The sequence below is a fragment of the Lithobates pipiens genome, unplaced genomic scaffold, assembly GCF_037356315.1.
Source record: "Lithobates pipiens isolate NorthernLeopardFrog02 unplaced genomic scaffold, aLitPip1_a1.2 Scaffold_13, whole genome shotgun sequence".
Classification (NCBI taxonomy): domain Eukaryota; kingdom Metazoa; phylum Chordata; class Amphibia; order Anura; family Ranidae; genus Lithobates; species Lithobates pipiens.
The window spans coordinates 139,040,670-139,112,758 of NW_027507718.1; the positions used below are offsets into that span (position 1 = coordinate 139,040,670).

The 72,089-nt window shown below is 44.5% G+C and overlaps 2 protein-coding genes across 2 annotated transcripts; one reads left to right on the forward strand and one right to left on the reverse strand.

The window, feature by feature from the left end:
• The first annotated feature begins 9,468 nt into the window (after window positions 1-9,468).
• On the forward strand, window positions 9,469-38,332 carry AZU1 (azurocidin 1). Its single transcript, XM_077475644.1, is given in 6 exon segments — window positions 9,469-9,568; window positions 16,519-16,672; window positions 32,027-32,144; window positions 32,146-32,169; window positions 32,276-32,509; window positions 38,065-38,332. Coding segments are annotated over 6 exon segments (735 nt in total). The 5' UTR covers window positions 9,469-9,513; the 3' UTR covers window positions 38,215-38,332.
• A 4,422-nt stretch (window positions 38,333-42,754) lies between these two features.
• On the reverse strand, window positions 42,755-59,258 carry LOC143974361 (serine protease ami-like). The gene is made up of 5 exons (XM_077475646.1): window positions 59,091-59,258; window positions 56,951-57,107; window positions 55,289-55,427; window positions 48,688-48,945; window positions 42,755-43,992 (listed from the first exon to the last, which is right to left on the reverse strand). The coding sequence occupies exons 1-5, from the start codon at window positions 59,146-59,148 to the stop codon at window positions 43,804-43,806; spliced, it is 801 nt and encodes a 266-aa protein (XP_077331772.1). The 5' UTR covers window positions 59,149-59,258; the 3' UTR covers window positions 42,755-43,803.
• Window positions 59,259-72,089: the final 12,831 nt, after the last annotated feature.

Genomic DNA, 72,089 nt, shown 5'->3' on the forward strand with positions numbered 1-72,089 from the left:
GGGGCCCATAGTCCCGAGTCTCTGCAGGGGTCCCCAAGGGAAGGGGAGGCTCTCTGGGGACCTTGATGTAAGTGGGGGGCTCTCTGGGGACCCTGATGCAAGGGGGAGGCTTTCTGGGGATCCTGATTTTAAGGGAGAGACTCTCTGGGGACTCCGATTTAAGGGGGAGACTCTCTGGGGACCCTAATGTAAGGGGAGCTCTCTAGGAACCCTGATGTAAGTGAGGGCTCTCAGGGGACCCTGGTGCAAGGGGGACTCTCTGGGGACTCTGATTTAAGGGGGAGATTCTCTGGGGACCCTAATGTAAGGGGGGCTCTCTGGGAATGCTGATGTAAGTGGGGGGCTCTCTGGGGACCCTGGTGCAAGGAGGAGGCTCTCTGAAGGCTCTGATGTAAGGAGGGGCTCTCTTGGGGCCCTGATGTAAAGGGGGGCTCTCTGGGGACCCTGATGTAAGGGGGTGATCTCTGGGGACACTGATGTAAGTGGGGGGCTCTCTGGGGATATACACACACACACACACACACACACACACACACGTATATTACCGTATATATACATGTGTATGCCTGCCCATGCTTATGAATTTCTTTAGTATGTTGTTATGGGCTCTAGCCCCAGATCTTTTGTAGACCTAGCAATGCCCCTGGTGAGAAAGATTAACTAACCTCAATGTGGACAAACTGTTTTCCCTCAAAGTCAAAAGGTAATCCCTCAAAGTCAAAAGGTAATAAGTAGCAGGTGTGTGAAATGCAAATGATGATCATTCAACCTATGCTGTAATTTTAGAGAAAATCTAAGATTTTACAGTAGCCTCCGTGCTCTTCACCAACAAAGGTTTATCTGCAATCCTCATATCTTGTAACTTTTATTTAAACATTGATTCTCAAGATATAACCCCCAAGTTTCCTATGCAGGTCAGCAAAATACACCTGTTCTTAGCAGTTCAGCTACGAAGCACTTACAATCTGACATGGCACTAATATGACAGCCTAATATGGCACTAGTCTATTGCCTTTTTATGTGCTCCAGGGTACTGTTGTATACCAGGATTCAACATGCCCAATAACCTACTACAAAGTTTTTTCTCCATGGTGGATTTGTGCTTTAAAGCTTATGTAATTTTGTGAAATGTTTTGTTTATAATTGTAAATGTAAACAATATTCTGTATTGGCTAGCTCAAGATTTTAAAGTTGGAATACCAAGCTACAATCTTGAGCTGTCTAGCACAGAACCTCCCCCCCCCCCCCCCACAAGATGAGGATTAATGACACCCAGCATCACTCAACCCAAAAGATTAAGCACATACTGTAAGTGCAGGCCCCTGAGGGGTACTTGTGTTGACATCAGTGAAAAGTACACTGCAGTACCACGTGATCAGCCTGAGTAGTGTGGAAAAGGTGAGTTTTAAAAAAAATATTACAGTGGTGTAAAAAAGTGTTTGCCCCCTTCCTCATTTCCTGTTCCTTTGCATGTTTGTCACACTTAAGTGTTTCGGAACATCAAACCAATTTAAACAATAGTCAAGGACAACACAAGTAAACACAAAATGCAATTTGTAAATGAAGGTGTTTATTATTAAAGGTGAAAAAAAATCCAAACCATCATGGCCCTGTGTGAAAAAGTGATTGCCCCCTAAACCTAATAACTGGTTGGGCCACCCTTAGCAGCAACAACTGCAACCAAGCGTTTGCGATAACGTGCAATGAGGCTTTTACAGCGTCCTGGAGGAATTTTGGCCCACTCATCTTTGCAGAATTGTCCTAATTCAGTTACATTAGAGGGTTTTCGAGCATGAACAGCCTTTTTAAGGTCATACCACAACATCTCAATAGGATTCAGGTCAGGACTTTGGCTAGGCCACTCCAAAGTCTTCATTTTGTTTTTCTTCAGCCATTCGGTGGTGGACTTGCTGGTGTGTTTAGGATCATTGTCCTGCTGCAGAACCCAAGTTCGTTTCAGCTTGAGTACACGAACAGATGGTCGGACATTCTCCTTCAGGATCTCTTGGTAGACAGCAGAATTCATAGTTCCTTTTATCACGGCAAGTCTTCCAGGTCCTGAAGCAGCAAAACAGCCCCAGACCATCACACTACCACCACCATATTTTACGGTTGGTATAATGTTCTTTTTATGAAATGCAGTGTTCCTTCTACGCCAGATATACTTGGACACACACCTTCCAAAGAGTTCCACTTTTGTCTCATCGGTCCACAGAATGTTGTCCCAAAAGTCTTGGGGATCATCCAGATGTGTTGTGGAGAAATTGAGACGAGCTTTGATGTTCTTTTTGCTCAGCAGTGGTTTTCTCCTTGGAACTCTGCCATGCAGGCCATTTTTGCCCAGTCTTTTCCTGATGGTGGAGGCATGAACGCTGACCTTAACTGAGGCAAGTGAGGCCTGCAGTTCCTTGGACGTTGTTGTGGGGTCTTTTGTGACCTCTTGAATGAGTTGTCGCTGCGCTCTTGGGGTAATTTTGGGCGGCCGGCCACTCCTGGGAAGGTTCCCCACTGTTCCATGTCTTCGCCATTTGTGGATAATGGCTCTCACTGTGGTTCGCTGGATACCCAAAGCTTTGGAAATGGCTTTATAACCCTTTCCAGACTGATAGATCTCAATTACTTTCTTTCTCAATTGTTCCTGAATTTCTTTGGGTCTCGGTATGATGTGTAGCTTTTAAGGATCTTCTGGTGGACCTTACTGTGTCAAGCAGCTCCTATTTAAGTGATGCCTTGATTGTGAACAGGTGTGGCAATAATCAGGCCTGGGTGTGGCTAGAGAAATTGAACTCAGGTGTGGACAACCACAGTTATAGTATGTTTTAACAAGGGGGGCAATCACTTTTTCACACAGGGCCATGATGGTTTGGATTTTTTTTCACCTTTAATAATAAACACCTTCATTTACAAATTGCATTTTGTGTTTACCGTATATACTCGAGTATAGGCCGACCCGAATATAAGCCGAGGCCCCCAATTTACCCCCAAAAAAACTGGCAAACTTATTGACTCGTGTATAAGCCGAGGGTGAGACATGCCTGTCCATCCCTGTGTGTGTGTCCGTCCATCCCTGTGTGTCCGTCCATCCCTGTGTGTCCGTCCATCCCTGTGTGTCCGTCCATCCCTGTGTGTCCGTCCATCCATCCCTGTGTGTGTGTGTGTCCATCCATCCATCCATCCCTGTGTGTGTGTGTCTCCATCCATCCATCCATCCATCCATCCCTGTGTGTGTGTGTCTCCATCCATCCATCCATCCATCCCTGTGTGTGTGTGTCTCCATCCATCCATCCATCCATCCCTGTGTGTGTCTCCATCCATCCGTGTGTGTGTGTGTGTGTGTGTGTGTGTGTGTGTGTGTGTGTGTGTGTGTGTGTGTGTGTGTCCAGCCTACCTTTGTCCCGAGCCTCCGTCCCGTGCCTTGCCTCCTTGCCTCCGTCCCGTGCCGTGCCTTGCCTTGCATCCGTCCCGTGTCGTGCCTTGCCTTGCCCCCGTCCCGTCCCGTCCCGTGCCGTGCCGTGCCTTGCCTTGCCTCCGTCCCGTGCCCTCTTCGTCGGCGGCCATTGTAAAATTCAAAAGCTGCGCCGCCGCCTTCGCCTGTGATAGGCGGAACACTGAATTTCCCAGCAGCCTGTGTTCCGCCTATCACAGACGTCGTATCATCCTCGTCCGTAGTACGAGGATGATACGATGTCCGTGATAGGCGGAACACAGGCTGCTGGGAAATTCAGTGTTCCGCCTATCACAGGCGAAGGCGGAGCCGGAGGCGCGGCTTTTGAATAGAATGGCCGCTGTCTGTCTGCTCGACACGCTGATCGAGCGGGCAGACAGCGATGACTCGAGTATAAGCCGAGGGGGGCACTTTCAGCCTCAAAAAAGAGGCTGAAAATCTCGGCTTATACTCGAGTATATACGGTACTTGTGTTGTCCTTGACTATTGTTTAAATTGGTTTGATGTTCCGAAACACTTAAGTGTGACAAACATGCAAAGGAACAGGAAATGAGGAAGGGGGCAAATACTTTTTCACACCACTGTACATCCCTTGGGGTTACAAGGTGGAGAGAAGGGTCAGTTTTTAGGGGGGGGTGCATGAAGCTAAGCATTGGGATTAAGTGAAAGCGGATCTTCACTGCATCTGACCACCACTAACCAAAAAAAACTTTAATTATTTTTTTTGTTTTTGTTCAAAGCAAACTCCCCCATCTATCTATGTCTACATGCTTTATTTTATTGAGAAAGCAGATAATTCATGTAGTATTTACTTCCTGGAATCCATATGCTCTTAGCTCAAGCATACAGGCAGGAGGGTGATTTTAGCTGAGAGGAGAAAATCCCTCCTCCTCTCCTGAAGGCTCCTGGGATGTATGACATAATTTGCCTAATAGAGAACTCCCGAATAGAGAAAAAGTTCTGACCCGAATGGTGAACCTATTAAAGTCTATGGGACTTGAACTTGAAAAATCAAAAGTCCCCATTGTGAAGGCTTACAGTTGTGCTCAAAGGTTTACATACCCTGGCAGAAATTGTGAAATTTTGCCATTAATATTGAAAATATGACTGATCATGCCAAAAAACTATTTTATTTAAGGATAGCAATCACATAAATCCATGAATGGTGACCTTGGATTGTGGGCTCCTTGAGGGTAAGGACTGATGTGAGTGTGCAATGTACAGGGATAGGGAGAATTGTAGACACTCACTCAGGGTGGACTGGTGTCTTTTTTCAACCTTACTAACTATAATTATTATTATTATTATTATTCAGGATTTATATAGCGCCAGCAATTTACGCAGCGCTTTACAATATAAAAGGGAGACAATACAGTTACAATACAATTAAATACAAGAGGATTAAGAGGACCCTGCTCAGAAGAGCTTACAATCTAAAAGGGTGGGGCAGGTGGTACAGAAGGTTATACCTGTTGGGAATGAGTTTATGGAAGTGGTAGGAGATTAGTTTGAGACGTGATAGGCTTCCCTGAATAGATGAGTTTTCAGGGATCGTCTGAAGGTAGCAAGAGTAGGGGATAGCCGGACCGGTGGAGGTAGCGAGTTCCAGAGGATTGGAAAGGCTCTGGAGAAATCCTGGAGACGAGTGTGGGAGGAGGAGACGAGAGAGCTTGAGAGTAGGAGGTCTTGAGAAGAACGGAGGGGACGGTTTGGGTGATATTTGGAGACAAGATTGGTGATGTAGCTCGGGGCAGAGTTGTGAATGGCTTTGTATGTGGTGGTTAGTATTTTGAATTTAATTCGCTGGGTGATTGGGAGCCAGTGTAGGGATTGGAGGAGAGGGTTGGCAGACACTGAGCGGTTGGTAAGGTGGATAAGTCTGGCAGCAGCATTCATGATAGACTGAAGAGGAGATAGCCTATGGAGAGGCAGGCCAATGAGAAGGGAGTTGCAATAGTCAAGGCGAGAGATAACAAGGGAGTGAATGAGGATCTTGGTAGTTTTAATTGTTAAAAAGGGGCGAATTTTAGAGATGTTACGGAGGTGAAATCTACAAACTTTTGACAACGATTGGACTTGGGGCTGAAATTACAAGTCAGAGTCTAGGGTTACACCTAGTACCCTGGCGTGAGGGGAGGGCCTGATGGTTGCATTGTTGATTTTGATGGAAAAGTCATGGAGGGGGGCATGTGCAGGGGGGATTATTAATAGCTCAGTTTTAGAGAGGTTTAGTTTAAGGAAATGGTGTGACATCCATGCTGATATGTCAGTTAGCAGGTTAGTAATGCGAGAGGAGACTGAAGGAGTGAGGTGAGGAGTAGACAGATAGATCTGGGTGTCATCGGCGTATAAGTGGTATTGGAAGCCATGGGCGGTTATCAGGTGACCAAGGGAGGAGGTATAAATAGAGAAGAGAAGGGGTCCAAGAACAGAGCCTTGGGGGACCCCCACAGAAAGGGGCAATGGAGAGGAGGATACAGAGTTGTAGGTGACACTGAAGGAGCGCTGTGATAGATAGGCAGAGAACCAGGAAAGCGCAGAATCTCGGAGGCCAAGGGAATGTAGTTTATTGAGGAGGAGCGGGTGGTCAACAGTATCAAAGGCAGCAGAGAGGTCAAGTAGTAGGAGTATGGAGTACTGGCTGTTGGTTTTAGCAGTTAGTAGATCGTTAGTGAGTTTTAGTAAGGCAGTTTCTGTGGAGTGCTGAGAGCGAAAGCCAGACTGTAATGGGTCAAGAAGGTTATTTTCACTGAGGTAGGAGCTAAGGCGGTTGTAGACTAAGCGTTCTAGAAGTTTAGAGGTGAATGGGAGCAATTAGATAGGTCTTAAGTTGTTCAGGTTGGTGGGGTCCAGAGAGGGTTTTTTAAGTATGGGGGTGATCTGCGCATGTTTTAGAGGGGAAGGGAAGGAGCCACTTGAGAGGGAGAGATTGTAGATGTGAGTGAGGGAGCATAGGATAGAATTAGAGGGTGACCTTAATAGTTGTGAGGGAACAGGGTCCAAGGGACAATTGGTTAGGTGAGCATCTGAGAAAAGTTTTGCAACCTCTTCAGTAGTAGCCAATTCAAAAGAGGAGAGTGTTGAATGTGCTATTGGGCCAGGTATGTTGGGTGGGGAAGATGTACGCACAGCGGAGGTGTCCTCGCGAATTGCATCAATCTTGTCTTTGAAGTGATTGGCAATCTCTTGGGCAGTGAGTGAGTTGGTGGGTAGAGGGGGTGGGGGACGAAGCAGAGAGTTAAAAGTTGAGAAGAGCCGACGAGGATTGGATGACAAAGTATTAATAAGAGATACAAAGTAGGCTTGTTTGGCAGCATGGAGGCAGGAATTGTATTTTAGAAGGGCAGATCTATATATGGTGAAGTCTTGGAGGCATTTGGTTTTACGCCACAGCCGTTCAAGAGCACGGCAACGTCTCTTGAGATTTCTAGTGTTGTCAGTTTGCCAGGGTTGTAATGGTTGGGGCCTGATTCTGCGTGTGGTTAGAGGAGCAAGTGCATCTAGTGATGAAGAGAGTGAACTGTTGTAGACAGAGATGGCAAGGTCAGGACAGGACAGGGGAGAGATTATATCATATAGGTGGTCAGTAGCAGAATAGAGAAGAGAAGGCTTAAGGTGGCGAAGGTTTCTACAAGTGATAGTTTGCTGCTTGCAAAGGATGGGTGGTTGGAGACAAAGATACAGTGAAACTAATGAGGTTGTGATCAGAGAGAGGAAAGGGGGTGTTTGTGAGGTTGCTAGGGTTGCAGAGATGAGAGAATACAAGGTCAAGGGTATTACCATTAGAGTGAGTGGAAGTATGTAACCATTGGGTTAGGTCAAAAGATGAGGTTAAGTCAAGAAGTTTAGCTGTAGTTGGGTTGTTAACGTTGATAGGAATGTTAAAGTCACCAAGAATGATGGTGGGTATTTCAGAGGAGAGAAAGTAGGGTAGCCAGGCAGCAAAGTCATCAAGAAAGCGTGACACCGGTCCAGGAGGCCGATAAATTGCTGCAATCCTCAGAGAAATAGGAGAAAACAGGTGAATACAGTGCATCTCGAAAGAAGAGAGGGAAAGAGAGGGCGGGATGGGAAGGACTTGGAAGGTGTATTGTGGGGATAGGAGCAATCCAACTCCACCTCCTTTCTGTCCATTGGGTCTGGGGGAATGAGTCCAATGGAGACCACCATGGGAGAGGGCAGCAGGAGAAGCTGAGTCCAAATTTTGAAGCCAGGTTTCAGTTATGGCAAGTATGTTGAAGCTATGAGAGATGAAGAGGTCATGTACAGATGTTAGCTTGTTACAGATGGAGCGGGCATTCCAAAGGGCGCATGAGATAGGGGGGCTGCTTTGAGGAAGCAGGGGGATAGAAACTAAATTAAGTGGATTGCGGTGGTTGCCAGAAGGGGAAGGGTTTTGAAGATGTGGCTTGCAGTTTGAGAGTGGCGGCCCAGGATTAGGAGAAATGTCACCTGAGACTAGGAGAAGGAGGAGGGTGAGGAACACAAGATGGGAGTGAGATGAGCATGAGTGCATGTGTCTCGTGGCTTTGGAGTTTATGCCAGCATGTGGATGCAGCAAATGCAGGAGATGATGGGTGCAGTAGTAGGGAGAGGGCAGGAGTGAGGGTGATATGTGCATGCTGCAGGGTAGAGGGGAGGGATAGAGTAAGGAGAATTTGAGGATAGAAGACACTGATGTGAGAAGGAAGAGAATGAGGAGCATCATAATAGATAGAGTGGGAATCTGACTTGATACAAAATAAATGAGAAATGCTGGTTTGCTTGTTGTCTTGCAGAGTTCTTGTTGTGTCTTCATCCAGTTCTAGTTATCCTGCTTTCGTTAAACTGCGTTGCTGAAACTGCGCATCACTCGTGACAAAGCCACTCAGGAAAGAGCCATGATGTCTGCGCCATGCCCCGGTCTGCGCCACCCCATAGAATGATTTCAATTTATAGGGAGAGTGAGAAGGCATGCATTTCTCTATTGGTCATCATAGGGTCTGATTTAAGACACCTGAATATGGGAGAGAAGATGTCCAAAACCAGACACAGGCTAGGGTCGTAAAGCTAATTGCTTCAATGATCAAGAGAAGTACATGGGGTTTAGAATCAGTCACCAGTAACCAGTAATGTTGCTATTGTAGTGTGGTTGTTATATAGCTAGCATTAAATATGGAAGTATAATGATAACAGAAATCACCCAAATGGCCCTGATAAAAAGTTTACATACCCTGGAATATTTGGTGTTGGTGGCACACACAGGTTAAAATGGCAATTAAAGGTTAATTTCCCATATCTGTGGCTTTTTAAATCACAATTAGTGTCTGTGTATAAATAGTCAATGAGTTTGTTAGCTCTCACATGGATGCACTAAACAGGCTAGACACAGCCATAAGGAGGTAGAAAAGAACAGTCAAAAGACCTGCATTACAAGGTAATGAAACTTTACAAAGATGGAAAAGGTTATAAAGAGATATCCAAAGCCAATATGCCCATCAGTACTGTTTAACCACTTATTAAGAAGTGGAAGATTAGGGTCTCTTTTTAAACCAAGCCAAGGTCAGGTAGACCAAGAAAGATCGCCCAAATGTATTGCCTAGGCAAGAAACCAGAAAGAAACTGAAGAAATATAAAAGAAAAGTTTAAAACAGTAAAGTAAATAAGATATACTAATGCTACCAGCATAAGGATTAGTCAATGCTGATTGGCAGAGTGAAGTTCCACTTTATATGTCATAAAATATATGTCTCATCTGTTTTAAAAAGCCTGTACCCTGTGTTCTAGCACATGGCTGTCAGTGAAATAGAAGAGGAGACATGTAGAGGGTAGCTACATCCTTGGATGATTTTCTTACTTACATAACTGAATCAGTATTGATCTTTAGTAACGTGTTTTCTTTTATACTTCTCTTTTGTGTTCAAGTATTTTCCACACACTCTATTTCCAGTTCCTGGACCTCTACAAGTTGCATCTTGCTCATTGTGGGTAAAAACAACAGTTAATTATGTAATATACTGTTACTAAACATTACCAGAATGCTATAAATTTCCAGGCTCTAAAGGCATGGTCACATAGCTTCGAGTAACATGGATCATCTGCTTGCATTAGTGGCAGCTTTGTGGATATGCCAGGTGAATGGGGGTGAGTAGTACATTCTTAATGCAGATGCATCATCCATTTTGTACGGTTGGCAATATTGTGTATTTATAATTTATGTTTCTGCCAGAAACATGGCGTGCTAATGATTTCTAGCTTTAACCCAAACCTTTGTTTAAAGGTACCGTTTGTTTATAAATCTATCCATAGACATTGGTGTGTTGGTTATACTAAAGAAGTTAAAGCAGTTAGCTGGTCCTTATGTTCACTAAACAATAGTATGTAGAGGTTATATATTGCATAAGAAATATTTTTGAAGGAATATTTTTTTGTATAACACATTTCTAATTCCATTAAAAGAAACATTTGGTTAACTGGGGTATATAAATACTCAGAATCAAAGCCAACCAAGGCAATACAGTGTTATTATCTGAAATTGTATGGAACAATTTACAAACGCCTGATTTTCTTAAACCATTATATTCATATAAAGGGTATACAGTTTTGAGTCATTTTTTTTCCATTTAAGAGTTGCTTTGTGTTTCCAGTGCTAGGTTTGTAATATTTCATTTCTGGATATTAGTTAATATAATCTGGAAGTGTTTTGAATGGTCCATATTATAAAGCTAAGGTGTGTTGCTTTGATGTTGCTAAGCTCATATTTTCCAAAGTTCTTTTCAGTTTCTGCTCACATGGTGGTGTTGTAAGTAACTTTTGGCATACCTTATTGTCAAACTGTCATTTTTAAGAAAGCAGTATGATTAAATATTTAGTCATCAAAAAGACAAAAAAAAACATCTTAACATTTAAAATATATCAAAAGATACAAGATGCCAACCTCCACTCTAAACCAGTTTGTCTCCTTAGCCTAGACATTCATAAGGCATTTGACAGCGTCAACTGGCCCTACCTTAATTATCTCCTCCCCAAATTTGGAATCCCTGACAAATTCCTACACGGCTTTAACGCTCTCTACCATTCCCCATATACTAGGATCAAAATACCTGGCATGAACTCCAAATTTTTCCCACTTAGTAGGGGCACTAGACAGGGCTGCCCTTTATCCCCCCTTTTATTCGCCTTAGCTATGGAACCCCTTGCCCAAGCATTAAGAAATAACATCAACATTAAAGGGTACACCAAAGGCCCCCATGAATTTAAGATAAGTTTATACACCGACGATGCCTTATTATTTCTATCTGACCCTCTCATTTCTATACCTAACCTTCTCTCTGAACTAAAGAACTTCCAAAAACTCTCGGGTTTAAGTATCAATATCAGCAAATGTTCAGCCCTACCCATTAACATCCCCCAAAACATTTTACATCTTCTACAACAAAACTTCCCATTCTCGTGGACCACAAGTTCCTTCAGGTACCTCGGTATCCATATCTCTCCCTCATTCAAATCCCTTTACAAGGAGAACTACCCCCCATTATTTTCCCACATTAGCTGCCTACTCAATAAATGGTCCACCTACCATATCTCCTTCCTAGGCAGAATCTGTGCCATTAAGATGTCCATAGTCCCCAAACTTTTATATTATTTCATAGCCCTCCCCATAAACGTTCCCAAAACTAGAATTCAATCCCTCCAAAGAGAATTAAACAAATTTATATGGGCAAACAAAAAACCTAGATGTAGCAACTCCCTTATGCACAGACCACAATGCCTTGGCGGTCTAGGCCTTCCAAACATTTGGCACTACTTCCTCGCTGCCAAGCTCTCACAAATTTCCCAATGGCATGCCCCTACCTATAATATCCCATGGAAAATATTTGAATCATCTTCAATCTTTCCTCTATACATACAAGGCATTTTATGGTCCGATCAATGCAATTTTCGCAATTTAAACAAAGCCAACATGATTGTCGTTCAACTGTTTCAAATTTGGGCAAAGATCAAAGTTCCATTTAACCTTGCCTCTGCCACTCCCCCACTAGCCTCATATTTAGGGGACATAAGATTTTCACAATCAAATGATGTTCATAATCAATTTGTATTATGGTCCAATAATAAACTCACCACATTGGGTTCTTTTATCTATAAATCAACTTTTCTGACATTTAACACACTTCAACTAAAATACAACCTACCCCATTCTGAACTTATACATTATAATCAAATAAAACAATTCTTTTCCCTTCACTACACCCTACAAACCCTCTCTTCGGAGACACTCTTTGAACATATCTGCATACACTCCTCACGAGACAGAGGTCTCATCTCACAACTCTATAGCCTTTTAAACTCCATCTCTATCCCGGAAAAATCTGCCCCAATGCTACACTGGGAAGAGGAACTTAACTGTACATTTACCCCTGAACTATGGAACGATATGATTGGTAATCTCCAAAAAAGCAATAGTGCGATTGCCTTTAGAGAAACCCCTCTCAAGCTAATCTCAAGATGGTATATGACCCCTACCAAAATTCACTCCTTTTACCCCGAAGCATCCCCTAAGGCCGCGTACACACGCGGGGACTGTTCGCCCAACTTTGTCCGTCAAACAGTTTTGGCAAACAGTCCGCTCAAAATTAGCATGGACGGACATGGCCACACACGACGGACGAACAGTTTGCTGAAACCGTGCGCGATGACGTGAACGGCACGTACGACGGGACGAAAAATACGACGTCCTATACACTGCATTATAACTTTCGGCGTGTAAATCCTTTCTGAGCATGCGCGGAACTTAGTTTGACGAACAAGCCTACACACGAGGGGACTGTTCGCTGAAACAAGGTTTCAGCGGACAGTTTTTCGGAATTTCCGAAAAACCTTGTTCAGCGGACTGTTCGCTGAAACTGTCCGCTGAAAGCCCACACACGAGCGGACTGTTTGCCGAAACACTGTTCAGCGGACAAAGTTGGGCGAACAGTCCCCGCATGTGTACGCGGCCTAACTGTTTTAGAGGATGCACAGAACCAGGCACATTTGCACACATTTTTGGGAGTTGCTGCCATCTCAAACCCATCTGGCAAGCAGCTACTACCAGATTGGAACTATCCTCCAAACACAAAATCTCCCTCACACTACAAATATGCATATTGTATGCCAATGTTCCAAACACTCCAATACCCTGTACTAAACTGCTTCATTCATTAATTAGCTCGATACAATGGATGATAGCACTCAATTGGAGAACTAGTTCTCTTCCTTGGTTGCAAGTTTTGAATCGTATGGAGATGCTCAAGATCTCAGAAAGGATCTACTACACCCTACATGATAGCATGCATATCTTTAACAACAAGTGGAAATACTGGTCCTTGCCCTAATTACTTATTATTATTCCCCCCTAATTTTGCCTTTTGCGGGTTAACGCTGGTATTTTGGGCATCCTCTCTAGGAACCATCCATAGACTCGCAAATCTCTTAAATGTATCACTTTATCTACCTTATCTAAGAATTGTACCATTCGCTTCTCGTTTAAATCCCAATTTGTACTGTTATTTTTACTCTATCCATTTTGAAACTCTAACTAACATTCTAACTGTCAAATAAAACGTTTGTAAACAAAAAAAATATATATCAAAAGTGCACAAGTGTGATTAAACCCAAAGATTTGCATTAACCCTCGCATACATATTGCAAAATTCTAGCATTTATTGGAAGTGGTAGGTCAAACCAAATGTTGGTACAATGCAAGAGAAGGGTGTGAGTACAACTGGATGTGATTATTTATGAGATCTCTTTTATTAACTTATTACAGGTACTTAAATAGCGCTGTTAATTTACGCAGTTCTTTGCATGTTCACATCAGTCCCCGCCCTTTCAAACATATACTAGGGCCAATTTAGAGAAGATTCAATAAACCTATAAGCATGTCTTTGGAGTGTGGGAGGAAACCCAAGCAGGCATAGGGAGAATACAGGTAGGTAGTGTCATGGCTGTTGATTCAACTTTAGTGCTGCTAGCCACTGTGCTGGCCATAACATTAATTAGTAAAGTAAACCTTATTTTACTTTATTTATATATATAAAAAAAGCTGTTATGAAATTATAAAATGCATATATATTTTAGAAGTTTAGCGCAACTGATTGTATTTGAACTAAAATACTCTTCAAGAGGTGGGATATATTTTATTTTTTGTAATTTACCCTAACAATGGAACATTGTACATACACAGTTTTACTTGGCCCAAAGTAGAATTCAATTTTGCATATAAAGTGAAAGCAAATGCATTGCTATGTAACATAGTATGTGACATTCCACTCCAAAGAAATGCTGGTAGGTTAATTGGCTTCTGTCCAAAATTGTCCTTAATATATGAATGGGGACCTTGGACTGTGGGCTCCTTGAGGGTAGGGACTGATGTGAGTGTGCAATGTACAGGGATAGGGACAATTGTAGACACTCACTCAGGATGGACTGGATGGACTGGTGTCTTTATTCAACCTTACTAACTATGTAACTATGTGACATTTGTGTCAATATGTAATTCACATTATCTATTTTACATGGATTTATTTTTTATTCTGTTGATATTTTGCTACATGAAATTAACTGTTTAACTACTTCGCGCCCACGCTATAGCCAAAAGACGGCTGCAGCGTGGACGCTAACTGCCAGGAGGGCGTCCCTGGACGTCCTCCCTTTAACTTCCCCTCTGCGCGCCGCTGCGGGCGCATCGGCGAAGTTCTGTGCTGGCCGTGATCGGCGTCCCTAATGAGAGATGATCTCATATGTAAACATATGAGATCATCTCTCATCGCCGGCTTTCCCTCCTCACACAGACAGCGTGTCAGGAGGAAGAGATGAACCGCTGCATCTCTGCAGCGGTCAGTGTAAAAAGAAATAAATAAATACAGTGCCCATCTGCCCCCACTGCCACCTGTCAGTGTCATCTGCCCCCACTGCTACCTGTCATCAGTGCCATCTGTCATCAGTGCCACCTGTCCCCAGTGCCACCTGTCCCCAGTGCCATGTATAAGTGCCATCTGTCATCAGTGCTACCTGTCATCAGTGACACATCAGTGCCACATGTCATCAGTGCCACATAGTGCCATCTGTCATCAGTGCCACATCAGTGCCACGTGTCATCAGTGCCACATAGTGCCATCTGTCATCAGTGCCATATCAGTGTCACGTGTCATCAGTGCCACATATTAGTGCCATCAGTTATCAGTGCCACGTATCAATGCCATCTGTCATCAGTGCCACCTGTCAGTGTCCCCCGGACACAGCCAGTCACAGATCGCTGTAAACGGCCAATCACAGCGGCCGTTTACAGCGTGATCGGCGTGCCTAATGAGAGATGATCTCATATGTAAACATATGAGATCATCTCTCATCGCCGACTTTCCCTCCTCACACAGACAGCGTGTGAGGAGGGAGAGATGAACCGCTGCATCTCTGCATTGTAAGTGTAAAAAAAAATACAGTGCCCATCTGTCCCCACTGCCACCTGCCCCCACTGCCCCCACTGCCATCTGCCCCCACTGCCACCTGTCAGTGCCATCTGCCCCCACTGCCACCTGTCCCCAGTGCCATCTGTCATCAGTGCCACCTGTCCCCAGTGCCACGTATAAGTGCCATCTGTCATCAGTGCCAAGTGTCATTAGTGCCACATAGTGCCATCTGTCATCAGTGCCACATCAGTGCCACGTGTCATCAGTGCCACATAGTGCCACCTGTCATCAATGCCATATCAGTGTCACGTGTCATCAGTGCCACATATTACTGCCATCAGTCATCAGTGCCACGTATCAGTGCCATCTGTCATCAGTGCCACCTGTCAGTGTCCCCCGGACACAGCCAGTCACAGATCGCTGTAAACGGCCAATCACAACGGTCGTTTACAGCGTGATCGGCGTGCCTAATGAGAGATGATCTCATATGTAAACATATGAGATCATCTCTCATCACCGGCTTTCCCTCCTCACACAGACAGCGTGTGTGGAGGGAGAGATGAAAGCTGCATCTCTGCAGCGGTCAGTGTAAAAAACAAATAAAATAAATAAAAATAAATAAAAATACAGTGCCTATCTGTCATCAGTGCCACCTGCCCCAGTGCCACGTATAAGTGCCATCTGTCATCAGTGCCACGTGTTATCAGTGCCACATAGTGCCATCTGTCATCAGTGCCACGTGTCATCAGTGCCACATAGTGCCATATTAGTGTCATGTGTCATCAGTGCCACATCAGTGCCACATATTAGTGCCATCAGTCATCAGTGCCACGTATCAGTGCATCTGTCATCAGTGCCAGCTGTCAGTGTCACGTGCCATCTGTTATCAGTGTCATGTGTCATCAATGCCAGCTATCAGTGCCATCTGTCATCAGTGTCACGTGTCATCAGTGCCACGTATTAGTTCCAAAAAAAAAAACCCCCCAGAGGTGATCAAATACCACCAAAAGAAAGCTCTATTTGTGGCAAAAAATGTATTTGGGTACAGTGATGCATGACTGAGTAATTGTCATTTAAAGTGTGAGACCACCGAAAGCTGAAAATTGGTCTGGGCAGGAGGGGTGTTTAAGTGCCCAGTAGGCAAGTGGTTAATGATGAAAGCTCTATATTATTTCAGGAAGTATGATTTTATCTTTACCTGGAACGGCAACTTTTTCTGCCCCCCTAAACAGAAACCTAAATGAAACCTACTGTCAACACCAGCTATTGATATTTAATGGAGTCAAATCCACTTGCATTTGTTAAATTACCCATTAATTACAAATGTAAAATTATTAATATAATGTGATATTATAATGTGCATGTAGCACACATATGTTAAAATGAGTAAGTAATGCTCAGTAATAAAAAAAAGCCATGCCATCTTTTTGTGTATTATATATATTTTGTAGATATGTTGGAACTTTAGCAACATTTGTAATCAGTAAAATAAGTACTCTAGTATGGTCAATTGTTAGACATTTGCCATGTTACAGTCTGCCTAGTAATACCATACCTGCAAAATTGTCTTTATATTAATATTTGAAGTTTAGGAATCATAAATAAAGCACACAATTTCATTACATTTGTGATATCTCTCCCTAGGAACCTTCAATACTGAAATTGTTGGGGGAAGGGAAGCCAGACCCAACTCACATCCTTACATTGCCTCCCTACAGTTCAGGCGGCAGCATTTCTGTGGTGGATCTCTTATTGCCCCTCGATTTCTTATGACTGCTGCCCATTGCCTATCAGACATGTAAGTATCTAGTTAAATGTAAACCTTTTATTTTAATCATGTTATGTTTCTTCACTTCTTAATCTTCAGCAGTTCACAAAAAGTATATCGGGGAACTGGAGAAAGTGTAGAGAAGAGCAACTAAACTGATAAGAGGCATGGAGGAGCCTGGGGAGCCATTTGGAAAGATTTGAGGAACTGAATTTATTCTCTCTTGAGAAGAGGTGATTAAGGGGGATATTATCAACACAAGTGGTCCATAAAGTGAACTTGGTGTTGAGTCTAAGTCTAAGGTCATCACAGAGAACAAGGGGGGCACTCTTTTCATCTGGAGGAAAGGAGAATTAATCTCCAAATATGAAAAGGCTTCTTCACAGTAAGAGCTGTGAAAATGTGGAATAGACTCCCTCCAGAGCTGGTTCCTCTCCAGCTCAGTAGATTGCTTTAAAAAAAAGGCCTGGATTCTTTCTTAAATATATATAATATAACGTGATAATTATATTTGTACGTAAAGTTCAGGTAATGTCTGATTGTCTCATGGGGGATCAGGAAGGAATTTTTTCCCCCGCTGAAGTAAATTAGATCATGCTTTGCTGTGTTTTTGACCTTCCTCTGGATCAACTGTGGGTATGGGATTGTGTATATAGGATTGTAAAATTTTCTTTTCTTTTATTGGTTGAACTGGATGGACTTGTGTCTTTTTTCAAACAGAATTAATGATGTAACTATGTAATCATGCTGCCTTACCAGTGGCACACAGCCGTTAGCCATAATGCACTGTACATGCACATACACACCTAGGTCTTCATTTACTTTAACATAAAACCTGTCTGGCTATGGACAGACTATTAATTTGACTGCAAGGAGACCACAGTGTATATGTACTAGTAAAAATTCAATGATTTCTGAAGATTTTGATCTAGAGGCTGTAGTCTGACAGAAAGGCTGCACAGTGCAAATCCTCTTTACAGGGATGTTGAAAGTAAGAATAACCTATATTGAAAATGCTGAAGAAAAGAAAATAGGATCAGGACTTTGCATTTATGCTTGGAGTAAATAAATTCACATATAATTCTAAAATATGATAAACAAATCAGATGGGCAGGTATCTGGTGGCATTAGATAAGACAAGGGCATTGCAAGGACAGATTATGAATGAATGGGGTGTCTCAGCCAATGGGCAGGGGTTTTCCTGGGTCCCTTTGCCTGCTGGGAGAGCCTATTCATTTGGGTGGAGTCAGGTGATCGGGTTTCTAAGTCACCTACACGGCTGTCTAGGTGGACGTGTGTTGTAATTCCCCTGGGTTGCTAGGCCATAAGCCTTGGGCCTATCCCGGGGACGTCTGGTTGTCTGAGGGCCTATCCAGAAGCAAGAGAGCAGCATAGGGTTGGGACTGCGGCTTGCAGTCCAACCAGAAGCAACGGTTCTGCCGGCCAGAGAACTGGCAAGCGAGGGGCAAGCTGTCTCCCCTAAGGGACCATCCACATTGCTACCGGAAACCACTGAGAGTAGCTGAAGCAAGTACCTGAGCAGTATTCTCACCAGCCGAGGATGGTGAAGAATTGGGAAAACTTCATCAGGTGCCAAGCCAGGGACCCAGTCATTGGAGGTGATGCTTGCAGAGCGTTATTGTGTGCCAAGCCAGGGTCCAAGCAGGCAAACGGGGTGACGCTTGAGGAGTATCTGTGAGTGCCAAGCTAGGGACCCAGCAGGGATGCAGGGACGACGCTTGAGGAAGTTAGTGATACTGAGTGAGATGATTGGAAGAGCTCAGGAGATCCAGTAGCTAGTGGATCTGTTAGTCTAGTGAAAGAATGGGGGGGCAGCTGTGTGAAGTTCCACAATAGGAGGTTGTAGAAGAAGTGGAGGAGTTCATTGCAACCGTGTTAGAAACTGTTACAAGATTGTTTCCATAGGAGACAGCTGTCCTACTCATGCAGACGTGGTGTCTAGCTGGATGCCTTTCCCTGCCTGACTGTCTGCCTATAGAAATCTCAGAGTCTGCCAATTACCATTGCATCTACTAAAGGGTGTCCTGGCCCTAACCCTCTACCCCACAGTTTTTTTAAGAGACAATAAATCTCTTTGCATTCAAGAATTGTCTGGCGTCAATAATCTACCTTGCATTACACTCACCATACATTGTAACCCACTCTACACAGAACAATGTCAGCTGTCCCTAACTCTGGAGGTCACCATTGGGCTTCAGGGGCCCTGGGACTTGGCTACACCATGAATAAATTGGTTGCTGTTTTTTGGAAATGATTTTGGGTGTTTTTCATCTCACACAATGATGTGTTTTTTACACCATTGTCCATTTTACAACCCTTTCTACTTAGAGGAATGGCCTTTTTTTATCCCTTCACCTTTGCATCTCTGGTGCTCATTATGCATTGTGGAATGCCTAACCTTAATCTATGATCTTTACTGGTCTCCAAGTTAACACTTACCTTCACTGAAATCTGACTGCTCCTTCCCTGACACCAGATGTGCTAAAACACTATTTAATTGGCTTTTTATTTATGTATTTATCCACACCTTAGGATCATAGGTGAAGCATGTTTAATCTTTATTCACTACACTTACTATGACTTTACTTGGCCTCCTTACTTCCGTCATAATCCATGAAACGTCTCCATTCTTTTTCCCTAGCCCATCCTCATACCTTGCCATGATTTTCTCCTTCCTGAATAGTTTTGCTTCCTGGTTTACACATATTTTCCTCTTAAACTACCCACAATTACCCCATTATAGTTGAAGGAAAGGTGTTCTAATGCCCCGTACACACAAGCGGTTTTTCCAACGTAATTCCACTCAAGCTTGGCTCGCATACACACAGTCACACAGAAGTTCTCTGAACTTTCGACCCTCAAGAACACGGTGACGTACAACACTATGACAAGCCGAGAAAATGAAGTTCAATGCTTCCGAGCATGCATGAAATTGTTTCCAAGCATGCGTAGGAATTTTGCACGCTGGAATTTGTATAGACAATCGGAATTTCCGATCGGAACTTTTTTTGACCAAAAAATAGAGAACCTGCTCTCAATCTTTTGCTGGCTGGCAGCAAAAGTCCGATGGAGCACACACATGGTCGGAATTTCTGACCAAAAGCTCACATCCGACTTTTGCTGGCAAAATTTCTGATTGTGTGTATGGGGCTTAAGGGCAAAGTTTCTTGACTACTGTTAAAAAAATAACACTGAACTCAGCATAGTTAAGCATAATTACTCTTCCACATGTTTACCTTCATAAAGTCTTTAATATGTCAACTTCTTGGCACATTTAACTCCCTACTGTATCAGACTACTCTCGCCCAAGATACCGATTTTGCCCCAAAGATATTGCAAACTAAAAAGTCTGACCTATCATCATCTATTCCTACAACCTATTAAAATCGGTTGACTTTTGATAGCACTTCTTCTCCACTCTGACACTCTTTATAAAAACAAGTCTCTTTTCATAGAAGTTCATACCATCTGTATATAGACAATATCCAGGCATACATTCCCACTGTGGTATTTTATTTTGAACTGCCTTTAAATCATTTGTTTAGGTCGGTTTAAAGAATCCATACACTTAACCCGGGTATAGCTAACCTAATCTTCATCTCTTTTTCACATTCCAAACTGATCCTTAATACTTTTTTGCCAATGTACCTTTTACAGCACCTCCAAAATATAGTCCTTCCTCGCTCAATAGACTGTCAAAGTTCTAGTTCATATACTCAAAATGTATTTCCTTGACTACTGCCTACTGTCTAGTGTCCACTAGTTAGTTTGCCACCTTTACTATTTACCAAGGCTGTTGCAAGACTAAACTTGGCCATAAAGGCTGACTTGCAGGCCAAACAGAACAAAGATCCATCTACACCCTCTACAGCTGGAAAAATCTCTCACTGCAGATATTATATTTTTACAGTTGACCACACCAGCTGTCAAAATACCTTAACATCAACTGCATCTGATTGGATGCCACCACTGTTTAGTCAACAATTTTCTGCCCAGCACCTTCCATTTTTTCAATTTAAGGATGTTGAGCAGGAAGTAACCCATAAGGCCACCCACTGAGAGAATGTTGTCTGGATTAACAGGACTGGACCTACATTTTCTCCATGTAGGGCCAACGTTAAAGTATATGCAAAACCCACATTTCTTTCCTAAATATTTTGTTTTCTAAATGTTATCTTATTGATATAACTCTGAACAAGTGAAATAAGTTGGTAGAAATTCCATGTGCCATTGCGCAACCTGCTGTATTTCAGAAAACATGTGATGTTGACTCCTTGAGCTTTCTGGATACACTTTGTAAGCCCCGCCCACATACAGATATGTACAAAAATTGTTTCTAGGATAGTGGAGCAGAGATAGTTGGGTGAAAGTCCTCTCCCATGTTGCCTTATGCTCTTCTCCATCTACTGCCATGACATCTCCAAACTGTTCATTCTGCTTCATCATATATACTATATCCTGTACATAACATCTTCTCATAAGAAGCTACAAGCCTTTTGAAAAAAAACTATATTATCTTAAATTCTTCTCCCTAGACTACCCCTCAATTTAAAAATAGTTAACAATCACTCAGGACCCAACTCAAAATTGCATGTTCACCTCTCTGTTAATCAGAGAACAATTATCATAATCTTTTTTTACATTATTTAGTTCCTGATGGAACAAAGTACATGTAGTACTGTGTCCCGCCTTCCAATATTCTGATGGAACAAAGTACATGTAGTACTTTGCATTGTAGCAACTGTCTCCGACTCTCAACGCTCTCCTGAAGCAAGTCAACTTTCTCTGTGTTCCTCTTGCCAGAACTTGCCTCGGACAAGTGCTTGGAGCTGGAAAGAGGCGATGCAAAGGAGCTGTCTTCCTGCTAGCTGTGGTGCCAGGCAGCTATGTGACAAGGGGGCTACCCTATTTGAAATTGTAGCTAGTGTCTTAGGGCACCTAAGAAGCTTGTACTTGTCACAAGAAAAGTAAAAATATACAGATTTCTAAGGCACCACCCATAGAAACGTACAAGTATAAAACACATATATTTAGCATCCTTTAAATAGGTAGGTTTTGTGAGTATGGGCAAATTTAGGCAGGCCTAGCTGGAAGCTAGGTCTGTTTGTTTTGGTTTGTGTGGGCTGGGAATGGCTTAGAGTTAGAAGCTGATGATTCACAGGCAGCATCACTAAGACCTCCTTCTTTCTAGAGCTTTCTGAAAGGTACTAGAAAGAGAGAAGGAGAGAAAAGGTGGAGCTGCCTGGATTGGCAGGGGGTAGGCCTTCTTAAATACCCAGAGTCAGCCCAGCTGGGGTCTGGATTACCCATATGTCCCTTCCCAGATCATGTACATTGTAGAAAACTCCCAGGGAAAGTGGGAGGATGACATGATTTGGGACTTTTTGCACATCACCAAGCCCTTGTGGGTGCCAGAGATAGAGACCCAGGCCCGTTTTAAAAACATTCAGTGTGAATGGTGGCTAGGGAGAGCTATATACAAGGACTGGGTGCTCATTGCAAAGGCAGGGCTTCCTACAAAGAGCCATTCTCTCTATTCAGGAAGAAGGAGGGGCAGAAAGAGATTGCCTGATCCTCATTTTTATGCCTGATGAGACTGTGGGGAGCCACAGTGTGCATAAAGATGATCCACATGAACTTCTGGGAGGTAGCAGAATGTGTTTTTTTCTTTCCTGATTTTTCTTCAGAATTAGACTGGCTAGCCACCCTGGATGTGCCCAACTGATGGACAATTTCCCTTGTTGCAAGGACACTGGAGGGTGAGGTCTAAGGACCCTGCTAGTCCAGGGAGAGACCCCTCCCATTAGGAACTCCAAGAGAGAACTATTCCCTTTTTGATGCTGTTGTGTTTTTTTTTCCCCAGTTGCTTCTGTCAGCAGGCTATAACCACCTCCTGACAGAACAACAGAAAGAAAATGTGTTAAAACAACACATTTAACTATTTCTATCCGCAGGATGCTAACTTCCCCCCCGACAGAAATTGTACATTGTCTAAGTAGATGTAAAAGTAGGATGTTATATTATTTTTGTCTTCTTTTAGGAACTTCTGGGACAGGACGGCTGTCCATCCCCTCCAGCTGGAGTCCAGATTTCCTGTGGGCAGAGTATCTTTCTAATGGGAGGGATGCTCTGGCTCAGATGTATATTTAGGTGTTACTGTTAGCTGCAGGGACCTATAGCTAGGTATGCATCATGTTATCTGTACAGCTCTAAATACTTACCACAGATTTCTACACATTTTTTTGTATGTAATTTATTTGTACAGTTCTCCATCCAAGTTGTTTCCCTTCCCCCATCCAATTTATCTTATGAGATGCCCTTGCTCCTGGGCCCAGGAGACATTTTTCAAATTTTACATAGGTAAAAAGTAGCACCCTTTACATAGGTAGGTGCTAGATTAAGTTTTTTTGTGAGTATAGGCAAATTTAGGCAGGCCTAGCTGGGGAGGAGTTGTCAGGTGGAAGAAATGAGAATGAAGTACTAGGTTGTCAGGGACTTGGAGGGAGCTTCCCAGTCTGGAGGGTGACCTTGGGCCTGGGCTCAGGTGCAGGACAGAGCCCTCCAGGAAATCGTGGAGGCTCTGTACAGGAGGCACAGGAAAAGCAGGAGAGGACAGCAGGAGCTATTACTGGCGGGCAAGTCTTCAGGAGGGGACCACCGGTTGCAGCCAGGAGGGCTGGTGAGTGACATATGCAGTCAGGAGGACTGGAGAGGCATCCCAGAGAGGACAGAGAGGAAACAGTCAGAGCTGAGTGTGGAGCCAGTAGGGAGGATTGCAATGTCATGGACAGTGAAGTCAGGCAGCTGCAGCCAGGAGGGCTGGCAGGGCCTGAAGAGGATTAATTGGAAGCAGTAGTCCACCTATAGGACAGATAGCACAAATGACTTTCTGCTACACCATAGGGGCCCGTGGTCCCTGCCTGCAAAGGGCAAGTTACTTAGGCCTGGCTGAGCCAATGTCAGACCTAAATATGTGCTAGCTGCTCCTGGGAGATCAAGAGTTGTGCAGGAGAGAGAGAGAGCAATAGTCTGCAAGCAAGAGTTGCGCAGGAGGAGATTGGAGAAGTGTTGTGTACATAGTTTGACTGATATACAATCTGCCAACTGACTGTTAAACAATTTGCTGTGCATCTCATAATCCCCTTACCCCAGTCCAACCGAAAGTGATGGTTCTGTTGGCCGGAGAACCTGTCAGTGTTTGGAGGTAGAAGGGAAGCTGTTGCCACAAAGGGACCAAACGCCTTTACCAGGGACCACAGTGAGTAACTGAAGGAAGTACCGAAACCATATTTGGACCGAATGGGCATGGTAGAGAATCGGGAAACTTCAGGCAGTGATCAAGTCAGGGACCAAACCCACGGAGGAGACGCTTGCAGGGCAGCCTTGTGAGTAAAGCCAGGGACCTCGCCAGTTAGCAGGGGTGAAGCTTGAGAAGTATCTGGAGTGACAAGCTAGGGACCCAGCAGAGAAGTGTGAGTGACGCTTGAGGGGGATAGCACCTCCAACCTTGGGGGGAGCTCAAGGGATTCAGAGTCAGTGAATCAGAGGTTCTAGTGAGAGACCAGGAGCTCAGTGTTGAAGAACTACAAGAGGCTGTTGTAGTGGAGCTGAAAGAACTCTTAGGTTTGAGTTAGGAACTGTTAAAGGACTGTTGTCATAGGAGACAGCATCCCTGCATGTGTAGAAGTGGCGCCTTGCTGTGGCCTTTCCCTGCACGTCTGTCTTCCTATTAAAGTCTCAGAGTCTGCCATTTGAATGCATAACTACTTAAGGGTGTCCTAGCCCTAACCCTCTTTCCCCCAAAAATACAAAAACGACTGTCAAAAGAAATAAAACCTCTTTTACATCCAAGAAGTGTCTGGCGCACAATGACTTTCACCATCTTTGCCCCCACTATGCCTTACAACCCACTACATATTGAAGGATGTCAGCTATCTTTGGCCTTGGAGGTCCTCATTAGACTGGACAAGGCCGGAGACCTTGCTACATTTGGCGCCCAATGTGGGGCTAAGGCATTGTCCTGGCAGAAGTTGCCCATAGCAACCAGCTTCAGCTCCACGAGGATTTCGTCTGGCTTTGTGGGAAGGTGGCAAGTAACATTTAACCTTCTTATAGACTTTAGATCAGATGCTATCCCACAATTACCACATAAATACTACCCTACTTGGTACCACAGCACCAATCCCTTAGCAAAATCCAATGGCGTCTCTATTGCATTTCACGCCTCTTTCTCCCCAGATGTCCTTGATACCTACATTGATCCCCTGGGCAGATATGTCTTTATCAAATTGTCGCATTTTAACATGATTTATACTGTGGTTAACATTTACTCTCTCAACCAGGAGCAGCAGCATTTCCTCACTAAAGTGATCTCACGCCTCAAACGGTTTGGCACGACCAACGTGATTCTGGGAGGGGACCTCAACGCCACCTTGATACCACGCCTTGATGCCTCGACTGGTAAGCCATCGCTCTCCCCAGTCTCTCTGACCAAAATGCGCTCTTATCTGACATATCCCTAGTAGACGTATGGAGACTGTTACACCCTACCGTTAAAGACTATACTTATTTCTCCCCGGCCCATTCCTCTTACAGCCGACTTGATTACTTTTTTGTCTCTCAATCCCTACTGGACTACTCCCCCTCCACAGGCCTTACCCTATGGTCTGATCATGCCCCCATTCATATGGGCCTGGGAAGACTACCCCCACGAAACAAAAGATCTTCCTGGAGGCTTAACGACAACTTGCTATCTGACTTAGTTTGCACACAGGATATGGTACAGACTATTAAACACTTTGCTTCCGATAACGCCCACGATACCACCAACCCGCTTATGCAGTGTGAAGCGCTTAAATGCGTAGTTTGGGGTAAACTTATCCAACATGGTTCCCGTATCAAGCGCGCACGTACTGATGATATCACACGTCTCCTCAATACTATAGCCACTTTAGAGGCTTCGCACAAGAAATCTCCGGTCGCCACAACGTTGCTAGAACTTACTAACGCCAGGAGAGACCTATTGGAAATCTTTTCCCACCGTGAGGCAGTAGCGAGGGATAAAGGGTGCTTTGCCCATTATTCACGTGCCAACAAATGCGGTAGACACCTAGCGCATACACTTCAACCCAAACAAGCCAGGAAGCCCATCCCATTTATTAACTCCCCGACAAAAGGCAAAGTGATGAATAACATGGCCATAACGGAGGAATTCCACCAATATTACTCCAACTTATATAATCTTACCCCCCTGTCTCCCTCTTCCCCATCTCACCTGCAAGACCTATCCACATATGTCCAGGACACTGCACTCCCCACTATTCCAGTCACTGATAAAGCAGATTTAGAATCTGCCTTCACCAATGCAGACTCTCAGGCGGCCATAAAGCACCTTAAAAATGGAAAGAGCCCCAGCGCAGATGGGTTCTCTGCACGCTTCTACAAGACCTTTGCACCCCAAGTTATCCCCTTTTTAGTTAAAGCTTTCAACGCCATTGACGCGAATCTTACCCCTTCTTCTGCCCTCCTCCAAGCCCAAATAGTTGTCATTCCAAAACCAGGCAAAGACCCGTCTCTATGCCCTAATTATAGACCTATTTCTCTCTTAAATATTGATTTGAAACTATGCGCAAAAATTCTTACTACCCGCATATCACCTCTGCTCCCAGACATAATCCACACGGACCAGGTTGGCTTTGTCCCCGGCCGCGAAGCCAGGGACAACACCACCAAAACTGTTCACCTCATCCATTACGTTCAGCTCCACCAACTACCGACCTGCCCTCTCTCCTGCGATGCAGAGAAGGCCTTCGACAGGGTCAGCTGGCCTTTTCTTCATTCCACCCTGTCCCAAATAGGCCTAGGACCTATTATGATCTCCCGCATCATGTTCCTATACTCCAAGCCCACAGCCAAGATCCTGGTAAACGGCTCCCACTCAGATACATTCAACGATTGCAAACGGCATTAGACAAGGTTGCCCCCTTTCTCCTCTCTTATTTGCACTAGTGATTGAACACTTGGTGGAGGCTATTAGAGCTAACCCTAACATACACGGCATCCACACCCCTTCCGCACATTATAAACTCTCCTTATACGCGGATGATCTCCTCCTCTATGTAACTCACATCAGCATACCCTCCATACTGGCGGAGATAGACAAATTTGGACATCACAGTAATTACAAACTGAACATTTTAAAAACGGAGGCACTAAACTTAACATTGACACATAATGCCCTCACCTCCCTCAAGAATAATTTTTGTTTTCAGTGGCAAGTACACTCTATCTCTTATCTAGGAACAGCCATCCCAAGACATATCCAGACATATATTCCCTGAACTTCAGCCCTCTTCTTACAAAACTTAGATGCCTCACGGAAAGCCGAATGGACCTTCCACTATCCTAGTTTGGTCGCATACAAACCCTGAAGATGGACATACTCCCCAAACTCTTATATCTCTTTTAAGCTCTTCCCATAGCTCTCCCGGCAGCATTCTTCCGCACCCTACGTTCAATGGCCATTCGATTTGTTTGGCAGGGGAACCATCCCAGACTGAAACACAAACTCCTATGTTCTCCCATTGCAAAAGGGGGTACCGGCTTACCGGACTTTGAGCTCTATCATATATCTACGGTGCTCTCCCATATCTTGGAGTGGTTCCCCCGCCCCCTAGTCAAAGCCTCCATCTTTGTGGAACAAGACCTATCCTCTACCGATCTTCCTGCGCTCCTTTGGGGATACGACCGAACACGTAAATCTCTAACGGGCCTATCCCCCCTTACTAAAGACTCTTTGACGATTTTGTACCACAAACGAAAGACCTACTCACTATCCTCTGAACCGAGCTCCCTCACTCCTCTGTTTGAAAACCCAGCCTTCCCAGAAGGCATTTCCATCCAGACCTTGGATGACTATGACAGGTCCTCCTGGCCTATGGCTCAACAATTTGTTAACAGCACACTAGGTACTTTTGTAACAAATCAAACCAACGCTCCCTCTAAAATTAACTGGCTAACTCAACTACACCTGACGTCCTTTTGCTAAACACTCCATGACTCTAATCAAGTTCATAGACCCCTGTTGGGATATGAACAATTATGCATGCTCCCAGAGACACCTCGTCACACCCTTTCCCTACTTTACAAACTGATCCTGACCCACTCACATGGATCACTACCTAAGTACGCTAAAATCTGGTCGGAGGAACTTGGGAGAGACATAACAGATGATGAGTGGAGTAAAGTCTTTTTCTTTACCCACAAATCAACGATCTCTGGTTAAGCACAAGAGAAAAACTACAAGCTGGTGTCAAGGTGGTACTGAGTTCCAACCAATCTCAAAAAAATTTACCCCCCTACTTCTGACATCTGTTGGAGATGCAACTCCACAAAAGGTACGTACATTCATGTTTGGTGGGAGTGTGCTGTACTCCTACCGTTTTGGACACAAATCTTTCAGATCTATACAAATATCTATGAAAAACTGCTTCCGCCCTCCCCGCCATTGCCCTTCTGTCTCTTCTCCCGGGCTCTATTAAATCATAGAAAAACAACTTACTAAAATTTTTCCTATGTGCAGGGCGACAGCTTATCCCTAGACATTGGAAAACTACTACCTCCCCATCCTTATTAGAATGGGTGGGTGAAATTAACAACCTGATGCTCATGGAAGACATGCAAGCAAAGGTACTTGATAAACAGGCTAAATTCTCCTTTACCTGGAGTATATGGAGGCATTACTCTACTTCAGACAAATTAAAACATAGACTCTTAGCATTCACATCCACCTGAGCTATTGATCTAATCTCTCTGGAAGACCTTAGGTCTTTGCCCTGCCCCTTTCCCTTCCTGTCCCTCCTTTCCCCCCTGTCTGCCTTCCACCCCACTACTTTCCCCCACCTCTTTTCTTCTTTCCCATCCTATCAGGCCTCTCTTGGCCTTTCTACGTGCTTACAGGCATCCTGGTTCACTAATTAGTAACCACTGCACATCAAGGGTTCCATATGGACCTTGTCCTATCGGTCAGGCTTGCCGTAGCAGACTTAGCGTTAATACCCGCCCTCCACTGGTACTGGACGCAGCAGGTTCCCATAGGGGCGCCCAGTCCAGGGAGTAGGATACCCGTATTGTATATATTATATGCTTTCTACTGTGAATATAGATGGGAACCCCAATGTGCTACATGACTGTAACAGTATGCCTTATCCTATCCTTACCTGTAAAGTTTATACTGTGTTTAACATTGTTGGACCAGCCAGTCCATTGTCGGACACCTGGCCCTGTTCCTACCTTATGTTTTTTTTATTGACTTTACCATCTTTAATTGCCTATAGTCTGATAAAAAGATTAATAAAAACTTATTGAACCTAACCTTCTTATAGATTGTGTTGTGATGTATACTAAGTTGTTGGCGTATTACACCCAGAAGAGTGATCTGTGACTTCCAGAAGACTGTGTTTGCAAATGATGAAGAGAATGTCATTGTCTTCAGCTGTCATGTAGACAGACTGGAGATGTCTTTGCAAGGGGACCTGTGTCCCAAAGTATGGTCCCTTGCACCATGACTTGGCTGCTTGTTGCCTGAGATTCAGCCATGCCCATTGCCCGGAGTTGCCTTTGGAAGAAAAAAGTAACTGCTGGGAAATGTAGTCTATTTGAAGTAAAGTTAATGGACGGTAACCTGTCATGGACACTGCACATGTAGCTAGTTAGAATAGGCTACGATAGGGAAATGATTGCCTATTTCTTCAAATAATGGACTCATACACATACATCAGGACTGTAACGGATTAAAGTGTTACTGAAGTTTTATAGTTTAATGCTGATTAGGAAAAGGGGATGGCATTCTCGATGATAAGTAAGATGTAAATAATGTAGACATGTATAGGATGTTTTTACATTTTCATGCTGCCCTCAGCTGAGAATCAGTTTAAACCACTGTGTACATTATCCACTATATTCTCATAGGGTAGGATGCTTTTGCACTGTTTGATTTCTCTCTTTCAGGTGTTGCTGTGTCAGTGCTAGTCTGCATCTGAATATCTCTTAAACTTTAAAGTTTAGCAGATATTCAAAGTACCTACAGGTAAGCCTTCTTATAGACTTACCTGTAGGTAAAAGTGGTGTGACAGGGTTTACAACCACTTTAACTCCTTAGTAGACACTCACACTTTATGCCATTCAAAACATTGCACAAGCCTAAATTTCTGAAATTAGTGCAAAGATGCTGCAGATCTAAGTTAAACATATAAAAGCAACCTGGAGTTTAGGCAGGGTTGCTCCTAAATATACCTGCCAGGAGTGACTACTTTGGCTAATTGTTAGGGATCAATTGATTATTCCCTGGCATTGCTGCACTTTTCTGCCACTAGGTGGCTGGGTACCTGGTGGCATTAGATACAAGAAGGGCAGTGCAGGGTCAGATTATGGTTATGGGGTATCTCAGTCAATGGGCAGAGATTTTCTTGAATTCCTTGGCCTGCTGGGAGAGCCTATATATTTGGCTGGAGTCAGGTAATTGGTGTTCTGTGCTACCTGGTCAGCTGTCTGGGTGGACATGCATTGTATTGCCCAGGCTGCTAAGCTGGAGTTTGGGTCTATCCTGGGCACATTTGGCAGCTAGGCTGTCTGTGGGTCTATCCAGAAGCAAGAGAGCAGCGCAGGGTTGGGATTGCTGCTTGCAGTCCAACCAGAAGTGCCGGTTCTGCCAGACGGAGAATCTGTTATGGTCGGAGGTAGAGGGGAAGCTGTCGCCACTAAGGTACCAACCACCATATTACCAGGGACCACAGTGAGTAGCTGAAGCAAGTACTGGAGCAGTATTCTCACCAACCGGGGACGGTGAAAAATCTGGAAACTTTAGTTGGTATCAAGCCAGGGTCCCAGCCAGTGGAGGTGACGCTTGCAGAGCAGCCTTGTGTGTCAAGCCAGGGACTGAGCAGGCCAGTGGGGTGAAGCATAAGAAGTATCTTGAGTGCCAAGCTAGGGACCTGGCAGAGAGGCGGGGGTGACGCTTGAGGAAGATACTACAGTGAAGATTGGAGGAGCAGTGAATCAGTGGCAGTGAATCATCTAGTCTAGTGAGAGAGACTGGGAACTCAGTGGGCTGAAGAACTACGAGAAGAGATTGTAGTGGAAGTGAAGGAATCATAAAACTTGAGTTAGAAACTGTTAGACTGTTGCCATAGGAGACAGCATTCCCACACGTGCAGATGTGGCGTCTTGCTGGATGTTTTTCCCTGCATGGCTGTCCTCCTGTTGAAGTCTCAGAGTCTGCCAATTAACAATGCAACTACCTAAGAGTGTCCTGGCCCTAACCCTCTCCCCCAATGTTCTATTAAGAGAAATAAAATCTATTTAGCATTCAAGAAGTGTCTGGCGCCCAATGAATCTACCTTGCATTACACCCACTATGCCTTGCAACCCACCACATACAGAAGAATATTCTCATTAGACTGAAGGAGCCCTGGCACCTTGCTACATATGCTTGTATGGCAAACTTATCACCCAAAAAATATGAATGTGCTAAAATTATGTGTGATTGGGTCCAAAAGTACCAGGCAATCTCCACTTGTCTCCACCACCACTCAAAGCAAAGCAAAGCATGGACGCTACATAGTGCTCAGTGTTTAAAAATCAAATTTTTTAAAACCAATTGCAATAAAAAGCTCACTCACAGTCTTTTTGTGTACATATTTTCACTGCACACAAGTAAAAGTGCAGTTTGTACAGTCACCAATAACTCATTTGTCGTCTGTTTGATAAATAAAACTGATAGTTGCTTCCTGGTTCCATAAAATAATGTTAATGAGTATTATTGGAACAGATTTGAATAAATTTGATTTTGAAATGGTGAGCACTATGTAGTGTTTACTGTATGCTTTGCCTTGAATGACAGTGGAGACAAGTGGAGTTCGCCTGGTACCTCTGGACCCCATAATAAGGGGAAAATGCTGTCTGTGACCTCTGTAATATGTGGGTCATAGATTCAAGGCAAGAGAACATATTGATTGTAAAGCACTGATGGTGGCATGATGTCAAAAAAAGTCCTGCTAGAAGCTTCTTTGAGGCGCTTTAGGAGCAGTGTACAAGCGCCCTGCGGAACTTTGAACCCTTTTTCGCCCACTAGCAGGGGTTAAAAACGCTCCGCTAGTGGCTGAAAAGCACTGCTAAAATGACGGTAAAGCGCTGCCGACGCCCGGGTGCCCGTGAGTGTGAAAGTGCTCTAAACATTTTCATTCTATTTATGATATGGACCACACCATCATTGTGCCAGCTCAGTACCCAGCATGAACTCACAATATGTCACAATATATGTATCATATGTATTATGTTATACTATCATTCTTCTCTCAATCCTAGGAACCCATCTCAAGTGACTATAGTATTAGGGGCTCATTCTCTACGTAGTAATGAGGATTCTAAACAAACTTTTAGGATCACACAAGTTTTTGAAAATGGCTTCAATCCCCAAACTTTGTCGAAATGACATCCTTATATTAAGAGTGAGTATAATAGCAGTTAAAATAATGTGTGATGAAATATTGCAATGGCAATCACTCTTTCTGCAAACTGGCTCCAGAATGATAAATTCTTCTGTTCTCTGTTCAGCTTGACAGGGCCGCATCTCTGAACTCCAGAGTGAAAGTAGTAACTCTACCCCGTGTAAATGAGACAGTCCCCGCTGGGACACAATGCGTGACGTCTGGATGGGGATGGCTAGGGACTCAGTCACGGGCTTCAGACCTCCTGCAGGAGCTTAATGTAACAGTGACCAGCAGAGACCTGTGCCGTCCAAATAACATTTGCACTGGAGTATTCATGAGACAGGCAGGCATATGCTTTGTGAGTAAAAACGAACAGCTAAAGTATATGTAAACTCTTACGTTGTAAAACAACCTATTCAGTTTAAAATATAAATGAAAGGCAAATTATTAATGTATACATATAAAAAAACATTATAAATACATTTGATCACATAACCTTTGTTCTCAGCTGCAAAGGATCTTAAAGAGCTGAGCGAGGAGAAACAGAAATACACTGACCTTCCCAGTGAATGGCTGGGGGGGGGGGGGGGCGTCAGGACAAGTCTGATTATAGGAGGAGAGCGATTTGAGTTCTCAGCACAGTGCAGACTGACCACACTGTGTCCTCATGCCTATTGTGGTCAGTTTTAATAGGAAAGCAGAGGTACTAGAGGGAGCTTTTTCACACAAAGCAAGCAATACAAAGAAAGCAGGATGTTTTTTTTTTCAAACATGTACATGGCACACATCAGGAATATAAAATTCTGGGTTTAAATATTCTTTAAAGAGTATACTAGCATACTAGCAAAAGTGGCACTTACCTGCAAACGAAGCCTGCGATGTCCGCAATGTCCCTGCTGGTGGAAGAATTCATCTTCGCCCCTCTTCCTTCCAGGGCCGCGGACTCTGGCTCTGTGACTAGCTGGAGCACACACTGGGGAAGAAATGGCACAGGGGGCAGATTCTTATCTGCGCATGTGCCGATGACTTCATTGGTGCACTACAAGGTAATTATCTCCCAAATGGCGCATGTTTAGGAGATATTTGCAGTACATAGAGGTAAGCCTTTTTATAGACTTACCTATATGTAAAAATGTCTCAGGGGGGGGGTTTACAACCACTTTAATGATAATAATAGCAATCCCCTGGAATCCAGAAACCAGGAGACAAATTTGTCCGCAGACCAACACTGATTGTATGGTAAGCCTGTCACAACATGGGCAATTCTGGATGAGAAAAAAAACACATGACCATCAGTTATTGTAGGAGTAGTCAGTTATATGCAAAACTTACAGTAACACAGGTTTACTTTAAGGGCCAAAGATCACTCAAATTTAAGTGATGCATTATAATTCACTTTGGGAAAACTAGAGGAAAGCAAATATGTCTGCTTTACATTCCACCTATCGTTCCATTCCAGATGTCCTTTTTTAGTGCTCATTTTGAGAAAGCATTAGCAGCTAATCACTGAGGCTAATTTCATACCTATTACACTAGGATGCATTGACAACATATTAAATGGGCTGGTGCCAACCCCCCCAGTGCAGCCAAAAATGCACATAAGGCCGCGTACACACGGGCGGACTGTTCGCCCAACCTTGTTCGGCAAACAGTTTCATCAAACAGTCCGCTCAAAATTTGCATGAGCGGACTTGCCCACACACGAGCGGACTGTTTGACGAACAAGGTTGGGCAAACAGTTCGCTCAACTTTTGAAATGAACGGACTCGCCCACGTAAGGCGGAGGCAAATCCGCCCATTTCGAGCGCGTGTACAGGTAGGCGGGGCCCGCGAAGGAGACGTCGCGGGCTCCGCCGCCTGGAATGGGCTTAAAGGGGAACCCCAACGCCGAAAAAAATCGGCGTGGGGGTTCCCCCCAAGTCCACACCAGACCCTTGTCCGAGCACGCTACCCGGCCGGCCAGGAAAGGGGGGCGAGCGAGCGCGCCCCCCCTCCTGAGCCGTACCAGGCCGCGTGCCCTCAACATGGGGGGTGCCTTGGGGAAGGGGGGGCCGCGCGGCCCCCCCACCCCAAAGCACCTTGTCCCCATGTTGATGAGGACAAGGGCCTCTTCCCGACAACCCTGGCCATTGGTTGTCGGGGTCTGCGGGCGGGGGGCTTATCGGAATCCGGGAGCCCCCTTTAAGAAGGGGGCCCCCGGATACCGGCCCCCCACCCTATGTGAATGAGTATGGGGTACAATGTACCCCTACCCATTCACCTGTGAACTAAAGTACAATAAAAAACACAACACAGAGAAAAAATATTTTATTGCACAGCTCCGGGGGTCTTCGGGGGTCTTCTCGCCGGACTCCTCCGCTATGTGTGTGTAGCTCTTTTGCTAGCGGAGGAGTCCGGCTTTCTTCCTCCCCGCCGCCGGCCTCTTCTCCCGACTTCGGGGGTCTTGTCCCCCTCTTCGGTTCTTCTGCCGGGCCACCGCGCCTGGTCCGGTGGCCCGGTCTTCTGTCGCCGTCTTCCGTTCTTCTGTCGCCGCCTTCGGTTCTTCTGCCGGGCCACCGCGCCTTCTTGTAGCTCTTTTACAGGCGGTGGCCCGGTCTTCTGTCGCCGCTGTCGTCGCCGCCGCCGCCGCCTTCCGTTCTTGTTCTTCTTCTTGTTCTTCTTCTTCTTCTCCTGGAGATGTTGACTCGACGATCTCTCCGGCCGGAATGCCAGGGACACGCTCCGCTGCCACTTATATAGTGACAATGGGGCGGTGTCACATGGTATATGTCACATGGGTTGGTCACATGGTGACCCCGCCCCCTTACGATGTCATAGTCCCCATGTGACATCAACCCATGTGACCAACCCATGTGACATATACCATGTGACACTGCCCCATTGTCACTATATAAGTGGCAGCGGAGCGTGTCCCTGGCATTCCGGCCGGAGAGATCGTCGAGTCAACATCTCCAGGAGAAGAAGAAGAAGAACAAGAAGAAGAACAAGAACGGAAGGCGGCGGCGGCGGCGACGACAGCGGCGACAGAAGACCGGGCCACCGCCTGTAAAAGAGCTACAAGAAGGCGCGGTGGCCCGGCAGAAGAACCGAAGGCGGCGACAGAAGAACGGAAGACGGCGACAGAAGACCGGGCCACCGGACCAGGCGCGGTGGCCCGGCAGAAGAACCGAAGAGGGGGACAAGACCCCCGAAGTCGGGAGAAGAGGCCGGCGGCGGGGAGGAAGAAAGCCGGACTCCTCCGCTAGCAAAAGAGCTACACACACATAGCGGAGGAGTCCGGCGAGAAGACGCCCGAAGACCCCCGGAGCTGTGCAATAAAATATTTTTTCTCTGTGTTGTGTTTTTTATTGTACTTTAGTTCACAGGTGAATGGGTAGGGGTACATTGTACCCCATACTCATTCACATAGGGTGGGGGGCCGGTATCCGGGGGCCCCCTTCTTAAAGGGGGCTCCCGGATTCCGATAAGCCCCCCGCCCGCAGACCCCGACAACCAACGGCCAGGGTTGTCGGGAAGAGGCCCTTGTCCTCATCAACATGGGGACAAGGTGCTTTGGGGTGGGGGGGCCGCGCGGCCCCCCCTTCCCCAAGGCACCCCCCATGTTGAGGGCACACGGCCTGGTACGGCTCAGGAGGGGGGGCGCGCTCGCTCGCCCCCCTTTCCTGGCCGGCCGGGTAGCGTGCTCGGACAAGGGTCTGGTGTGGACTTGGGGGGAACCCCCACGCCGATTTTTTTCGGCGTTGGGGTTCCCCTTTAAGCCCATTCCAGGCGGCGGAGCCCGCGACGTCTCCTTCGCGGGCCCCGCCTACCTGTACACGCGCTCGAAATGGGCGGACTTTCCGAGCGGGAACAGTCCGCTCATTTCGAAAGTACAGCGGACAAGCCCACACACGGGCGGACTGTTCGCTCAAACACAGTTTCAGCGGACAGTTTTTCGGAATTTCCGAAAGACTTTGTCCGTCCAACTGTCCGCTGAAACTGTCCGCTGAAAGCCCACACACGAGCGGACTGTCCGCCCAAACACTGTTCAGCGGACAAGGTTGGGCGAACAGTCCGCCCGTGTGTACGCGGCCTAAATCTTTTTTAAGGATACAAAGCAGGATATTGGGGGTTATTTACTAAAGGAAAATCCACTTTGCACTGAAAGTGCACTTGGAAGTAAAGTTGCTGTAGATCCGAGCGGAACATGCAAGGTAAATAAAAAACAGCATTTTAGCTTGTATATGATTGGATGATAAAATCAGCGGAGCTTCCACTCATCTCATATCTACCCCTTAGATTCAGATTGACTGCACTTCCAAGTGCACCTTCAGTGCAAAGTGGATTTGCTTTATCTTAGTACATCGGGGTGACTTTCAAAATGCATGCATAGGCGTATACCGTATATACTCGAGTATAGGCCGACCCGAATATAAGCCGAGGCCCCCAATTTACCCCCAAAAAAACTGGCAAACTTATTGACTCGTGTATAAGCCGAGGGTGAGACATGCCTGTCCATCCCTGTGTGTGTGTCCGTCCCTGTGTGTCCGTCCATCCCTGTGTGTCCGTCCATCCCTGTGTGTGTGTGTGTCCATCCATCCATCCATCCCTGTGTGTGTGTGTGTCCATCCATCCATCCATCCCTGTGTGTGTGTGTGTCCATCCATCCATCCATCCCTGTGTGTGTGTGTCTCCATCCATCCATCCATCCCTGTGTGTGTGTGTCTCCATCCATCCATCCATCCCTGTGTGTGTGTGTCTCCATCCATCCATCCATCCCTGTGTGTGTGTGTCTCCATCCATCCATCCATCCCTGTGTGTGTGTGTCTCCATCCATCCATCCCTGTGTGTGTGTGTCCATGTGTGTGTGTGTGTGTGTGTGTGTGTGTGTGTGTGTGTGTGTGTGTCCAGCCTACCTGTGTCCCGAGCCTGTGTCCCGAGCCTCCGTCCCGTGCCTTGCCTCCTTGCCTCCGTCCCGTGCCGTGCCTTGCCTCCTTGCCTCCGTCCCGCGCCGTGCCTTGCCTCCTTGCCTCCGTCCCGTGTCGTGCCTTGCCTCCGTCCCGTCCCGTGCCGTGCCTTGCCTTGCCTCCGTCCCGTGCCTTGCCAGGATCGCCGCTCTTCGTCGGTGCCTCGGCGGCCATTCTAAAATTCAAAAGCCGCGCCTCCGCCTTCGCCTGTGATAGGCGGAACACTGAATTTCCCAGCAGCCTGTGTTCCGCCTATCACGGACATCGTCTCATCCTCGTACTACGGACGAGGATGAGACGATGTCCGTGATAGGCGGAACACAGGCTGCTGGGAAATTCAGTGTTCCGCCTATCACAGGCGGAGGCGGAGGCGCGGCTTTCGAATTGTAGTATGTCCGCCGTCTGTCTGCTCGATACGCTGATCGAGCAGTCAGACGGCGATGACTCGAGTATAAGCCGAGGGGGGCACTTTCAGCCTCAAAAAAGAGGCTGAAAATCTCGGCTTATACTCGAGTATATACGGTACGTGGAAAGGCTTCCCACCCACCCGTCCCCCCAGTCTTTCATACATTCTCATAGTATTTTGCTCTTATTCTTACATTCAGGGTATGCCCTCTTTTCAGGCATACTGACCAGCTAGGCCAAGGCACACCTCAGGCCTTGGTTCTTAGGAGTATCGCATTTCCCGCTTGAGGACTCTGACTACAAATAGTGTATTCACTGAAATGCAGTATTGTGGTTCCAACTTTTCTGTGGACTAGACAGATGCAATAACAGAGGCCGATGGGGTTGTGGCGTGTGCCTATTTTTGCACTGTTTGCCACCCCCCGCAAAAAAATTACCACCAGCCACTTCATAAAAATGGTAATCGAATACTTACAAATTACTTCATGTAATGATACCACTATGAATAAAACATTGGAATAACCATACCATTTTGACATGTGTTCTTAATTTTCTTTTTCAGGGTGACTCTGGGGGTCCACTTGTATGCAATGGGGTGATTCAGGGAATTTCATCTTTTATAATTGGAAGCTGTGGAAGTGGCGTGGCTCCCGATTTCTTTGCACAAGTAGCATTGTTTCGAAACTTTATTGATGGTGCTATCAATAGATGACACGGCAGAATAAGCATCATTCATTTATAGAATTCCAGAATTAATTCCCGCTGTTGGACATATCATTCTTGCTACTTTCTCAAATCAATTGTCAAATAAACTTTTGAAGCTTTTCATATTTGTGGCTCACTGACTGACTTACTGTATTAAATGGGTTAATTTGACCTGGGTTTCTAGCTCAAGCTACCTATCATGGCTAGTATGTGAGGACTCTTTCTTTGTTGATTGAATTCTCAGTATTAAAGAGGAAGTAAAGGCAGTTAAAACATTTTTTTTTTAAATGCAACCTCCAAGGCAAAGGCATAATGAGCTAGTATGCATAGCATACTAGCTCATTATGAATAACTTACCTAAGAACGAAGTCCCCAAAGCGGTTCTCCTTCTTCATGTTCGCCACTTCCATGTATTGCTTGAGTGACTCACGGGTCTTGCTGCTCCGGCGCTGTGATTTGTTGGAGCCGTGATGACGCCACTGCCGCGCATACGCATGGGAGCCAACAGGAGTGGCATATCGCTCATTTTGTAAATATCTCCTAAACCGTATAGGTTTAGGAGATATTTCTTGGATCTACAGGTAAGCCTTAATCTAGGCTTACCTGTAGGTCAAAGTGGTTTGTAAGGGTTTACAACCACTTTAATAGATCTTGTTGCTTGATTTAAAAGAAATTAAAAAAGTTAGTGGGTCGATCAGCTGATCAGCTTTTTCCCATAAATAAAATATCTTTTTGGAGAAACACATAGGGGTTGATTTACTAAAGGCAAATTCACTTTACACTCAAGTGCACTTGTTAGAGCAGTCGCTTTAGATCTGAGGGGAAGATCTAAAATGAGGGGAAACTCTGCTGTTTTTTATTTTTATTGCATGTCCCCCTCGGATCTACAGCGACTGCACTTCCAAGTGCACTGATAGTGCAAAGTGGATTTGCCTTTAGTAAATCAACCCTATAGCCGTCTAATGGATTTAGGAAAAAAAAAAAAAGCGCACGTGTGTTGCACTGTCAAATTACCTATAAAATATAGTGTTGGGCAATGTTTGAGATCACCACCTTCCCATGTATGACCTGTGCCTGGATCACAACATCAGACTTTTGTTTGCAGAACAATCTGCTAGTATTCCCGCCAGTAAAATCTGATATCCTATCCACAGCTTATCTTATCATATATTATATTATATTATATCTCACTGCGTTTTCTTGCAGATGATCTTTATTCATTACTGTGCCTTTTAATGTGTCTGTCTGGGGAAGGTGCTATCCTAGTAGAAGAGGTAAGGCTTTATTTCCTTATGTCGGAGCCTCCAGCAAAGAGATCAGTAAGCAGAAAAACAGCGGCATAATTCAAACTTACTCATGAGATACAGTGGTGTGAAAAAGTGTTTGCCCCCTTCCTCATTTCCTGTTCCTTTGCATGTTTGTCACACTTAAGTGTTTCGGAACATCAAACCAATTTAAACAATAGTCAATGACAACACAAGTAAACACAAAATGCAATTTGTAAATGAAGGTGTTTATTATTAAAGGTGAAAAAAAATCCAAACCATCATGGCCCTGTGTGAAAAAGTGATTGCCCCCCTTGTTAAAACATACTATAACTGTGGTTGTCCACACCTGAGTTCAATTTCTCTAGCCACACCCAGGCCTGATTATTGCCACACCTGTTCACAATCAAGGCATCACTTAAATAGGAGCTGCTTGACACAGTAAGGTCCACCAGAAGATCCTTAAAAGCTACACATCATGCCGAGACCCAAAGAAATTCAGGAACAATTGAGAAAGAAAGTAATTGAGATCTATCAGTCTGGAAAGGGTTATAAAGCCATTTCCAAAGCTTTGGGAATCCAGCGAACCACAGTGAGAGCCATTATCCACAAATGGCGAAGACATGGAACAGTGGTGAACCTTCCCAGGAGTGGCCGGCCGCCCAAAATTACCCTAAGAGCGCAGAGACGACTCATCCAAGAGGTCACAAAAGACCCCACAACAACGTCCAAGGAACTGCAGGCCTCACTTGCCTCAGTTAAGGTCAGCGTTCATGCCTCCACCATCAGGAAAAGACTGGGCAAAAATGGCCTGCATGGCAGAGTTCCAAGGAAAAAACCACTGCTGAGCAAAAAGAACATCAAAGCTCGTCTCAATTTCTCCACAACACATCTTGATGATCCCCAAGACTTTTGGGACAACATTCTGTCGACCGATGAGACAAAAGTGGAACTCTTTGGAAGGTGTGTGTCCAAGTATATCTGGCGTAGAAGGAACACTGCATTTCATAAAAAGAACATTATACCAACAGTAAAATATGGTGGTGGTAGTGTGATGGTCTGGGGCTGTTTTGCTGCTTCAGGACCTGGAAGACTTGCCGTGATAAAAGGAACTATGAATTCTGCTGTCTACCAAGAGATCCTGAAGGAGAATGTCCGACCATCTGTTCGTGTACTCAAGCTGAAACGAACTTGGGTTCTGCAGCAGGACAATGATCCTAAACACACCAGCAAGTCCACCACCGAATGGCTGAAGAAAAACAAAATGAAGACTTTGGAGTGGCCTAGCCAAAGTCCTGACCTGAATCCTATTGAGATGTTGTGGTATGACCTTAAAAAGGCCGTTCATGCTCTAAAACCCTCTAATGTAACTGAATTAGGACAATTCTGCAAAGATGAGTGGGACAAAATTCCTCCAGGACGCTGTAAAAGCCTCATTGCACGTTATCGCAAACGCTTGGTTGCAGTTGTTGCTGCTAAGGGTGGCCCAACCAGTTATTAGGTTTAGGGGGCAATCACTTTTTCACACAGGGCCATGATGGTTTGGATTTTTTTTCACCTTTAATAATAAACACCTTCATTTACAAATTGCATTTTGTGTTTACTTGTGTTGTCCTTGACTATTGTTTAAATTGGTTTGATGTTCCGAAACACTTAAGTGTGACAAACATGCAAAGGAATAGGAAATGAGGAAGGGGGCAAACACTTTTTCACACCACTGTATACAGATATGAGGTTGGAGGCATAGAAGTGCCTAGGCACACTCACATACCAGCTAGCAAACTGTTATTTTCCAGGACAAATTCAAGACAAAAGGTACATTTTGAGTTTACTGCTTGGACACAGCTAGCTCTTTGGATTTTGCCTAACAAACTCAAGCCTTGTACACATGATCAGATTTTTGGACGACTGAATGTCTGTTTATTGTGGCATGCTAGTCTCATGTAGAAAGTGAAGAGGTTACTCACCATACGAAAATTTTTGTACCACAGAATACAACTTCAGAAGTGATGTAATGTGTTGAACTGCAGGTGCAGGTTAGTTCAGATCCACATTAAGACATAAAAACTCTCTAAGATACAACAATTTGGTTTTATCTGTATGTTCTCCTTTATATGAGGATTAATACTTCCAGTGATTAGGAACGCCTGACGATGAGATTGGGTCTAACTCACCAAGCATTTTGTATATCTACACAATAGTTTTGACCAACAAACAGAAGTGGGGTAATCCTGGGGTGTTTATGCATTGACATATCTCCTTAAACCAAGTCTGTCCTGACAGTATGGTCACCTGCTGACTTGGAACCATACACAGGCAGCTTAACTCTTCAATAAGACACAGATTTTGAATCCGGCTTAATTTTACTCCAGCTAATTTCAGTACAGAGAATATTTACCCACTCTTTTGAAGTGTAAGAAGACAATGACTTTGATGAACACTGTTTCTGTGAATAACTAACACTGACTGAGGGAACATGGAAGAAGTGGGGGGAGGGTCTTGCTAGGACTAAACTAACTAGCACTAAACAGGAGGTGAGGACAGAGAAAGATACAAAAATCACATTTGTGAACAAGTTGTAGCCCAAACGACAAAAATACATGGAAATACAGCAGAACTGAGGTCATTGAAATATTGTGTTCTTGCACTTTTGGCATTCATCCTTGGGCACATACTTCCCTAAATGTTCGTAGTGCTAGGTGCACCATCCAGCCCGCCCAGCTGCAACAGCTGTCAGCCTCTCATAGTGTTTGACAAGCTGCCGGTGACTAGGCTGTATGGAGCATCTATGCCCCCCGCAGCAGCTAAACATCAGAGCCCCATGCACCAGGGCTAAACACCCAGTGTACATGGGGGGGGGGGGGGCTTAAGGCTGGCCGTACACTATACAATCTGATTGTACAATCTCCTTTTGATTTACTAAATAATATGATAAATAATATAAATATCAATAAAAATATATATAAATAATATGTAATATGAGGACAAACCTAAACAATCCATGTTATTAATATTAAATCAGGAAGCCCTTACATTACAGTTATGTTAGATATAAAGGAGATTGTACAATCAGATTCAGCCTAACAGTTTAGAAACACTTGCTGGTTGTTTACAGTAGAGGGTTGCCAGGCTGCCAAAATTCTGTTGTAATTGAATTATGGCTATGATTTAAGTGAACGTTAAAAACAAACTTTCCCCCGATGCTTATATATACAGAGGTAAATGAAGGTCTGTTGTAGGACTCATTAACATGGATATTGACATAGAGAATATGCAGACATATGAATTTCTATGCTTTTATTGGACACTTATAAATCCACATAATGATTTTAAATGATATAGTGAACACTGTGCTGTTACTTGCATTTACTTACATTCAAGTACATTCAGTTTAATTTCGAAAAATTAAAAATCTATACATTTTTGAAAGTATCTAAATGCTTTTTAACACATGTAAATGCATAATTTGTAGGGAACATTGTGTATGAAAGACCTAATGCATGTAAACCCATGTTCATTTTGCATATAATTGCATAACAAACATTATACTTCCCAAATACATTTCTCAGGAGGCCTGTGTGAAGAAGGCCTTAAAGTACCTTTACTGCTTTTTCCCAATATGCTAATACTTTAGTATGCAGTCTGGACAGGTTCACTTTAGGGAAAACAGGTCAAAAAATGTACATTTTATCATGGTGGGCAAAATCAGCTTTATAACAGCTGAATTATATAAATGTTGTTGCTTTTCCAATGACTTGGGATCATTTCTGTTCTTAGTTTTAGTCCTACAGATGCATGTATGCATAGCTCCCAACTGTCCCTGATTTCAAGGGACTGTCCCTGATTTGGAGCAATGTCCCTCTGTCCCTCTTTCCCCCTCAATTGTTCCTCATTTTGGTCTGATCTATATAGTTGTATATAAAATGCACTTTTTAGCTTTCAAAAGGGGTTTCCCAATGCTAAACCTTTCATCCAAATTCTAAATTGCTGCATTTGTAAATTTTTAAAGCCAATATAAAGGAATAGTAGTGGTTAAAAAAAATCTCTCGTGGAGTTAATTAACCTTTTTTTTTTGGTTAATACTCCTTTAAGGGTGTGTGGCAGAAGGCGTGTCCTATGCCTACATACATTTGCTAGTAGGTGTCCCTCATTACCATCTCAAAATTTTGGAAGGTATGTTGTATGTATTATGCTCACATGTAACATAACAACAGTGAAGTAAAGAACGATAAACATAAATGAAGAACATGTGGAATAAACAGTATATAATATAATATCAGGTAAAACAATTAACATTTATATTTTTGTGCTGTACTACATTCGGTTGTCGTTTAGGATTCAATTGTTGTAGCAGAAGGACTGCATAGGGTGGCATTATGCATGGTTTCTTCTATAAATCTTCTATAGGGATATAAACGGGTGTAAATGCCTGGCCGCCTGGCATTACCACAGACTCTAAATCCAGATGACACTACAGCCTCCAGCACTCCAGAACACACCAAGGGACCCCCGGAGTCTCCCTGAGGGATTGAAAAGTGATTGATTTACTGTCATTTAAAGTGTACTTTTTGCAAGTGTTAGACTTCAAAACATATAAGGCTATTATTAGTTTTGAAAGGAATCTTGCATGCAAGGTTGCTTTTTCTAGAAGCCCTCTGAAAAAAAACTAAAAAATACGTACCTTAGGTCCTAGCTCTGGAGAGCCAGTGACATCACTGTTCCTCACTGATGTCTTCTACAAAGCTGGGTGCTCATAATCCCACGTGAATGCACTCTTGCATGGTGCTGGAGCAATTTCTTAAAGGATTATGAGCACCTTACTGTGGCTGTCATATAGTGATGTCACTGGTACTTTCAGGGAACAGATGCAGGGCAGGATCAGGGTATTTTTTTTTCCATTTCTATTTAAAGTATTGTTATACCCCAAAACAAAAGTGTAATATATTACAGCTTACAGCTTGATATGTGGTGGCTGCATTTGTTTTTTCTTTTTAGGCTTTAGTCTTAGCCCTTGTACACACGATTGGAGATTCCGATGGAATGTGTCCTATCGGAGCGTTTTGTCGGATAGTCTGACTGTGTGTGGTATGCATCGGACTGTTTCCGTCGGACCAAATTTTCCAACTTGCCGGAAATATTTTCTGACAAAATGCTCCGATCGGACATACTCCGATCATGTGTAGAGAATTCCGATTGGACAAAGTGCAACGCATGCTCAGATCAAATTCCTACATCAAAGCTATTGGCTACTAGCCTGAACCTAGTCCCGTCGTAACGAAATAACGTCATCACGTTCTGAACGATCGGATTTTCCGCCAACTTCGTCCGACCGTGTGTATGCAGCAGTTTCGGACAAAATCCGACTGACAAAATCCGACGGATTTGGTTGTCGGAATCTCCGATCGTGTGTACAAGGGCTAAGGGTGTCTCCACACTGGATGGAGAGCAATGAAGACACCCTTGGACAGAAGCATTTTCAATCTGGAGATAGGGTAGCATTAGGACCCTTTCACACTGATATGTTATTCCTGTGTTATTACCTTGCCAGAAAAATGAAAAAAAAAAGTTTCCCTTTAAAGTGGAAGTAAACTCTTTTTTTGCACTTGTACCTACAGGTAAACCTATAATAAGGCTTTCCTGTAGGTACCATGAATATGTCCTAAACCTGCACTTTTAGGAGATATTCACACTGCATACAGCTGGTGATGTCATGGGCACATGAGCTCTGAAGGAAAGGCATGCCCGTGCTGTCTCTTCAAAGCCCTGTGTCATGGTCCGTGACCCCCATGTGCATGGAGTAATGTCATTGCGGTGCGGCCAAATAGATGGGTGGGTGAAGATGGAAGCCCTCTCAGCAGCATGACGCTGGAGGGCTTAGTTCTAAGATAAGTATTTCATAATGTGCTTTTATCTGATGCATACTAGCACATTATGCCTTTACCCTGCAGGGTTTGAAAAACAAACCAAAAACGCAAACTTACCATTGGAATGAATAGAAATTGCTGGTAAATCGCTGTAAAAAAGTGCTGTGATTTGTGTTTACGCTGCTTTTTTGAGCCACATGTCCATTTTTTGCAGGTGCAGGCAACCCAAAAGCACACCAGAAATGCACTGGAAATGCATCTGAAACAAAGAAAAATCATACGTGCATTTTTACGATGATTTTGCTACAGAGCACTGTGAAAGAGCCCTTAGGCAGGGTATACACATTTCAAAATCTGGCTGGTGCAGAATTTCAATGTGCGTGTACCCCTCTCTGTTCAACAGAAGCTGGTTGTTAGATTGGCCCCTGCTACTGTCAATCATAGCTAGTGAGCCAATGAGGAGAGAGCGGGGTACAATGCCCATTCACAGGAGCACGGCTCGAGAGTGAGCAAGCCCCCACAGTAAGAGGCTTGCTTTTGTGGGTACTTGGCAGGGAGGAGCCAGGACCACCTCACAGAAATGTTTACCATTTTCCAAATCTATCCAAAATCAAATAATGTGAATTCCTATGGAGAGGCCATCCACTGTTGAAATATATAATAGATGGCTTCTCAAAAGGAATAAACAAGATGCATGCATGCATGCATGTGCAGAAGAGGAAATAGCGTTAAAGTGACATGAAACAATAAAAGCCCTAAAATTTTCCACTCGACTACTTGCATTTTGCAAGTGGAAAATGAGGGCTGGCAAGTAGCTGGGCTCCCTGGGAGAGGGGGGGTGAACACCGCCAGCGGGTGGGGTTGATCGGGAGCCGTTGTCGCAGCGATCACCCCGGGTGAAGAGTTTGTGGAGGAAGAGGAAAGCTGCGGGTAGCCTGCTGTAACAGCTTACATTACAATTGCCTCGCCTGTGATAGACAGAATGCCAGTCCAATGCTGGGATGCGTTCTGTCTATCACAGGTGTGGGGTCAGGAAGATGTGAGGCTCTGTATGATGCGGAGCGGTGGCAATTGTAATGTAAGCTGTTCTGGCATGCTATCGTGCTCTGTGATCCCGTGGCCCTCCTCTTCCTCCACTTATGGTCCAGGCCACCCTCACTCTTCCTTTGCCCAGGCAAGGCTGCAATAGTGGGCACAGTGAGGCTGCAATGGTGGGCACAGTGAGGCTGCAATGGTGTGCAGTGAGGCTGTAATGATAGGCACAGTGAGGCTGCAATGGCGGGCACAGTGAGGCTGCAATGGTGGCCACAGTGAGGCTGCAATGGTGGACAGTGAGGCTGTAATGATGAGCACAGTGTGGCTGCAATGGTGAGCAACGTGAGGCTGCAATGATGGGCACAGTGAGGCTGCAATGATGGGTACAGTGAGGCTGCAAATGTGGGCAGTGAGGCTGCAATGATGGGCACAGTGAAGCTGCAATGATGGGCACAGTGAGGCTGCAATGGTGGGCAGTGAAGCTGTAATGATGGGCACAGTGCAGCTGCAATGGTGGGCACAGCAAGGCTGCAATGGTGGGCACAGCAAGGCTGCAATAATGGGCACAGTGAGGCTGCAATGATGGGCACAGTGAGGCTGCAATGGTGGGCACAATGAGATTGCAATGATGGGCACAGTGAGGCTGCAATGATGGGCACAGTGAGGCTGCAATGGTGAGCACAGGTGAGGCTGCAATGGTGGGCACAGTGAGGCTGCAATGATGGACACAGTGAGGCTGCCATGGAGGGCACAGGTGAGGCTGCAATGGTGGGCACAGGTGAGGCTGCAATGGTGGGCAAAGGTGAAGCTGCAATGGTGGGCACAGGTGAAGCTGCAATGATGGGCACAGGTGAGGCTGCAATAATGGGCACAGGTGAGGCTGCAATGGTGGGCACAGGTGAGGTTGCAATGGTGGGCACAGGAGAAGATGCATTGATGGGCACTGACGAGGCTGCATTAATAGGCACTGGTGAGGCTATGCTGAGGGGCACTGATAAAGTTGTTAATATTTACTTTTGTAACTTAATTCTGCATTAAACTTTTAGGTGTCAAGTCATGAGATAATGAGGGCGTGTTTAGGGGCAGAATTATGGGCATGGCAGGGTAGGGGTTGGGTGGGGCAACTGGTGGCTAGTAACCCTTTAGGCCTGGCTAGTAGCTCAGGATTTGAAATTGTGACCCCCCACAATAACATTTCTCCCCAAAAGTAATTGTAATCCATTTTTAACTAAATCATTCCTTGCATTATTTTTCTTTCTCATTGCAATGCCCTCTGTGAGTTTCTGAACCCCTATTTTTCCACTCACTTCAGTGAGGTAAAGCTTAACTCTACAATGAATACCCAATTAAATGTAAGGAAATAAAAAACAGCATTTTCGCTTGCACATGAGTGGATGGTAGAAGTCAGCAGAGCTTCCCCTCATATACCAAGCTCTGGAACAACTGCACTTGCAAAAGTCTTTTTGCCTTTAGTAAATTAACCCCAGTAAATTTACAGCTGAACACGCAGCAATGCCTGTTACCACAGATACTGTATATGGACTGTTTGCAACCCTAAAACTGAACTAAACCCATCTATTTAAAGTGGAGTTCCACCCAAAAGTGGAACTTCCACTTATATGCTTCCTTCCCCCCTCCGGTGCATTTGGCACCTTTCAGGGGGCAGCTCCGTGGCACCGTCCCTCGGATGTTCGGCCCCCTCCTTCTTCCTCTGCCGGGTCAGTTAGAAAGCGTGCTTCACACATACGCAGTAGGGAACCTGCTGTGAAGCCAAAAGCCTTTACTGCCAGTTCCTCTTACCTTGAATGGCGGCACCTGACAAACGATCCCAAAACCAGCTTTGGGTGCTGTAATTGAGGGAACCCAGGACAGGTAAGTGTCCATATATTGAAAGTTAGCAGCGACAGTATTTGTAACTGCTGACTTTTCATTTTTTCATGGCAGGCAGAACTCCTCTTTAATAGTTTCCAAAAAGTTACATTCAGGGAATGCCGTAAATTATAACTATTACAGTTATTAGTGTGCTTATGTCAGCTCTCAACAGAATTGTTACGCCATCATATGATTGATATCATAGCTGTTCACATGTTCAGCACCATGGCAATTGCAGATCAAACAGAAGCAGCTCAAAAGATGGCAGCTTCCTTGGCTGTAAAAGGTTGGGGGGGGGATAGTTCTGATTTTAGGCCTAACCATTGCTGCTGAAAATATTTTTATAGTGATGGGGATGCTGCTAGTTCTCTACAGAATGTTGTAAGCAATTTGCAATCCATTCCCACAGAAAGTATGATATTATGATCCAGCACACATTCTTACCTCACAAGAGTCTTGTTTCGCAGTCCCAGCACACATCATGTTCTCAGTGATTTCATCTTGATAGTAACCCCGACCATTACAAACTTCTCTGCTGATTACAGGTACCAACACCTCATTCAGCTTGTCCGGTTTCTTCCCTGTGCGCTTTATTTTCCCCCAGCCAGCTACAAGGCATCTGGTATCTGCGGGTATCTTTTTGTCTTCACATTGGATTTGTATGGGCTTCACTTTATCGCTCAGCGTGACATTTACTGCTAGCTGAAAATAAAAAGGTTCAGTCCATATTGAGAATTTCACATTGATATGTCCACAAAGCTTTCTGTTTATATGTGGCATGGTCAAAAGGAATAAAAGATACAAATATTCCCATATAGCTGGTGAGCTTGCAGACTTTTTTTCGGAAGCAATGTGCAGTACATTACCATTATATTACACATTGTGGTTCTGATATCAGTGTGCAATTTATTCAATCCCCCTTCATTTATCCTAGCACCTTTCCTTCTATTTTCTTTTCATTCTCTTTAATTTTGTTAAGGCTTATGCACACAGGGCCTTTATGGGCATTTTATATGCCTAACATCATTTCCTGGTGCTTTCCTGCAACCAGAGAGCCACACGTACCGCATGCAGCCTGCCATACAGGTGAATGGCTGTATCTGGACGTGCTCTTTTGAACATCGATGCTTCCTTGTATCAGTGATTATGTCAGGAAAGGTTTCACCTGCTGGTGGCACTGTGGCTCCCAGATCTATGGGCTGCAGTTCTGGTGTCCACCAGCGGGTGTATCTCGGCAGTCAGGAGCGGACATCATCTCCTGCAATCAGGCATCACCTAATACTATTGCAGGAAGTATATTTAAACCAGCGCTGGACTGAGAGATCCCCCGTCGCTGGATATGATCATCCATCGCTGGACCCCGGAGATCCGTCGCTGGATAGCAAGAGTGGATTAGCACCTCTGGAATCTTTTTTTTATTTTTTTTATTTTTAATAAAGGAATTTTTCAAAAGTGTGTTTGTCTTATTTAACCATTTTGACACTTTCTTTGTGAAATGGTAGGGGTACTTTTGTACCCCCTTACCATTTCAAACAGGGGGGGGCCGGGATCTGGGGGTCCCCTTGTTAAAGGGGACTTCCAGATTCTGATAAGCCCCCCGCCCGCAGACCCTCACAACCACCGGCCAGGGTTGTGAGGATGAGGCCCTTGTCCTCATCAACATGGGGACAAGGTGCTTTGAGGGGTCACAGACCCCCAAAGCATCCTCCCAATGTTGAGGGTATGTGGCCTGGTATGGTTCAGGAGGGAGGGGGGGCCGCTCTCTTGTCCCCCCCTCTTTTCCTGCGGCCTGCCAGGTTGCGTGCTCGGATAAAGGGTCTGGTATGGATTTTTAGGGGGACCCCACGTCAATTTTTTTATAAATTTGATGTGGGGTTCCCCTTAATATCCATATCAGACCTGAAAGGTCTGGTGTGGATATTTAGGGGGACCCCCACGTCAATTTTTATTTTTTTTGACACGGGGTTCCCCTTAATATCCATGTCAGACCTGAAGGGCCTGGTAATTGAATTTAGGGGACCCCCCACGCTTTATTTTTTTTATTTTTTTTTTAATCAATGAATGAATGAATTGTTGGCTAATACAGAGAACACTCATTCTTACGGGGAGCCGACAATTTAGCCGCAAGTGATTTTAAAAGACTTTTTTTCCTGCACAAATGACACTTTGTGCAGGGACAGTTCTAAGCAGCAGAAACATGCGCCCCTTCACAGGCATACTATAGATACCCCCCAGCTACGAAATTTAAAGGAATATTACACTTTTATTGTTTCACTTTAATCATTATTAAAATCACTGCTCCTGAAAAAACGGCCGTTTTTAAAACTTTTTTTTGCAATGATCCATGTCCCCTGGGGCAGGACCCAGGTCCCCAAACACTTTTTAGGACAGTAACTTGCATATTACCCTTTAAAATGAGCACTTTAGATTGTGAACGTTCGAGTCCCATAGACTTTAATAGGGTTCTAAAGTTCACACGAAGTTTAGGTCTGTTCGCAGGTTCTGGTGCGAACCGAGCAGGGGGGTGTTCGGCTCATCCCTACTGAACATGTGCTTGGCATTTTCTGTGACAGTCCACATATTTCTGGACACACCAGTCACTGACATAATACCAAGGCCAGTCGTGACCAGAAGTGGCTGCACAGGGAAGCCATCCTGGTTCTGTAGTTTTGAAAATGCATCTGGAGGAAGTTATTTCTTTTTCTTTGCTGGTGACAAAGGATAGTGAATACTGCTGTCAGATATTGAAGGAGTGGACAAGTGACCAGCTACTAGAAGGTATTCGACTTACTCATTCCCTAGTTGATCAGGGCAGTATATTGATAGGAGATGTTCATACTTTGAATCAGATTTGAGTTAGCTTTGTCCAGTACTCCGAATGGCAGTGATGATTTTTCTCCCCCTTTCAGTATGGATCAAGTTGAAACTCTGGTGTGGTTATTGGAGGATGACTCGGTTTATTTCTTTGAACATTATTCATCATGTTCCCAGCAGGTGTTAGTGGAGTGTATTAGGGCACTTTCAAACTCGCAGCACCCGGGTGTCGGCGGTAAAGTGCTGCTATTTTTTGCTGCGTTATAGCTGTGCTTTTTGGCCGCTAGCGATCCGGCAGTGCTGCCCATTGATTTCAATGGGCAGAGTCGCTTTAGGAGCGGTGTATATACTGCTCCTAAAGCACCTCAAAGAAGCTGCAAGTAGGATTTTTTTTTACGCCCTGCCAGCGCACCGCTCCAGTTTGAAAGCCCTCAGGCTTTCACATTGGAGTAACAGGAGAGGCACTTTGCAGGCGCTATTTTTATCACTATAGCGCCTGAAAAACACCTCAGTGTGAAAGGGGTCTTAGTGCAGTCTCTGGTCAGACTCACAGCACCCGATTTGTGTGTAAGCCGAAGTTTGTTCAACCTTTACTACAGGCATGGTCAGATATATTGCACTCAGCCTCAGTCAGAGACCTGCCTGCTAAGATGTCGCTTTCTCCATCACACACACACAAACCACAGTTGCACCCCCATATACCCTGCTACCAATTATGTATCAGTACCCTGTTTCCACCTGCTGCACCTACCTTTCCTTCAACCCAGTTACCTCTTCTCCGCTATCGGCAACCATCCCACAAAAATCCCCCTTTTGTTTACCATCCTCCCACTCTTCTCTTCCATTAGCTGCACCTACTGCTTACAGCTCTGCAGTTGCTTACAGATCTTCAGTAGCTAAAGAAACTGATGTTTTTTTTCCAACCCGCACAATCCTGCCACTGTCTCATCCTGCCTCTACACCAGCTGATCTGTTCCAATCTGTCTCCACACCAGCCAACCTGTTTCAGTCTACCTCCACGATGGCCAATGGGGTTTGGTCTTTGTCTGACAGAACTGAACACGCTGTCCAACCTGCTGTTTCGGGGCCCGATCCCCAGCCTGATGTTCCGGTGCCAGCTGTCCAGCCTGATGTTCCGGTGCCAGCTGTCCAGCCTGATCCAGTGTCCTCTGGCCAGCCTGCTGCTCTGGTGCTCAGCACAGCTGGCCTGGAAGGATATTAACACAGGAGAGAGTGGAAGGATTCATGCCGGAGAGGCAGTGGGAAGAAACAAGGAGAGACAGTGAGTAAATTAACACTGTGCAGGGACAGACAAGGGGAGATACTGACATCTGTAGCAGGCCTCTCTTGAAGACCGCATAGTGCCTCCTCACCACCTGTAAAACACATCCACCACAGATTGTTATTTGGAAAGGCGGCAAAGGCTGCCACTAGTGTAAACAGAAGCTGACCATAGAGGATTCAATTTTGGTTAGTTTAGCATGGACTGGCCAAATCTTTATCCATATGTGGCTGCCCCGTTTAACAGAAGTGGACTGTTAGATCAACATCTGTCAAACAGGAATGCAGGAAACTTTTTGTCAATTGGTGGCTGCAGCATTTACAGTATGTGGATGTAGGAATCCATGCATTTTTTTCAGTCTACTGGCTGAATGAAAAAAAAACCTGATCATCCATGGTCAGCTTTAGCCAAAGTCCTTTTCCTAGCTTATTTATGGGCAGTCTGATTGTAGCCAAGATGATCTATCGATCGACTTGGGTACAACCAGCATATTGGATTTTTTAGGATGCGATTATTGTCAGCAGCTATAGCTAATAATAATCACTGTGTTCTCCCGGCTGGGACGGCTCCCTGCACCCCCCCTTGCTGAGAGAACACAATAGCTCTGCAGAAAAGATTCCCCCAGCAACACTGACTGTAGGAGAATCAAAAGATTTTCTTTCCTGCAACCTGTGGGTGCAAGAAAGAAAACATCTTCTATGGCTGGCTTCATGTGGCTGTTACCCTCTGTGACATTTTATATAATCTTCTGTGTCTTGTTATGCTAGGTGCTCCTGTCTCTGTGTTTTATAAAAAAAAATGCTGTCTATATCTGATTTCAGAGTGGTGCTCATGTGACCGGCTGTTTCTCTCCCCTCTCGATCTGACTGCTAGAATGGGAAGGATTCCCCCGCTGATGTCAGTCAGGAGGAGAGAGCCGGCTGGTCACGTGGGCGCAGCTCTGAAATCAGGCATAGACAACCTTTTTTCTTTATAAAACACAGAAACAGGAACACCTAGCATAACGAGACACAGAGGATTATATAAAACAATAAATGTTATTTCAGCAGATGGAAGAGAGGAGGGAGGGCACTGACACAGAGCAGACAGGCAGGGAGGGAGGGAGGGGGGAGAGGAGGACAGAGAAGGAACAGGAGAGCTGTGTATGATGGAGGCACGTAAACTGATCACAGTGTCAGGGCTCAGCAACCATGATAAACTGTGGTCAATTTACAGGGGGAAGGCAGAAACAGGCAGGATCAGCCAGGTATTTCAGGTTTAAAGTGGATGTAAACCCACTCTCATATTTCTAAACTGCTGCCATAGTGCTTATCTAAAAGGATATACATGCCTCTTGCATGTATCCTTATCTTTCAAATGTATCCCCTCTGTCTGTTATGAGACCCGGAAAACTTCAGATTCTGTGGGTGGGTCTGTTGTACGTAGACTGCTACCTCTACACTCCCCTTGTCAACATGCATTTTCTCCTGTGTATTTCTTAGGCCGCGTACACACGGGCAGATTGTCTGGCCAACTAAGTTCATCAGACAATCCGACAGACAGTCCGTCCTACTTTTGAATGAACGGACTTGACCACACACGACGAACAGACAGTCCGCTGAAAGTTTGCGCGATGACGTGTACGGCACGTACGACGGGACTAGAAATTCGACGTCCAATACACTGCAATGCAACCTTCGGCCGTGTAAATCCTTTCTGAGCATGCGCCATATTTAGTCCGTCCAACTTGCCTACTCACGAGCGGACTGTCCGCTGAAACCAAGTTTGGACGGACTGTATTACGGAAATTCCGAAAAACTTAGTCCGCCAGACTGTCCGCTGAAGCCCACACATGAGCGGATTGTCCGCTGAAACACGTTTCAGCGGACTAAGTTGGACAGACAGTCCGCCCGTGTGTACGCGGCCTCACACTGAACTTCTGCTATGATCACTAACATCCAGTCAAAACACAGAAAAGTCACCACTTGACTTCAGCATGCCAAATCATACTGAGGTGTGGAGCAGCCAATCCTGGGAGAGCTGGAGAAGAAAGGAGCAGGGGATCTGAAGTACACAGAATGTGCATGAGATATGTAAATCACCTGTCACTCACAGCAAGGCCTAAGAACTGACTCATATTTCTCTGTGTGTCAGTTTTTATCGCATGGATACAAAGATAAGAGGACTGCTCAGAGTTTGGTTTAATGCTTTGAGGCAAGACTGGGCACAGATTACATGAAATTCTATACTGTACAAAGTGCAAGCCTTAATTAAAAAAAAAATTGGGTTTACATCTACTTTAAGGATGAGCTCAGGCGTGTTCACAACTCCCTGTGTCCGCACCCCCCCAGAAAGCCGACACGCCACATTGCTAATCACAGGCAGTGAGAGATTTCCCGATCTGTGTAGCCGCGGATCGGGAAATGTCTCACTGCCTGTGTGTGATTAGCTCTGCAGAGTGTCAGCTTCCTGGCGGGCGCAAACACACCTGAGCTCATCCTTAAAGTGGATGTAAACCCAATTTTTTTTTTTAATTAAGGCTTGCACCTTGTACAGTATAGGATTTCATGTCATCTGTGCACAGTCTTGCCACAAAGAGTTAATCCAGCTCTGAGCAGTCCTCTTATATTTTTTTAAATTACACAGCACAAGCACTGCTGTAAACATGCTTAAAAAAATCTTGTTCCTTTAAGGGTAACAAACGCTTTAAGCAACTTTGCCCCACCCAATAAAATCCTCTGCTCATGAAATGACATTGGGAGTAAGGGCAGATTCATGTTACACTCTAAGCATATGAGAATGTCCATGCATACCCATATGTTTAGTGTATTGCAAGAGAGGCTGGGACACGTAGTCCAGGAAACGACAGCAACATCACAAGAAAGGGCTGTTCGCCTGTTTGTAATACAATAATACATGACAAATTCCAGAAAAACTAGTCAGCGTGAATGAATAAGCTTTCAAAAATACCTTCAAAAGAACGAGGTCATGTTCCTTGGTAGTTTTGTTGTACTGAGGATGGATGAACTGTTTCTCAATGTCGACAACCAACCTCTCAGGGTCCGACAGAGAGTTAGTTCCCAGTACAGCCAAAATAGTATTGTTAGCGCTGCAAGGAAAATGACACATACCGTAATTATTTATTTTTATACAGTGAACCTAACAAAACCAGAGCAATAATTGTATCTGATACATTCTGATAACTAGCAAAAACTGTTGTGAATTAGGGCTTCTTTGAATCTTTTTCTTTCAAATAAGTTACTAAAATTCAAGTGCTACTAAACCCTTACTAAACCCAGGACATTGCATTCACTATATCTGGTCTCCCACAGTACACAGAACATGAAAATGCAATTATCTTAGTAAATATAAACTGCTAAATGCCTTTTCTCGTCAGCAGTTTATAGCAGACTTCCATCGTCTGGTTAAAGTTTGTAGGAGGAGTTTTTAATCTACTTTGACTGTCCTATGAGACTGCAGGACCCCTCACCCTCTGTCTGATTGGACCTGTGCCGATCACACGCACCCTCCCAATAAAAACAAACTCTTTAGCAATACACACCAAACTGAGCATGTGCAGAGTGACTCCAAAGGCTCTGTTTAATCAGAAGATGGTTAGGGGACAGTGGAAGGGGAGGATCAGAGAAGTAAGGATCAAACAGCTTTTTTACACAATGCAAAGGATTAACCCCTTAGGTTCCCTTCTGTTGTGGATTTAGTAACACTTTAATTTTAAAAAAAGTTCACAGAAAATGTTACTGTCAAAATGCCAGGTTAAAAAAGATTTCACCTACCTGTTATTTCCTGTGCACAAGAATAGCTTATACTGTAGGTGTGTTGTGTTTAAACTTCAAAGTTCTTACATGCATGATAGATAAAATATTGCTAATTCTGGTTTCCGGGCAATGAAATTGGAAAGCTCAAAGTAGTCAACATAACAGGAACATCACAGCTTTAATTCTCAGTCTGCAAACTGTAGGTCAGAGGTTTTAGTGGTTTAAAGTGATTGTAAACTCTTGTTTTTTTGTTGTGTTAAAAATAACAAACATGTTATACTTACCTCGTCTGTGCCATGGTTTTGCACAAAGCAGCCACGAGCCTCCTTTTCTTGGGTCCATCACGGGCGCTCTCGGCTCCTCCCTCCTGTTGAGTGCCTCCACAGCAAGCAGCTTGCTATGAGGGCACCTGAGCCAAGCTGCAGGTCCCTGTGTCCATTCAGACATGGAGCCTTGGCCTGGCCCTGCCCGCTTTCTCTCCTCAGTGGCTAACTGACTTAGATGCCGCTCTTCTGTCTCAACCAATGAGGAGGGGAGTCCCAGGCAGTCGAGGCACTGCTGCAACATCTTAATGCATTGAATTCATTAAGATAAAAAACCTTCTGCCTTTACAAACACTTTAAGCACTGTCCTCAATTTGTGTCCACTGCAGCATGAGCGGGACGTTGCACAACAAAGAATCATCTGTCCACAACCCGCAGTCCTACCCAGAAATACAAAAAAATGATAGTGAAAATGCCCTATGTAGAACGTTGGCAGTTAGTAGACTTACAGAAAGATGATAGATAGATAGATAGATAGATAGATAGATAGATAGATAGATAGATAGATAGTACTGGTTTATACATTAACCTACTTGTCAGGAACACAGTGTGCCGCACTGATCACCCACTGCGGACTGAGTAAGGCACCACCACATAAATGACTGCCTTCCACGTGCAATGATACCATATATGGTCTGTTGTGCAGAGCGGACTCTGACCCACCTAAGATCCGACCCCGTGGTCTGCAATCTAAAAGAATTATAAGAGGGTTAGGAAACATGTAACGTCAGTATCTAAAGCTGGCCTATGTACACTGTGCAAATTATGTCCAGTTCCTGATGAACCAGATGAAATTGACTTTTGTGGGTGTCTTTGGCAACCCCATCCTGCCTGACATCCTTGGATTTTGAAATCGATGGAGCTAGGTGGGAACCTGTCGGCCGAACCATGGGTGCAGCCACTGTTCTAGTATTCTGCTATTAGTGCTTGTCAGAATACAATCACTCAGTAGGTAGATTTATCCATCTGCAGTGTATAGAGTGAATGGGAGAATCTGTTAGATTTTCTTCCTCCAGCCTACAGGCTGAAAAAAATTATCTATCAGTGTATGGCCAGCCTACATTTTATATAATAATTGTATATACACTCCTATCAAAATTCTAACATGAAAATGTTGGATTTCTGTGATTCAGGAATCACAACCTACCTATTGAATGCATGTCCTTCTGAATTAATGACTTTGTCTATGTACCAATGTAAACTTTGACAAAAACGTTTGGATGTGTAATGCGTAAAATATCATGGATGCAGATATTTCTTGTTTTTGTTAACTAAGCTCAATGCTATGGGAGAATAATTGACCACAACACGGCTTTGTGCTATAAGCCACAATATTGCTGCTCCTGCACTCATACCCATATAAAATTGTACCTAGTATGGATCTGAATGTAACATTTTATACACCAGTGTGCAAGAAGCCTGACTTGTGCATCACAGTAAATAAAGTAATACAATCTGGGGCAGTGAAGTTCATTATTATTGAGGTAAAGTCCCTTAAGTCATCTGAAAATGTCATTGGAACCACATTTCCAATGCAAACATGTACCATGTTTATCAGGAAATTATTTATTTATTAACTTTTTTACAATCATTATTGCTGTTCCTTGTACACATAGGACTGTTGCCCTATCTGCCTAAAACCTATCTATGTGTACCCTTAGGCGTGGTTCACAATACGCGGGCACTGCAGCCCATTCATTTGATCGCAGCCTGTATGGAAACCGCAAGTGAAGTGTGTTTTCCAGTGCTGGATGCAGCTTCAATGATTTCCAGTGTGTGCGGGTGGCATTAGGATTATTATTACTATTATTTATTATCATCATCCGCAGTAGTAGCAGAGGCCTGGATCACACTTGTGCGGGTAGTTCCCATTGCGGGTCCTTACCCATTCCAGCCTGAACTACCCACAGAGAAATCACAGGAGATGTGTGCTGGTGGTTCAGGATCGAATGGGTAAGTAACCACAATGGGAACTACCCGCACAAGTGTGAACCAGGCCTCTGCTACTACTGCGTATGATGTAAATAAATAATAGTTATAATAATAACAACAACAATAGCAATACAACAATATATTAATATCATTAATAATAATAATAACAACAACAATATAATAATACTATTATTAATAATAATAAAAACAACAGCACAACAATATAATAATAATAATAACAACAACAACAATATAATAATACTATTATTATTAATAATAATAAAAACAGCAACCAAACAATATAATAATAATGATATTAATAATAATAACAACAACAATATAATAATACTATTATTAATAATAATAAAAACAACAATATAATAATAATAACAACAACAACAATATAATAATACTATTAATACAATACTAATAATACTATTATTAATATTAATAAAAACAACAAACAGACAATATAATTATAATAATAATAATAATAATAATAATAATAATAATAATAAACAACAATGACAAAATAAAAATATAGAAGAGTAAACAAATAGCTGTTGTCTGAACAGCAATAAACCATGAAGACAAAAATATGTATTCTATACAAGGTCTAACACACCACACAGCTTGTTTATAAAACATAATAATTCCTATTCTGTATACACATATTGCATTGTAGAATACCTATGACTAATATATACTTAAGCACCGTGCTTACAAAAACGTTTTACTCACCATAGTTAGGGATACTCAGAACCAGTAAAAAAACAGGTAAGAGTCTGGCTGCAGTCATGTTGGAATGATTCCACAGATTTTTCCCCCCAAGTATATAAGGAGGAGGTTTAACATCTCCTGTGCTGACTTCACATTATCTACTATGTAAACAGGAAATATACAAAACAATAGTATATCAGTGAAGAGTGATGGCAGGAGTATACAATGAAGCCAGCAAAGTTCATCCTGAGGGCACTTCTAACACTGTCTTCTATTTAACTTTTCATGAACTAGCACAAAATAGAGGGACACCAGTAAATATTTCCAGGACTATACAGAAAAAAGACTATCTGAAAAATAAAATCAGGAATAAGTATATTTAGTGTAAAAACACGTAGGTAGGTAATGATGATGTATTCTGCTCAAAGAAAGGTAAATGTTACGTTGTAACATATGTATATTCGATAGATCTGTTACCAACCTTTTAATTCCTATAGCATAATGTTTTGCTATCAGTAGGCTGGCCATACATTATGCAATTTTCTTCCCTTCAACTACAAGTTGAAAGAAAGAAAACTGCTAGATTCTCCCTGTTGCTGGGGGAATCCCTCCCGAAGTGCTATTGTGCTTTGCTGGTGAGGAGTGCAGGCAGCCTTCCCGACCGGCAGAATACAATGATGGCAAGAAACAACAAGCTGGTTTTACTATAGATTGACTTCAGTACAACCAGCCTGCCCATTCAGCAGGAACCAGGCGAATTTCGATCCATCTACGACTGCCTGCCTTTTTTTTTGTTAAAAATAACAAATATGTTATATTTACCTGCTCTGTGCAGTGGCTTTGCCATACCTCACAACTTTCTGAGATGGGTACGAGGGACACCTATTGGCAAAAATATGTAGGCTTGAAACACCCCTCCTTCAATGTCCCCTTAAAGTAGAATTATGCAAAAAAATGATTAGTTAAACCCACATGTGTTTTTTTTTACCACTGCTATTCCTTTATATTGGCTTTTGAAAATTAACAAATGCAGCAATTTAGAATTTGAATGAAAGGTTTAGCACCGGGAAAACACAAAGTGCATTTTATATAGAACTATACAGATCAGACCAAAATGAGGGACAAATGAGGAGGAAAAGGGATAGAGGGACTTTGTTCCAAATCAGGGACAGTCCCATGAAATCAGGGACAGTCCCATGAAATCAGGGACAGTCCCATGAAATCAGGGACAGTTGGGAGCTGTGGATTTGCACAGAGCAGTCCAGATCCTCCTCTTCTTGGGTCACTTTTTGGCACTCAAGCAGCTTGCTATACCGGGACCCAAGCCGAGCCTCGGCTCCCTGTAGCCATTCAGGCACAAAGCCGTGGCCCAGCCCCATCCCCTCTCTCTCCTCATTGGCTAACTAACTTTGATTGACAGCAGCATAAGCCAATGGCACTTCGCTTCTGTCTCAGCCAATGAGGAGAGGAGGGGAGGCTGGGGGGCTACCACACACAGAAAGCTTATGCCTTTACAATCACTTTAAGTCTTTTGCAGGATTCAATTTAGGAACTTCACTAAACATATTATTCAACATATTTATCTACTTTTCTTACATTGGAGGAGTAGCTAGGTTTTTTAACACCTGAATGATTTGACACTAGAAGCTACAAAACACTCATCAAAATCCCATTATTTTAAATGGAGTTTGTTCACAAATGAGTGCTCTAGCATCTTGCTGCTCAAAAAAGCACAGAAGAAGATATGGGCATTTTTGGCCCCTATAGACTTCAAAGGGAGAGCCCAAAAACATGTGTGACACGAATTTTTGAGGTGCTCCCATAATAAAAGTCTGTGGGGTCATCTTGCCCCAAAGAAACTCCTGTATGACACATTGATCCTAAAATGCCAGGGATATTGCACAAGCCTATAAAATAACTTAAATTTTCCATGCATAAAGCAGAACATAACTGTATCTGAGCACCCTAAGCTGAAATTGATATTTGATTAATTTTTGATATTCATAGCAAACTCCCCCAATCCTCCCATGTCACCATGCTTTGTTTTGTTGAGAAATCACTTTAAAAAATACCCCCTAGCATTTCTAGCTGCAGCCATCTTGAGTGAGGATAGATGATTCTTGTAACATTTACTTCCTGGAATCCATCTGCCCTTGGCTCAGGATTGATGACAAAAGGATGTGCTTAGCTGAGAAAGTCCTTCCTCCCCTACTTCAGATAAAATACAAAAAAAAAATGCCCATGCAGACACCTGGGATGTACAGCATATTTTTTGCCTAAGCCAGAAACCAGGAAGCAAAGCATAAGATTGCTCCCACGTCGGCAGAATACAATGATAAATGTTGCTCGCTAAAGCCAGCAGGACTGATCATTCAGGAAAAACCTGACAGTCTGGTTGTACATAAGTCGATCGGTAAAATGACCTAGCCCATACATGGATCGAAATTCTGCTGACCTCAGCTATGTATGGCCAGCTTAGTCTACTAAGCTTGGTCTACTCATTGATGTATTATTGCAATTTATGATTGTTGGATATTTGTATGCTATATGCACTGTTTACTTTTTTATTTTTATTGTGTATATTAATAAAGTTGGCGAGAAGACCCTCCAAGACGGAAGACCACCTGAGCTGTCTAATAAATTATTTTACAAAACTTGTGTTTTGTTTTTTTATTTACACTTTTTTTCCCCAGGTGAATGGGTAGGAGTACATGGTACCCCATACTCATTCACATAGGGTGGGGGGCCGGTATCTGGGTGCCCCCTTATTAAAGGGTGCTCCTGGATTCCGATAAGCCCCCACCCGCAGACCCCGAAAACGAATGGCCAGGGTTGTCGGGAAGAGGCCCTTGTCCTCATCAACATGGGGACAAGGTGCTTTGCAAAGCACCCCCCATGTTGAGGGCACGCAGCCTGGTACGGCTCAGGAGGGGGGGGGGGGCGCTCTGTCATCCCCACCCCCTTTCCAGGCTACGTGCTCAGATAAAGGTCTGATATGGACTTTGGGGGGTTCAAAATGAACAGACTTTTCTCTATGTGTGGGCAAGTCCGTTCATTTCAAAATCCGGTCGACTGCCGAGACCGGCGGACAATTTTGAGTCAAAACTTATTTTTAAGTCCGCCGAACTTTTGGGGGAAAAAAATCCGCCGGAGACCACACACGGGCGGTTTGTCCGGCAGACTCTGGTCCACCGGACCAAGTCCGCCGGATAGTCCGATCGTGTGTACGGGGCATTAGTGTCAAAGTCAATAATTAAGGACTTGTTTACTTTGCCGAAATCCAGAGAATAGCCATTCACCACTGGATGTTCACTCAAGTTGGATAGTCCCTCTCTCACAAGCCCTAGCAGCCAACAAGGTGCTTAAATCAGGAACAAGTCTCTGCCATAGACGTTGTTGTAGAACATACAGGAATAAGTCTCTGCCACAGACGTTGTTGAAGGACATGCAGGAAACTAAAACTTGTAGAACACTCATGTGATACCTGGATCTTTCAGCCAGTTTGGTGATACCCATGAGACTGGATTCACTTAGGTACTTCAGCCCCACCAGGCTCTTGCTAAGAAGCCAAACCGTACATGGCCTTTTTCTGAAGAGTCCTCTTCTGGAAAGCTACAAAGTCACTGGACCTGTCCACGACCGGAGGTGACACCCAAACACCTCAGAATCCTCTCTTTAGTTTCCTTGCCTTGGGCTAGCCAGCCCCGAGACAATAAGTCAGGTGGATCCACACCCCAGGCCATAGCCTTCCTGGGGGCTGGTCAGGAGGAACATACTTCTGGACTGGAACCCCAAACCATGTGACATCTGCATCTTAAGTACCCCCTCCCAGAAAGCACAGCAAGAGTGACACTCCCACTGGGCGGGCTCCGAGAGAGAGTAACCTTAAAGCACCCAACCAGACTGTGGTTCCATTCCTGCCAGAAGAGACAGTGCCCCCCCATGGCCAGGCTGAACATCCTATAGTCCAGTCAGACTGATGCTGAGGTCCAAATTTAGAACAATTGTACCTAAACCAAACTGCAGTTCAGGTGTAACCTTAAATTTCAAAAACATAGCACGTGCACTTCAGGAGCCAGTGCTACATATATACATATATGTTTTATGCCAGTGGCGGAACTTTCAAGGTTGCAGCAGTCACACTTGCTACTGGGCCCTGCTATTTTGCTGCTGTGAGGGGGCCCCAAGACCCGGCATCTCCCCTGTACCTCTGGCTTTTCATTTTAGTATGCAGTGGGGGGAGGTGGGAGGCGGCGATCAGCAGCTGTATGGTGCTCGCGAGCAGCGGGATCTCCCTGGGGCTTGTACGTCTCTCTCCTAATGTACACAGTGGAGAGGGGAGGGGCCTCTGACCTGGGCATGTATCAGCTTTACTCTTCAGTGAAGTGAATCGGCTCTGTTTCTACACTCTTGCCGATACATACACCGAGGTGTGCTGGGGGTTGGAGGTGCATAGACAGCGGAAACCAGCCAGGTACAGGGGAAACCTCTGAAAGAGGGGGCGGCTGTCTGGGGACCCAGATGTAAGGAAGGAGCTGTCTGGGGACCCTGGAATAAGGGGTGGGGGCTCTCTGGGGACCCTGATGTAGGGGGGGCTCTTTGGGGACCCTGATGTATGGGGGAGGCTCTCTGGAGGCCCTGATGTAAGCGCGCCCTCTGAGGACCCTGATGTAAGGAAGGGGCTGTCTGGGGACCCTGAAGTAAGGGGAGGCTCTCTGGGGACCCTGATGTAAGGGGGGGGGCTCTCTGGGGACCCTGATGTAAGGGGGGATCTCTGGGGTCCCTGATGTATGGGAGAGGCTCTCTGGAGACTCTGATGTAAAGGGGGCCCTCTGGGGACCCTGCTGTAAGGAAGGGGCCCTCTGGAGATGTGTATGCCCGCTCAAGCATATGGCTTTCTTTACTTCGATGCTCTGGGCTCTAGCCCGAGATCTTTTGCGGACCTAGCAATGCCACTGGTGGGGGCCCTTCATGGTTTCTTGCACTGAAGATTCTGAAGATTCTAGTTACCCCTCTGTTTTATGCAAATGAATTATGGCAAATAACATTTCTCTGTTTAGTATTACTTTAAGCTGCAATATATTAGATACACAAAGGATGAACCAAATGTATAATGTACAGTAAAACCTTGGACAGAGGGGTGGCTGTGGACGTGGTATACATGGATTTTGCAAAAGCGTTCGATACAGTTCCGCACACAGGGCTCATGTGTAAGGTAAAGTCTACAGGTTTGGAAATATCAGTTTGTAAATGGATAGAAAATTGGCTAAAAGACAGAATTCAGAGAGTAGTGATTAATAATTCTTACTCTGAATGGTCTAAGGTTATCAGTGGTGTACCCCAAGGTTCAGTGCTGGGACCCTTACTTTTTAACATCTTTATAAATTATATTGGGTCTGGGATCAAAAGTAACATTTCTGTCTTTGCAGATGACACCAAGATATGCAGTGGAATAACGTCCTTACAGGATGTCTCCAATTTACAAGCCAACCTCAATACACTGTCTAATTGGGCGAATTATGTGGCAGATGAGGTTTAATGTTGATAAATGTAAAGTTATGCACTTGGGGGCTAAGATTATGCATGCATCATACATGCTAGGGGGAGTACAACTGGGGGATCCATAGTGGAGAAGGATCTGGGGGTTTTGGTAGATCATAAGCTCAATAATAGCATGCAATGCCAAGCTGCTGTTTCCAAAGCGAGCAAAGTCCTTTCTTGTATTAAGAGAGGTATGGACTCCAGAGAGAGAGAGAGAGATATAATTTTGCCCCTGTTCAAATCATTAGTAAGACCTCACCTGGAATATGCAGTTCAGTTCTAAAAAAGGAAAAGGATATCGGGGAACTGGAGAAAGTGCAGAGAAGGGCAACCAAACTGATAAGAGGCATGGAGGAGCTCAGCTATGAGGAGAGATTAGAGGAACTAAATTTATTCACTCTTGAGAATAAGGGGGGATATGATCAACATGTTCAAATATATTAGGGGTCCATATAGTGAACTTGGTGTTGAGTTGTTCTCTGTACAGTCAACCGAGAGGACACGGGGGCACTCTTTACGTCTAGAGGAAAAGAGATTTCATCTTCAAGTATGGAAAGGTTTCTTCACAGTAAGAGCTGTGAAAATGTGGAATAGACTCCCGCCAGAGGTGGTTCTGGCCAGCTCAGTAGATTGTTTTAAGAAAGGCCTGGATACTTTCCTGAATGTACATAATATAACTGGGTACTAACATAGGTAAAGTTTATCCAGGGAAAATCTGATTGCCTCTTGGGGGATCAGGAAGGAATTTATTTCCCCTGTTGTAGCAAATTGGAGCATGCTCTGCTGGGGTTTTTTTCGCCTTACTCTGGATCAATTGTGGGCATAAAATTGGGTATTTGGATTGTACGATTATTTTTTATTTTATTTATTTGTTTATAAGGTTGAACTGGATGGACTTGTGTCTTTTTTCAACCTGACTAACTATGTAACTATGTAACAGCGATAAACTGGATATACCTGGGTTGAGTCGAGGCGGGTTTGTCAAACATCACTGAAGTGTCAGATACCAAATCTAAATCCCACTGAAGACAAAGAGAGCTGAATAAAAAATTTATAGGCTAACTATGCAAGTGCTAACATTTATACTTATATCAGCGAAAATGACAATAGCCAGGATTTGGAGATCCGCCTCCTTGCCATTTAGTCAGCTAAAAAGTAAAATGTCGTGGCTAAGGTTGAATGAAAGGTTGACAGCACTGGTTCAGTATAAAATGAGGTTGTTCCACAAAGTCTGGTATCCGTGGCTAGATTACCTTGCCAACGACCCCAGAACGCTTGCCACGTAGGTACTTGTTTAGGCAATGGACATCTGAGAGCAGGACCGCAGCTCCTCCATATCTCCCCCCAACCCTCCCCTCTTAATCCTATTTCACCCTAACTCTTCTGTTACTTCTTATAAAAGTTCTCACTCTTAAGGGAATTACTTCAATAGTGCAGTATTAAAGGTTACATGGGCTCAAATACGGAGGACTGAGGAGAGTCTGGCCCTTTGGGGGTCCGCCCATGCCAGAGGGGAGTACGCCCCCCCAATAGCGAGATGGGGGGTGGGCTCTTCCTGGTGGGTGGGATGTCGAATGGGACGGAAATATACAAAGGCATATGGGCTCCTATCTTGGGAGATTTATACATTGATTATTTTGTTATATCCACTAGATGGCACACTTCTTAAGGTTTCATTAGAGAATGTGAATAAGATAGGTGTGTTCTATGTTATGTCAATGGGCCAGAATATGACTCCCTAATGGCTTTAAATGCTGTACAAAAAACACAGAGATTAAACTGTACTGTACTAAAAATCTTTAATAAACATCATTGAAACATAACTATGCAAGTGATTTCCAATGAAGTGACTTGGGGGGTTGGACACTGTCCTAAGAGACATGTATCACAACAAAAACATTATTTAGAAATTCCATTTGTCAGGTAGCAGCAATTTAATAATGCTTTAAAGTCAACATTAAAAATGAAAAATTCCTTTAAATAACATACCTGGGGGATGCCTGAACCTTCCTGTGAAGTGGTGCATCTCTAAAATGTATACAACCTACTACAGCAAAATAAAAAATCCTGTTTAACCACTTGTACATTTACTGGCAGGCTCAGTCATGTATATATATATATGATTATTATAAATGTAATTGTGTCTCTCACGAAGGGCCGGAATGACCTACTGGGATACCGGGACATTTCCCGGTAGACTGCCAGTGTCCTGCCGAAAAAGGTCCCCCGGCGGATAATGACCCCCCTGCACTGCGCAGTTGCAGCACCAGCGCAGTATGAACGAATACGGAACCGCCGAAAGTCTCAGAAAATTCAAAGCTGATCGTTAGCGCTTCACGGCACCTGCGCACTTAATAATACATTCTGCCCTGAGTCCAGGTTCAAGCCCCACCATCCAATTGGACATAGAGTTAAATTATAAATATGCCGAGTGAAGTGAGGCCATGCCCAAAGCGCGGCGAATGAAGCAAGCCCGCGAGGGGCCCTGTTACAAAGTGGTGTCTTACAACAGTGTTGGAACACAGGTGCCGTGTACAGCTGACTCACAGGTGTTCAGCTTCGGCTATTTTCGGTGGCTCTGTTGTGGTTCGTATTTTACAAGCTCTGCACCTGCGCAGTACAGGGGGGTCATTATCCGCTGGGGGGGACCTTTCTTGGCAGAACACCGGCCCTGGGGCCGCTTTGAGCTAAGCCGTGGCTGTGGGCGGCTGCAGCACTCACCTCCCTCCTCCTGTCACACACAGCAGGCATGGAGTTCCGTGTGAAAAGTTTAGCCGTGCTGTGACAAAAGTCCCGTCCTCCTTCTAGACCAGCTCATGTGATAGACACAGTGTTCTGTCTATCACACAAGCTGGTCTAGGAGGAGGGCGGGACTTTTGTCACAGGCAGCGCCGCTGAACATTTCACATTGAACTCTATGACACAGCGGGAGATGGATGCCTGCTGTGTGTAATCCAGCCAGGCTCTGACTGTGGTGAGTAGGGATGAGCCGAACACCCCCGGTTCGGTTCGCACCAGAACTTTCGAACGGACCCCAAGTTCGAACAAACTTTAGAACCCCATTGAAGTCTATGGGACTCGAACGTTCGAAATTAAAAGTGCTAATTTTAACGGCTAATATGCAAGATACTGTCCTAAAAAAGGGTTTGGGGACCTGGCTCCTGCCCCAGGGGACATGGTTCAATGCCTAAAATGTTTTTAAAAATGGCCGTTTTGGCGGGAGCACTGATTTTAATGACGATTAAAGTGAAAATAAAAAGTGAAATATTCCTTTAAATATGGTGCCTGGGGGGTGTCTGTAGTATGCCTGTGAAGTGCCACGTGTTTCCCCTGTTTAGAACAGTCCCTGCACAAAATGACATTAACCTCCCTGGCGGTATGATTCTGTCAGGAATTCTATTCCAAAAGTGGTACAATTCTTTTGCATGAAAATTTGGTGTTATGTATCATAGGCCTGTAATTCTTAGTAATTACTTACTAAAACCTGACCAAACAAGGCTCTAGTAGACATCCCAGATGTGATAAAGTTAGAAACACAAAATCATGAATTATAATCTTATAAATAATATAATTTTATTCAATAATGTAATGTGAAATAATGAAATTTGTCAAACAAAGAAAATTCAATAAACATCCTGAGTGTGATACACTTTGAAGCAGGGTACAGCACACAGTCCAACATCACAATCCGGACAATAGAACCGACTTTCTTTTCGGACTTTTTTCCCACTGCTATCTCTATTTGAGCAGCAAACCACGCACATCCTGTTAGGTGCTGCCTTTTTTGCGGTTGGTGGTATGTAGTCCACAAAGTGACGACCTGTTAGGCGTTCTGGGTTGACAACGTCAACAGCATGTCGTCCAGGTCTGATCCCAGATCCTGATGGTGTCTGGTGTTGGAGGAAAATCTGCTCCGCCACCTTCCAGGTGAAATCAGCATGAATAAGAGGCTTGCGACTCTGTGCTCTATATAGGACATATGCGTTCCAAAGGCATTGCTCCAGAAGATGCTGGAAAATCTTTTTATAATATTTTTTTTGCTGCTTGCGCATAGCCGGATAAAATGTCATTGCCTGATCGGCTCTGTCCACGCCTCCCATAGTGCAATTGTAGTCTATGACGACTTGCGGCTTCAGCACATCTTTCCCACGTTTGGTGTGGACCATGGCAGTGGCGGTATTGTGCACGGTACTCATCAGACACACGTCCTTCTTATCTCGCCATCGCATTGCCATCATTTTACCCTTCTGCCAGGCAACCATTTCTCCGGTTTTTAGATTTTTCCGGGAGAACAGAGATGGCATGTCACGTCGATTGGGCCTAACCGTACCATACGCATCGGTCTTGTTTTTTAGCAAAACATCAAAAAGTTCCGGAGACGTATAAAAATTGTCCATGGTGACACAATATCCCTGGTTCAGCAATGGCTCCAGCAGTGTGAGGACTGATGATGTGGCCATCCCATAGCCGCTGTACCTGGGGTTGAACTTTGTGCCTTTACCGGTGTAAATGACCGCATTCCATATGTACCCGGTGGATGACTCGCAGAGCATGTAGGACTTTATTCCAAATCTCGCTCTTTTGGACGCAATAAATTGTATCCAGCTCAGGCGTCCCTTGTAGGCCATCAAGCTTTCGTCCACGCAGACGTCCCTTTCTGGCATATAGGTCCGCTGGAAGTTGCTCACAATAATTTGTAATTTGCGATACCTCCCAGATTTTTTTGAGTTTGGGTGCAGGATGCATGGCCTCATCAAACTCCTCATTGTTCGTGAAATGGAAATATTTCATGATGAGGGAAAAACGGTATTCCGACATCACGGTGCCAAAAAACGGAGTGGCCACTAATTTATTGGTGGTCCAGTACCATTTTTGGAGCGGTTTCCCCACCACTCCCTGAAGAATGATGAGTCCCAGGAACTGCCAGATGTCCTCTTTGGTCACAGGTTCCCACTTTCTGCTTCGGGAAAACCTGGCATGCAGCGTAGCGGATTGCTGTACCTGGTAGCGATTTGTCTCTGTGACAATTTTTTCAATTACATCCTCAGTGAGAAATAATTGCAGGTATGCCAGAGGATTGTCACGTTCGACATCTACCTTCATCCCAGGTGATCCAGTGAAAGGGAATCTTGGCGGCGCTACCTGGTCTGTATCGCAGTCGATAGGGCACCAATTGCGCACATCGCTGAGGTCAGGTGCAGGATCATCACCGCTGTCACTTGTCAGATCCGTATCAGTGTCAGACGACAAATCTCCCCACGACTCGCTATCGCTAATTTCTGCGAGCAACTCCGTGTCGCTATCGCTGTCACTCAGCTGGTCCAATGGCGATTTTGTAGCGAATTGGCGCTTTTTTGATGCCATGTTAGATATTATTTTATTGGAGGCAAGGGGCACTGTATGGTTTATCAGTCAGATAGAGATGATACAGTGTAATCCTCTCAGATTACAATGTATCACCTCTATTTATGTGTTTGTGTTGTGTAACTTTTTGAATTTCCCGCCCAGTTCCGCTCCCGTGCGCTGCTGCTGCTCGCAGAGAACGGAACCAGGAAGTGAGGATGGCGTGACCTCGCCGGCGATCGCATCGGCGATCACAGGGGAGGACACGGAGGACAGCGGAGAACATCGCTGGAGCGCAGGGAGAAGGTAAGATCTCCGCTTGCCGCTCTGCAATGTTACCCCGAGCGTGACTCGGGGTTACCGATAGTACAATAAAAAACCAAACCCGAGTCACGCTCGGGGATACCGCTAGGGAGGTTAAACGGAAATAACACCATTTAAAACTGCTTGCGGTTTTAATGTTATATCTGGTTCCTGCAATATGGTTGAAAATCATTGAGAAAAATGGCATGGGTAGCCCTCCCTGCCCATTACCAGCCTATTTGGGTCTTGTATGCATATTAAGGGGAACCCTGTACCCATATTAAAAAAAGGAAATGCGTGTGGCCCCCAGGCCCTATATACTCAGAACAGCAGTATACAGGCGGTGCAAACAAGACAGGGACTGTGTAGGTTTGTTGTGTTAAGTTGAATCTGTTTGTAATTTTCAACTGGTACATTTTTAAAGTGTAGCTCCAGTCAAAAAAACTATTTTTAAGCTTTTTGGAAAACATAGGGAAGGGTTATCACCCCTGTATAATTTGTTTTGTCGTCCATCTTTTTTCATCTCACTTGCTGTTGTCTCCTTCCGTTTGCAAGTAGGAGATGTTTGTAAGTTGGATGTTTGAAAGTAGGGGCCTGCCCTATATTCTCTGCAGAAATGGCGGAACAAGGTGTTGGTTTTGCCACAACATTGTAAGCCCTCAAAGTGACTCTTGGTGGGTGCTGGAGCGCCCTGCTGTGAACGATTATATCAAGAATTGTAATTACATGCCATTGTTGAACAGTGGTAGAAAAATTGACCTTTGGTGGTTGTGGTGCTAGTGCCACAACACTATAAGTCCTCACCGTTACTCTGGGTGGGCACAGAAAGGGGCCCTCCTGTGAAATATTATATCAAGAATTGTAATTACATGTCCCTGTTAAACAGGGGCAGAAAAATTTGGCCTTAGGCACTGCTGCTGGTGCCACCACACTGCAACCTCTCCCATATACTCTAGTTTTATTGCAGGAATTAGCCCTGCTGCAAAGCATTGCTTCAAAAATTGTACTTAAACGCCCCTGTTAAACAGGGGCATAAAAATTGGGCCTTAGGCACTGGTGCTGGTGCCACCACACTGCAACCTCTTCCATATACTCTAGTTTTATTGCAGGAATTAGCCCTGCTGCAAAACATTGCATCAAAAATTGTAATTAAACGCCCCTGTTAAACAGGGGCAGAAAAATTGGGCCTTAGGCACTGGTGCTGGTGCCACCACACTGCAACCTCTCCCATATACTCTTGTTTGATTGCAGGAATTAGCCCTGCTGCAAAGCATTGCATCAAAAATTGTACTTAAACGCCCCTGTTAAACAGGGGCAGAAAAATTGGGCCTTAGGCATCACCCAGAACCAGAAATGTTCTTCCAACATATCAGCGGAGGAGGAAGAGGATAGACAATCAACATAACAGGACAGTCACTCAGCATCAGCATAGGCAGTCTTGAAGGGATGTGATATTTCAAAAAAAATTATACTGTTACATCAGCTTCAGGTGCTTGGTAGCTGTGGGTGATCCAAGACTGATTCATCTTGATGAAGGTCAGTCGATCAACTGATTCGGTGGACAGGCGCACCCTGTGATCGGTAACAAAGCCACCAGCAGCACTGAAGGTGCGTTCCGAAAGAACGCTGGATGCAGGACAGGCCAGTAGCTCAATTGCATACTGTGCAAGCTCTGGCCAGTGATCCATCCTCAAGACCCAGTAAGCCAGAGGATTTTCGGTGGGAAAGGTGTCCAAGTCTGACCTTGCCCCTAGGTATTCCTGCACCATGTAAATCAGACGCTGGCGATGGGTGCTGGAACCGATCATACCTTGGGGCTGCAGACTAAAAAAT

Excerpts from the sequence above, each read along its gene's own strand:
- LOC143974361 (XM_077475646.1), bottom strand. The coding sequence starts at position 59,148 with ATGACTGCAGCCAGACTCTTACCTGTTTTTTTACTGGTTCTGAGTATC. Across the intron at positions 57,108-59,090 it reads TCTGAGTATCCCTAACTATG|ATTGCAGACCACGGGGTCGG; the intron begins GTGAGTAAAACG and ends TAATTCTTTTAG. Across the intron at positions 55,428-56,950 it reads GCACACTGTGTTCCTGACAA|CGCTAACAATACTATTTTGG; the intron begins GTAGGTTAATGT and ends TTTTCCTTGCAG.